Source organism: Anastrepha obliqua, chromosome 3, assembly GCF_027943255.1.
Source record: "Anastrepha obliqua isolate idAnaObli1 chromosome 3, idAnaObli1_1.0, whole genome shotgun sequence".
Classification (NCBI taxonomy): domain Eukaryota; kingdom Metazoa; phylum Arthropoda; class Insecta; order Diptera; family Tephritidae; genus Anastrepha; species Anastrepha obliqua.
In genome coordinates this window covers 20,918,339-20,990,427 of record NC_072894.1, presented here as the reverse complement: position 1 = coordinate 20,990,427, position 72,089 = coordinate 20,918,339, and the positions used below count along the sequence as shown (strand labels likewise).

The following is a 72,089-nucleotide window of genomic DNA, read 5'->3' as shown; positions in this document are numbered from 1 at the left end:
TGGCTGTCTAGAGATTGCACCGTATTCGACGGTACACAGCGAGACAAGAATATGACTGCAGAGTTCGAAGAGACAAGGGATCCTTCTCACAATCGTTTTTAAGTCTGAACTTCCAAAACAATCAAAAAATTATATTGTCTAACGCGATCGTTTTCATTTGTCGAGTTCGTTTAGCAAACTTCATTTGGGGCTTGGGAAACCTGTATGACATTCTCGAGAAGGGAATGCATTTGCAGAAATTATTGGTTTTTTATTGTGCGCGCATCATTTCAGTCATCGGTTGGCGCTTTAGAACTATGATTACTGACTTTATGTGTCCTGAGTTTGTTTTTGTGAATTCGCGCGATCTTGCGCTTCAGCAGAATGACCCACAATGCCAAGTATCTGAACCAAAATCCATCTTTTTCCGCACTAAGTTCGGTTATTATGCTATTCGGAGACTCGGAGAGTTGCAATTTGATCCGATTTAACATTTTTTGTGGGACGACGCTAAAGATTATTTCAACGGATAATTCAGATACACAGGCTTCTGTAGCAGAATGGGCTGGTGTGTGACTACCATTCGCAGTACGTAGGTTCGAATGGAAGTGGAAAACCAAAATGAAGAAAAAGTTTTTTCTAATAGCGGTCACCCCGCTCGGCAGGCAAAGGCAAACCACTCAGTGCTCAGAAAAAATGTGCCTCATAAAAAATATTTGCCAATCGAAGTCGGTTTAAAACTGTAGGTCCCTCCATTTGTGAAACAAAAACAAGACGCACACCACAAATAGGAGTACACCCAAAACGGGTGTAAGCGCCAATTATAGATATAAATTCCGAAACAATGCACATCCATCCAACACATTTTAAACAAAAATCTTGTATTTGGACCACCCGGTACAGATCTTTTGATATGTAGGTGAGTGATGCTAGCACAAATTTTGAAGACTTTTGAGCAAAAATTTGCTTCTTCTTATTAAATTTTCAAAAAAATTATATTAAATTAGTCGTAACTTATTCATTAAATAATCTAAGGTTGGCGTAAATTCAGCCTGGCACATTTTGAGTAAAGACTTTCTTAAGCCAACAACTGGGTACTTCTCTCCTCATATCTGCTTTCGCAGCCTGAAACTGCATTAACTTTTCATTTTTTGTACGCTTTGGAAACCTGCAAGTGACCTTAGCTCAATAGCGCAAACCAATAGTTTCGGCTTTAAGGCTGGGATGTGTTGATATGTGAATATCAATGCAACCTGACCATCTCAAATTTACTCCGATTCATTCTAAAAAAGTTTTAATGTGATGCAGATTAAGGTAAGCATAAAAATGTAAAAATATATACAGCTAGAAAGCACTTGGATTACTATTTTATTTCTTTTTTTTCGGTAGCTGATCCGTTTTTTCTTCACTAGAGGGAAATTACAGCATTAAACTGGCCGTAGTGGTAGAACAACTTTGCTCAGAATTGGTAATGCAACAATGTAAAGACTTATCCAATGTTTGAAACTAAAGAGAAAAAAAAAGAAACAATAATAATAATAAGCCACCACAAAAGACTGCTAGTTAAGCACACAAACAACTTCATTTTACTCTACATGCATACACTTGTTGTTGTGCGCTTTGATAATGTTACCGAATTATGTGTTATTGAGCAAACTGAAATCTCTGTGCAAGCACTCACTCACTCGAAGAGAGGTAATGTGCAAACACTTAAGTCGCACACTAAGAATACAAGAGCAAATAAGTTTGCTACAATACAACAATACAATATTTCATTGCACAAGCAAGTGCTCTTACTTCACCTTGCCCTCTTGCAGCAATATTCGCTTTGCCATTCAGCTCGTTAAATGGATGCTTGTTGAGTTTTATGCTTATTTGTCTAGTTAACTGTTTGGTTGTTTGCTTTATTTGCCCGCATAAATGAGCACCGCAAAGGTATTCACTACGGCTCACTCACCTTTACAGCCCTGAGCCGCCTAGTTCCGTCCCCCATATGAGACAAAAAGCTCTTCTTTGTAAGAGTCGTTGCCGGTGCATTTCATTTTACAATTACAACAACGCAAAGGCACAAAGTCCCAACTTTGCTTTAGAGAATTGCACAATTCCAAGTAAAAAGATATGCATGTAAAAATCTCGTAAAGATGTCATTCACCGACATTAGGTGCGAGACATTTACCACAAGAGGTCAGTGTCTTATAGAAAGAATACAAAGGTGTTGGTGAGGAGATAATATTAATTTAATTCACACAAAACCAAAAACAACATGCAAGTTGAGTATATTAAATTATGTCATCATAGGAAAAACCGCTCAGTGCATGCTGTTGAATTTTTGGCGATTAATGAACTTATTTGGAGAGTTTTATTATAGACACAAGCATACACATTTACATATTGCGGCGGGGTAACAAACCTTGCAATTGGCTTGCCGTACCAACACTTACTTGAAATTTGTTACCAAAACAAGAGCTATAATAGAAATTTTGAAAATATGTACTTGTTTTTGGAGACCAGGAGCCAACTTCGAAAGGTAATTGATTTTTACGAGAATACTTTTTATAGCAGAAATACACTCGGAGGTTTGCCAGTGCCTACCGAGGGGCGACCGCTATTAGAAAAATGTTTTTCTTAATTTTGGTGTTTCACCGAGATTCGAACCGACGTTCTCTCTGTGAATTCCGAATGGTAGTCACGCACCAACCCATTTGGCTACGGCAGCCGCCTACGGTAGATGTAAAAATGGTTGTCAACGGGATTCCAAATCCTCTTATTCCGCAGTGAAACTTTTATTTTATTTTTTCCGGGACAGACTAGCAAGTACAGCACTCGGGTTCCCTTTTTTATTTTCTGTCAATCTACCCGACCTCTGAAGAAAGCTGAGTAAATGGTGCGGTGCCAAAGAGCCAAGGTGGTCGCTTTTCTTAACACATCAGTGCCAAAGACCTCAAGCCTGATTCGAGCGAAGGCAGGGCAGACGCACAGAAAGTGGTCCGCCGTTTCATTTTCCTCTCCACATGCTGGGCAGAGTGTACACTGTCGGAGACGCCTACCTTTTCCGTGTGCTTCGCCCATAGAAAGTCGCCCGTCATCTGTGCAATAGGCTGCCTACAGTCCCTTCTGCTAAACGACAAGAAGATCTGCGACAGTCTGTCGGACATGACAGGCAACATCAGTTTTGTCCATCTGCAGCCTCAACCTGCCAGGCTCACTTGTGGGTTAGAGTAACCCGTTTGCTAACCGTGGCTTTGATGGCTGCAGAAGGGAATGGCAGAACGGGCTCCGGATCCAGGAAGTTGGTATCAGAGTCCAACCCAGCTAAAGAGTCAAATATCTCGTTATCCGCGATGCCTTCGAGTCCCGGTACCGATGCTCACGTTTCGCAGAGAAACTATTTCACAAGTCGCTCGTCTGACCAGCTCATCTGACTCGCAATTTCCCGCAATGCCGCTATGACCAGGTACCCAGATGAGCCCAATATCAATGAATCCAGATGCGATTCAAAAATAAAATCAGGCATTCCCCGACCAGTTTCAAGTGCGCCATCGTCGAGCCCAGGGTTCTTATTGCAGCTTGGCTGTCGGACTAAATATTTATTTCCATGACGGTTTAGATTAGATTAAATTAGATAAGATTTGTGGGGGGTTGGACAAGTCCAAGCACTCAGTCAAGAGACCATTGTACTACCCCCGGATAGGTTTCTTTAGAAGGAATAGAGATAGGAAAGATAAAATGTGGGTGGTAGGACGGATAAATTAGTTTGAGGTCACTCTTCCAGAAATCTCTTGGATTTATTGATGAATCTTAAAAGATCCGGAAGAGGAAGAGTATGAACTTAATCCATACTGAGTATATCGCAACCCAATATCCTAAGTCTGATTCTGAAAAACGCCGGATAGGTACAGAGAAAATGCTCCGCAGTGTCGTCATCCTCAAAATAGAATAGGCATATCGGGCTGTCTACGACCCCCATGGCAGCCATATGCTGACCGCGTTGACAGGTGTTGTGCCCTGTGATTACACCCACTCTCTCCAGTACTCTCAGGTCTTTTTTGTTCAGTTTTAGGAGAAAGGTCGCTATTTTCCTGTTTGGTTCTTTCACAAAACACTTGGCTACTCTGCACGACTTCAACCCATACCAACGTCCTCTATGGGTAAACCTCATGAAGTCGAATAAAGTTCATAGTTGAATCGATGCGGAATTGACACCTAGAAGGAGTTCAGGGTCTAGTTACATACTTGCAGAGCCTTCATTAGCCAGTTTATCAGCTAACTCGTTCCCTGTCCGTGACAGTTACTACACCAGTGAGTAACCAATCAGCTATTTCTGGCGGCTACCTCTGCTTGAAACACACTGCTTGGTAATCTGAACCTGGGTCTGATGGGGAGCTCGTCACAGAATTCTCCTCCGCCAATCATTCCTTCCAACTTCGAGCCATCCGTGACTGGTTCACACAGGCCCTGTCTCCAAGTGCTGCCTCCCCAACTGCGACATTGATGGAATGTGAATGGCGAATATTCCCCTTGGACTAAGCGAGAGCCTATAAGTATTATATATTGATCCGTCGTGAAGGGGAGGAGTTTCAAAGTTTTCTTAAATGTCCATAAGTGAAGTCAAGTCTATATCCTAAGCCTTTTAGCCTGATTGCGGCACGTGCAGCGGCAGTTTTTCCCGCAATTCCTACAGGTACCACATTTAACATTGCGTTCTTAAAGTAATCAGAAATCGATTAACAACGCTTACATACATAATCAAATATTTACAAAAATATTCCAAGTGCTTAAAAGCAAGTATACTAATAAATATATGGCAGAGCTACCATTATACGAGTATAAATTGAATTTCAAGTAGGAGAGAATACGCCGAACCTACCTTAAATGCATTTGAAGGTAATTTCGCAATGAAAGACTACAAAAACAGCGCACGATGCAATTGTAAATTAATTAGTAGCGCATTGAAGAAGCAACGCTGCGAAAACGTAGCACTTTGGAACTAAACAAAAACAAAACGAATACGCACAATTACAAATATGCTTGCCACACGCGCGCGAACAGTTGCCAATATCAGCGGTCTTGAAGGCATTAGTAGCAGCAATTGCTGTCAACAGCATCGTAATGTTGCGGCATAAATTAGCATTGAAGTATGGACGCAATGAATTTATGCATTGAAATGCACGCTCGCCTTTCTGTGTTTGTGTGCATGTGTGTGTGTATACATGTATGACTGTGTTTGGGCATGTATTGGGCCAACTACTCTGCTCAGGCATTACAACTAGCCAGCCGACACCGACACCGCCATCGACACCAAGCCAATCGTCGACACCTACTCACAAACTCTCAAACTGATGGCAAGTGCAGTTATTTTGTGTTATTGTTGTTGTTGTTGTTGTTGTTGTTCTTGTTGTTGTCTACCAATTGCGAGAGCAATTTAATGCTTTTAAATTGGCATTTTTGCCATTTAGTGTAGTTTGCAGTTGGCACTACTTTTTTGGGTTTGCGTGTCCGTCGCCTACATGGCGATTGTTTTTATCCAATAAAAATACTTAAAAACTGATATGGACCTAATGGGTACATTTAAATTTTAAAATATCCCAGTTTGGTACAATTAAAAATAAAATTATATCCATGCGTAGAACAACAAGTGGATCCATGAGTGTTTGTGTACCCCGTTATCACATAGCTCTAGTGGCTTTTTGTACCACCGTTTCGAGGTGAGAGTTCTAATTTAGACGTTTATCTAAGATGGCACTCTTCCTTTAAGGTTTGACATGTGACATTCCGATTTAACTCCTCCCGGAGCTTCTTTATATCAGGCTGATCTGGTGTGAGAGGCGGCTATTTTGCGGCTGTACAATTACACACAAGTTCGATTATTTTATTCTGAGCGCGCAGAGATATTGGCTGTTCTTCTGTTATACTCGTGTAATAGTTGCTATCCAGAGGAGATCCTTCAATCCTGCTTGCTGTTCAATAATTTCACTGGACAAAGAGTCTCAATGTAGTATGGCACTTTGAGCTTCACATCTGGTACTTCCGATACGCATTCCGCTGCTCTCCGCCCCATTAAAAATCGACGCCTGAAAATGTAAATCTCCAACTTTGGTTCATCTAACCTAGACCAATAATACTCGTACTGCAGGACGGTACTTACCGAATAAGATATAATCATGAGCTGGAAGTTTTAGCAAAAAACGAAACTGTGATAAGATTTATAAAATCTCAGAGGAATGTCCAGAATCTTTAGAATGCCCGAGAAGAGAACAACTAGAAAGGCAGTTGAATTGCGCCCTGTTGGAGGCCGAAGAAGAGGACGGCCCAGTAAGAGATGGCTCGAAGACGTTGAAGATGACTTTGCAAAGCTGAACGTGCGGCGGTGGAAGGAAGTAGCCTTAGATAGAAACGGATGGCGAAAGATTCTGAATGAAGCAATGGTTCACCAAAGACTGTGATGCTAAGAAGAAGAAGAATCTTTTTCAATCTCTAATTCTATTCAAGACAAGTGGCTTTATACTATCGAAAAAAAAACTGACTTTGTTGCTATCAGCGGCACCGATTTCACTTGCTTCTATTAAATATTTGTTACTCAGCGCGATTATGGACTATCTAATTCGATTTGTGTCCTCAATCGTACCATCTTCTGTGAACTTTTCCACTAAATAGTTTAAGGCTCAGTTCGCCAGGCTGAGCTACTGCGAATGCCTACTTTCGAAATTTTTAATAGAGCTATAATTTGAGAATTTGCTTCTATAGGAATTGCCTTGTTGTTATTGTAGCAGTTCATCAAGCCCTGCCGGTCATCGTATATTTCATCTAACGGTAAGCTCAAGAAACATGCTGTTTCGATGTGTTGGGTCCAAAGAGAGAGGGGTGTTAGTTGAGGTGGTTAGTGCCATTTGGAGTACTGGGAGTACCTACATATAGAGTAGGCGTTCAACCTTCTAAAATATCCTGAACGAATTGTGCCAGCTGGAGCTTTTTGGCTGCGATCGGTGGTGATTACAATCCGATGACGGTATTTGGAGGACGGGAGTTTAGGAAGATGATAAGAGATTACTCTCGGTTAAGGCCTTTCTATACACCATTTCGTCCCGTTCGTGTATTTGGTCATACATCTCGTCAGTGTAGTTAAAGAGATGCCTCCTAACGTACCTTAGAGATGGCTCAGCCTGCAGGGATGGCAACTCAGCAGGAATCACTCGCTGAGCGTCTTTATAAGCTTCTTAAATCGGAGCACGATAGCCTCGCTGTAGAGATGTTGTAAGGGAGACATCGATAGGTGCTAGGTGGTTGTCCTAATGCCAGTATTCTGGAGTTCGCAAATCCCCAGGCGCACTAAACTACGAATATTCGGCTTATGCGTGAAGTTCGTATTGTTGTACGGAAGCGAAACATGGTTGGTCACCAAATGCCTCCGCTTCATCTGCAGAATATTCTGGCCAAACACCATCAGTAACGACGCACTGTGGAGATTAACGAATCAGGAATCCATCCGTAGGCAAATCAAACGCAGAAAGTGGCGATGGATGGGTCACACATTGAGAAAACCACCAGATAGCATCACGAGAATGGCACTAGACTGAAACCCGCAAGGGAGCAAAGGTCGCGGTCGATATTGCGCAAACTAGCAGATGCCGACATTTCATGGGACGGTGCAAAAACTACAGCACAGAACCGTGTGCAATGGAAGAGTCTTGTCGAGACCCTATGCTCCCGAGAGGAGGGAATAAGGGGAAAAATAAATACAATCACGGATAATGTGTCGCTCCTTAGCCGGATCGTTGCAGTAACGTAGTACCGACTGTCGTGGCAACTAACATTTCTTCGTCTCTGTCTCAAGTTCCACCGCCTAGCGAGAACCTGTTTAAACGTTTGGAAGAAGAAGCCAACGAAGGTGAAATTCAACAAAAAGTTGTGGAACAGAACTTTGAAAAGCTTTCGAACAATATGAAACAATATGAAGTTGATACAAAATTATTGACGACTCATTGAAATCATAGCTGGTTTAGAAGATGTGGAAGATTGTACAAGTATTGAATAAAAAAAACTAAATTCATTTTGAAATTAACATTCCTTATATTTTTGCTTTGAATACTTTTCAACCAACCTGTTGTTATCATAGCATTTTTCATGGCAGAACTACACTCGAAGTTTTACCGTTGCCTGCCAAGAGGTGATTACTAAATAATAAATAAAAAGTTTCTATCTCCTATTTTGCGTTAGTCGACAACAAAAGCGGCACCAACTGCATGTTAGTCGCTTACGGAGAGGTGAACAGAAAGTATCGCAACTTTACAGGTGATATCACAAAGTTACAAATACCACTATTGCAAATCAACCCAGCCTAAGGAGCACTAACTGATTTGCTTAATTTGCGCCTTGAGGTATCAAATACAGTCATTAATAAAGTATGTAACACGGCAGCAATTTTCCTATTAACTACAAAAAAAACCTAATTAATTTCATCTTCATTGTAGTGTAATTATATTTTGTTTTGCTTTTCTCGGCGGCTACTAAACTTCGCTAATTGATTTTTGGTTTTTTCTTCTTCTTCTTCTGCTTCTTCATCTTCTTTGTTTACCGCCGGCAAACCAAAGTTGCCGACCAACGAACTCAAGTCACACACTTCTAAGTGTTTAATATTATAAATACATAGTTGCAAGTTATGATAAATGATATGAATACCGCAAGTTATTCGGCAGCATCGATTATTATATTCTATTACTTGAATATTCGAAAGAGAAGGAGGATAGCAATGCCGGAGGTCAGCAACTGTGCTACAAGGTCACGGCAAAATTAGTCTCTTCCAGGTCTGCAATTTGAAAACTGAACAATTCACGCACTCAAACTAATTAGTTAAAAAATTCATTGGCTTTTAGTAATTATTACATAAAATATTCATAGGTAGGCATTATTTAGAAAGCGGGTTGGTCGTAGGGATTTTTCTGATTTGGGATTGCTGTGCGGTAGACTGTTGGCGCCGAATGATGAAGTACCCAAATGTAATGTTCTCTTATCTGTTTTTTAGCAGTTGCAGGTTTTTGATTACAAATGGAATTAAGAAGCGAATCGGCGCTTATTTTTCGTTAGTGGGAACTTCTCGCACTCTTTGCCCTATTAAATGTGGTCTTTAGTGACCTTTGATAGACATAGGTTTCTAGCGACGCCTGCGCGCTTTGCTATAATCGGCCAAATCGCTTAAGGGGTTAGGCCACTCTAGGATTTTCAAAATATCGAAATTTTTTTTTTTTGCTTAAAAGATGCTTTAAACTCTTTAGAATATAAAACAAAAAGTCCTATGCGTGAAAAAAATGTTTATCTCTAATATTTCGCACTTTTGCGCGAGCGCCTCTGACGTCTCTGAACCGACTATTCAAATTTAAAGCGTGTTTATCTCAAAACGTGATTTTTCAAAACGGCAAGCAGCATAACACAAACAATTTTTAATATTTTCACTTGTAATTGTACAAGGATCTTTAGAACATTATTCCGCACTGAAATACGTACGGATTTTTTTATTAATTAATTAGAAAAATTTTTATAAACAATTAACGGTTCCATTTTAGACGAAAAATTCTACTTTTGACTTCAAACATCTGCAAAATACACAAATTTCAATATTTCTAAAATCCCGTACGTATTTCTACAGCTATACTCACGTCGATTGAGAAGAATGTTTTTAATTTGGTTTAGGTGGACATTTACGTCAGTTGTACTGCTTGCCGTGAAGTGCCTTTTTCGCAGGGCGCGTTCAGAGATTCACTCCAAAGGCGCCATTTTGTAATATTTTTCAATAAAAATATTTGTAATTACACTTAAATACATGCTTAATAATATACTTAAAAAGTTTTTTCCTGGCACCTTTCTTTCAATGTAAAAAAAATCCTTAAAAAACTGCTTTTTTACAGTAGCTAGAGTGGCGTAACCCCTTAAGCGTTTATCGCGCCACTCAAGTAGAGGAAGAACATATCTTAGGAACTTATTAGTATTACCAAAAATATTAAAAAAAAAAAAAATTGAAAAAAAAAATTTTTAATTTTTTTATTTTTTTTATTACTTTTGCAATCTAGTTAACAAAACTAATAAGGAATTCATTTTACATATATTTAATTAAATCAAAACATCTCAAGTAAAGACAAAATTTTATGAAAAGAGTTCATGCGGTTTGATCCTTTTTAATCTTCTCGTGAGGTCATCAGTTACAAGTAGTTTGGCTGCTTCATCATTGATGTGCTGCTGAAGTCTCGCTTTATGTTTATTTGCGAATTTTTTTATAGTATCCGTAATGGTGTCTATATTAAGATCCTTATGTAGATTGCAATTACGAATGTACCACGGCGCTCTAACGATTCGCGTAATACTTTATTTTGGAATCGTTGAATGATGTTTTTGTTGCTTTCACTGGTGCAGCCCCAGAGCTGTATGCCATAAGTATTTTGTTATAAATAGAGAGTTTAGAATGTCGGCCTAACAGCCAATACATTTTCTTGTATTTAAGAAATAACTCCTCGTGCTTTTTCTTGACATGTGCTTTCCATCTCAGCTGAGCATCTAAGGTCATTCCTAGATATTTTGCCGTATTTGCATGCGGTATTGCCGTATTATTGATAAATATTGGTTTATAATTTATATTTCTATTAGTGAAGTCAACATGCACAGACTTGGTTTCGTTTAACTTGACACGCCATTTTTTGGTCCAATTTTGAATTGCATTTACTGATGCTTGTAACTTCTGAATTGCTTCTAAGTGTTTTTCATCAGTTCCTAATACTGCAGTATCATCGGCAAAAGTTGCAGTTGTTGTATTGCTGCATGTGGGTATATCGTTAGTATACAAGAGATACAAAACTGGCACGAGTACACTGCCTTGTGGGACACCTGCATTAATATCTTTCAGTTCTGAATAGACATCTGCTTGCTTTATTCTAAAGTATCTGCTCGTTAAGTAGGATTTTCAAATGTTTGAGTACTGGATTGGTAGAACTGCTTGAAGTTTATGGATTAGTCCCTCATGCCATACTTTATCAAAAGCTTGCGATACATCCAGGAATACCGCAGAACAGATTTGTTTTTCTTCCAGTGATTTTTCAATTACATGAGTAATGCGGTGCACTTGATCAATCGTTGAGTGCTCATTTCGAAAACCAAATGGATGGTTTGGTACAAGGCATTTTGCATCAAACAATGGTTTTAATCTTTTTAGCAAGATTTTTTCAAAAAGCTTAGATAAAATTGGTAACAACGATATTGGTCGGTATGATGTCACATCTTGTGGTGGCTTTCCTGGTTTTGGAAGCATAATAACTTCCGCTATTTTCCATTCTTGCGGTACATATTCTAAACGAAATGCAGCATTAATCAAATGTGCCAATTTGACAATAGCATTATTGGGCAATTCTTTTAATATTTTCCCTGTTATAAGGTCATAACCGGGTGCTTTTTTCCTATCTATTTTATTTTTAATAGTGTCCTTTACCTCTTTAAAGGAAGTTAAGGGTATTTTATCGAAAAAAATGATTAAAAAAATACACAATTGAAAAAAAAATTAAAAAAAAATTAAAAAAAAACCAATTGAAACAAAAATTGAACAAAAAAAAATTGTTTAAAAATTTGGGTTAAAAAATTAAAAAAAAAACGCTTTTTACAAATTTATTCAAAAAAAATTTCATTGGTAATTTCCAAAACAGATCATAACTGAATTTGTTCATCTATTTTGAATCAAGAAGAAGAAGAACATATCTTAGGAACTTGATAATACTAGCAAGAAAATAAAAACTTGAAAAATACAAAATTTGGTTGAAAAATGAACAAAATATTGATAAAAAATTGGGTTAAAAAAATTAAAACAAAAAAATTGGGTTAAAAAATTAAAATAAAAAAAGTGGGTTAAAAAATTTAAACAAAAAAATTGGGTTACAAAATTAAAAAAAAAAAAATATTTGGTTAAAGAAAAACAAAAATTGGGAGATTGGGAGCGAGGATGTGGCAACAAAATAGTGCGGAAACGCTAGTTGGATTCTGGATGAATCACCACTTTAACCAACAAACCAACCCAATAATGTAAGGAACACTCAGCCATTTGACGTATGTAAGTACCCATCGTATTCCGGACATATGAGTTTAGTAATTTTGTAGTGTGAAACCATTTTCTAAATATAACCCGATTGCTGAAGAGAGAGAGAACAGCAGAATGCTGCCCGCTCATTTCACACGTATTCATACACTCGTCCAACCAATCAATCGTTGTTCAGACGGTTCATGACCCCGATTACGACAGCCAATCTCAGCCGATGAAGCCGGTTAACGGGCTGATATTAGTCACACCTCTGAAAATGCAGGCATTTTTACGAAAACTAACGTTCGTTAAAATAGCAATTTTGGTATTACAGTTGTTGCAGCTAATTAGTTTAGAGAGAATAGAGTGTCAGGGATAGAAAAGGAAGAGAAGAGAGCGAGAGTGGTCTTCGTGAAGAGTGAGCGAAGTAATTGGTGTGAAATGCGAGATGAGAGAAGAAGAGAGTTGTATTAGTCAATTACTTTCTATAGGGTTTTTTAATAAGAGATGTTATTGTGATATTCAAAGAAAAATTCTATTTTTTAATATAAATGATCGGATGTTTATTTCATTATGAAGAGCAAGGTATGCCGTTAATAGTGGAAAATAACATCAGGCAAATTACCACCACGACCACGCTTACAGCACAAAATCCTTTTCATAAAATTTTTCATAACTGAATTGCAAAGTGGCTGCCCTATGTCCTCGATAGCCTCACGAATTGCATCTTTGAGGTCTTGAATCGACCCTGGGCTGTGAGCGTAGATCTTCTCTTTCACGTGGTCCCAAAGAAAAAAGGCACAAGGTGTTAAATCACAAAATCTTGGTGGCCAATTGTGATCACCTCTTCGAGAGATAACGCAGTCCGAAAACTTTTCCCGTAGAAGATCAGTGGTTTCGTTGCTTGTGTGGCACGTAGTGCCGTCTTGTTGAAAATAATTAAAATTAAATTAAAATTAAATTCTGGGAATAAAAAATCGTTAACCATCTCTCGATAGCGCAATCCATTCACCTGTAACACCTGTTATTGGAAAACCCTTTAGTTGAGTGTTTCATTTAACGAGTTCTAACGTTCCTTAAGACCAATGAAAGCTGGCGTGCATTACCTTCGTAAGTGAATGAAACAATAAGCAAGTAACGAAAGCAAATGCTAAGAATTGCTTACCCAAAGGCGAGCAAAATAGTAAGCACAAGCAGGAACCGAAAATAATCATTATTTTAAATGAAAAAAAAAATTCTAAATATCGTAGAACAGTCTTGAATATATAAACGCGTATATTTCTTGATGTTCTTCAGGGACTTAAAAACTTTTGAGTGGCGTCTATAAAAATTAATATTAAAAATCACTTTTCGATTTTCAAAGATAAAATTTAGCGCAAGACTGTCTACGACGTACGACGGCATATGCAAAAAGTAGAAACCTTCCGATAGGGTGACTAATTTTGCGCCACCTTGTATAGATGCACATTCAAATATGTATGTAGGTGTAGATATGACTTTTGGCCAGCCGCACACGCACACTCACATACACATTCATGGCCCAAAATCGTGGCTGCAGAACTATTACAGCAATAGCAGCTGACTTGGCTATAAAGCCATAGCTGCCTTTGCGGTTGTCTACAACTTTTTAATTGAATTGAAGTTAAATTCTAGCTCGCCCGCCAAACTTTGCTGATTTAGTCAACGATTGTCGGCTGCAGAAAAATGCAGATAGACAAACAATATCATTGTTATGTCTTTTTCAGGCAGCTTTTACGGGGGCAAGAATTCGCAGAAAATTGTGCTTGTTTAATAAATACATATATATGTACGTGTGTATGTATAAGTATATACATATGTACACACACACATAGACACAATCTGCGTTTGCAGTCATTGCATTCACGTGCTGATATTTCCCAATGCCACTTGCCAATTCAATGCACACACAACCCGCTCGAACTGACACACAACATGAAAATTTTGAAAAAAAAAAAAATAAATAAAAAAATAAATAAATTAAGTATAAAAATAGGAAAACCATGCACAGCTTTAAATACCATAGGAGATTTCAATAAGCATTTTTTGGTTTTCTTTTTCTAAATCATGTAAAGCACTAACGAAAAAAATACTTAAAAAACGCGACTCGTGCATATCGGCTGTCAGTGGAAATGTTCCAGTTTGTGTTTGGTTTTTGCTTTATTTCAAATTTTTATATTTTTCCTATACATTTCATTTACATTTTTCTTTTCAAACTCAACATTTTTGTTTACTGTTTTCAATTCGATTGCTGCTTGTGTTTAATGTATTGCATTTGTGGTATTTGTGTTGCATGTTGCAATTGCAACTGTCAGCAGCGTTATGCGCAGAGGGCTATGGAGCACTGTCAACCACATAAACTCTATATGTACATATTTGTAAAGCGTTACCAATTACACACCATCTCTTTCTACCTCTCTCTCTCTTTCTTTCTATCGGCACATCAGCTGCATCGCTGAAACAGATTGTCAAAGTATTCTAAGTAGCACAAACATCTTGGATACTCTGCTGGTGAGCTATTTGCAGCTTAAATGCCAACTTCATTGTGCAATAAACAACAACAAAGTGGCACAAAATTAGGAACAAAATAGAGTTGAGACAGCACTAAGATGACTGGTGTCGTAACCAGTGTTGCCATATCGGTGATTTTTAAACCAAGTGGTTTATTTATTTTTCTTCACATTCTCTACGAGTTTTGCACTTAGACCTCATCGCCTTTTGTGCCCTCTACTCATCACACCGCCTCTTCCATTTCCAGTTCCCTTATTAAACTCAGGATAGAACTGGGTTGGATTGAGCGTATGTGCTTTTCTTCCAGCTGCAGTTGGCCAAGATGTCTCAACCTTCTCCGCACTATAGCGCTATATTCAAGGAAAAGGTGCATTGGAGTCTCCTAGGATTGATCGCAGAAATGGCAAGAGTCAGTAGACTACGCAGTCTGCAATGGCCTGTGACAAGGTGAGTGAGCATTCTCAGCTCATCCTTGGGGAAGGTTATGAGCCTTTCAGTTGTACCCTCCCAGTAAGGATTTCGCATGGCGTAGTCCCATAGTTTGGTGCCAGCAAACCTCTCTTAGCTCTAGCTCTTCAATCATAAGCTTCTCCTGGATGGTGTGTTGTCCCACAGCAAGGAAGGGCTCGGGTCATATTAAAGACGAAGCTGATGCCTTTCTCGCCAATGCATCCGCTATTTCCCTCCTACTTATACCCCTGTGTTTTCTGACCCAAATTAGCCGGATGCAATTGTGAGGACTTAATCTCACAGGACTTAAGATTAAGAATTAACCTCACAGGGCAATAGAAACTAACTGTCGCTCAGAATGGCAATTCGCTCATTCCGGAAGTTTCTGTCTGAGTTAGTCTCACCACATAGACAGATGGCATGCACCTCCGCTTGTAAGATGTTTGGAAAACTACCCAAAGGCATAGAACGCTTAGTTCTGGGGCGGTATATTCAAGCGCTTACGCCTTCTGAGGTCTTCGAGCTCAGCTTTGCCTATGCCTTCTGGCTTCTTTGTGCCAGTGCATGGTACACTCCTAGAGTTTCCTTTCAAATGCAGTTTAACTTATCGTCTGATTAAATTCTGCACTTCTTATCGAATTTGATTACCTTAGTGATATCAGCTCTGGGTAGCTGGGAAAGTGGGAACTGCAGCCTTAGCACCTCCATGTTTTCAGATGATATAACTTTTCCTCTCCCAAAGCCCTCCCTCGTAATTTCAGCACGGTACATCTGGCTGATTGCTGAATAACTATATGAAGCGGTGTCAGCTCAAGCATCATCTCCATCGCAGTTGTAGGTCAGCTCCCCATCGCCCCCGTGATGCACACGCATGGTAAGCACTGCCAGCATTGTCGAGAGAATGGCTCTCGATGCTCAACCGACCACTTCATATGTTATTCTTGGTCTTATTATCAATATGTACATCCATTTCAAGATACTTGGGCTACCGCTTCACGATTTTCCTGCTAGACGTTACCAAATCATGAAAGATTTGTTGCTGTAGACAAGGTTCCGTCAGCATGCCTCTTCCAGCTAAGCTTGGCATCCAGGACAAGGCCAAGTTACTTAACTTCGCTGACCAAACCCATAGCGATCCCATCCATACTAATCTCTCTCATTCCTGATAAAACTATTTTCCTGATGAAAGAAAGGGACCGCTATTTTAGACGGGTTTATATCCAGACCCACCCCAACACACCATCTTTTCGTCAGGTTTAAAACTCTTTGCATTATGTCGCAAAGAATGCTCTCGAGGCTACCTCTCGCTATAATTACAACGTCATCCGCTTATCCATGAAAGCGGATTCCGTTGTTTGTCAGCAACTGAAGCAGGTCGTCAACTACTGGGCTCCACAGGAGCTAGAGCTGGCTGTTTGTTTTCGGAATCAAACAAACGCATAGACAAGAGGGACGGACGACAATTGGGTCTAAATATATAAAAAGTGGGCAAGGTCTTAATGCGATTTCCGATATTGAGCGGGGGAGCACTATTTGTACTACGCCCGAAAGAGGTTTATTAAGTGCTTATAAAGATACATTTTTTCCCACCCACTTTTATAACTTGGCTTCATTATTGGTAACAAAGCGAAGTAACTTCGCTTTATTTATAACAGACATATGCCTTTTTCTAAAAATTACCGTTGCTTGGAAGGTGGGCGTGGCGTTCATGGCCTGACGTTATACTAATGGTTATCTTTTGCCGAAATGAAACTTTATACGAAGCTTTTAACTTTCACTCCCACAATTTGGGTCGCTTTTTCCTTTTTCTTTCAGGGACTTCAGCGATAGTTTGGCCTTCAGAAACCCAAGGAAATGCAAGATCAAATCAGATTACTGATGTTTTCGATATTATTATCCATTTCTGTCGAGAAAGAGTATATTGGAAACGCCAGAAACATTAAAAAACACACCCTCACGATAAGCATTCGTTGCTATAAACTACTTTTAATAAACTATAGATTTAAAGTTTCGTAATTCCTAAGTTGTATATGGATTTTTATAAAGATTCAAAGCTTAATTGTTACACGAAACATTTTTCAACTAAAGACTTTGGGAATAATGGGCGTGTGATACTACCCTTAATAGAGAAGGCTTTAACCCCAAACATCTGACTGTAGCTGGGGTTTGTCTACTTAGTTTGGTTGCTTCAGTGATAAGTGCGATACTGGAACGCTTTTTACATTTGTTTTATACTGACCTGAGCTATGAAAGAACATATTTTTCGTTGTCAAATAGCTTTGACATACGACTATCATCTCTCAGCAGTGATCCACATAAACGTACTTTGTGGTATTCTTAAGCTTTCGTAAACTTACCTGAAAAGAAAGGAGAACAGAAAGGGAAATTAATTTTACATTGATTTTCAGTAGTCTAATTTATAAGTATTTAAGTCTTACAAATTTATTATTTATTTTATTATTACTTTTTATTAAATATAACAAAACCAAAAACAAATAGAAACTGTGACTAAAATATAACAGACGTCGACTTTGAACAGAACTTCGACGTTCACTTCTCTCACACAGTGAATCTCATATCATTCTAAGCATCCACAAGCTGCACAATATTTACACAGATGGCTCAAAAAGGGACTTTTTTAACAGTATCCAGTGTCGATAGCAACTTTCTTTGAGAAAAGCATGCAAACTTCCACACTACTGCAAAATTTTGCAATTGACATGGCGGCAAACTTGGATATCGTTTCTTCAAAACTTACTGTCTTCGTAAACAATCAGACAGCGATCGAAACCCATCAGAGGAGGTAACGATTAATTCGAAATGTGTTCAGAAATGTCGAAGATCTTTACACTCTTTACGACAGCACAGCGTCAATTCGTACTGGTTCCGGAAACGAAATGCTGCTTCGCAAACTACTTAACGAAGTAGATGAAAGACTGTCAAGACTGTTTGAATCGAGTTCACTCATAGGGCCGGTGAGTTTTCTGTTTTCACAAGGCGATTGAACGATTTTCATAAGACAAATAGCTCCTAACATCAGGCGGGCTATTCGCGATACCAGTAAAGTATTGCGCTCTCTTTGACCAACGCTTGGCGAACTTCGAAAAAACGTTAAACGAATTTATGGCTTTTCATATAAATATCAACATTGCACTGAACTTTTGGCCTTATAGCCGCTAGGTGTGAAGATCTGCATAAGAATTTCTGTGAAGGTAGAAAGACGAAGAAGAGATAGAATAGAGTTAATTTAGCTCTTTTTGTGCGCTTTACGAAAAACGCGCTTCAGATACACTTCTAGGCGGTTTAGCAGAGATCGGAAAGACTTAATTGCGTTTAGGAATAAAACCGGAATATGAAAAATTAGCACTGGAATGAGCAATCGTGGCCAACCACTTACACTTCATTTATTCTATAATCCCTAGTTCGAAATTTCAATACTTCATATTTTAAAGGATTTGCGCATCCTCAACGGAGCACAGCGGATTCTGGAGGTTGTGTGAGGAGGTTGCAAGTGGAAACTTACTGCATCTTTCGGCATATTCCATGTATTCCCAATTGAAACAAAAAAGGTTTCATTTTGATATATACGAGTGTGTAAATGTGAGTTATCCGTTTGACCCCAAGAACACTCAAAATTGACTTGCTGACCAGGGCTTTAAAGTATTTTTGTACCACTAACGATAAAACCTAAATGGGGGCTCCTTTTATTTATTTTTGTGCCGGCTACCGTCATAGATCAATTGCAATAAAATTTATCAATAAAAGTGACACACGAGAACGCGACAAAGAGCAACAGCAACAAGTTTCTGAAAAACCAACGGGTTGGCAAAGCACATAATTCTTTGAAAAATGACAGTTACAACAACAACCGCAGTAGCAAAAATGTCTACTTTTATTGCAGTGGCGGCGCTATTTACTATACTAACAATAACAGCAACATCTACAACAGGATTGAAACGCGACTGCTGCAATCGAAGAGCAAGCGACTTGGAAACCTGGCCGGCTGAAGAAACATTTCTTAGTTTAGCTTTTGCTTTCTTGGCTGTAATATTTCCAAAGCAGTTTTTTCTGTTGCTAGAGAGGCAAAGTAAATTCGAGAGCAGTAAATTTAGGTAGTTTTTCTGAAATTTTCTAACTCTTTGAGTTATGATGTTCTTGCAACAAATCAAGCACATTTTAGGTGAGTGTCAAGCTGGCTGGCTTTTGGGATGTGGTAAGCCTAGTTGGAAGTTACATCTCTAGCTGACTTCCAGTGAAAGCTTGGTGACATTCGGTTCAGTAGAAGCGAAGTTATTGCGTTTTAAGTGTCAGGATGTTTGTGTCATCGGTACAAAAATGAGTTTCGAATGAGTTCGAGTAAAACGTTTACCGAAACATTTGAATTGATGAAAAAAGTTAATGGCGATGATTGTCTATCGCGTGCCAGAGTTCATGAGTGGTTTACACGTTTCGGGGATGGTTGTGAGGACACAAATGGCAATGAACATACGGACCGCCCAAAATCAGTAATCACCGAAAACTCCATCGAAATTGTTCGTAAATTTATTAACAATGAACCGAAATCATCGTTGAAATTCATGACATCCGAGTTGAATATCTCCAAAACATCGATTTATGGCATTTTAACTGACTATTTTGGATTACGAAAGGTCTGTGCACGTTTCATTCCGCACAAGTTAACTGAGGACCAAAAATTGCTCAGAATTCAAAATTCGAAAGACCTCATTAAAGAGGCGAGAAAGGACAAAAACTTCCTTTACAAGATTGTAACTGGTGATGAAAGGTGGTGCTTACAACATGAACTTGAAACTAAGCGTCAAAATGGCGAATGGAAGGCCCCAGGCGAGCCACCATCCAAAAAATCGTGTTTGGAGAAGTCAAAAAGTCGATGCTCATTTGTTTTTACGATTCCAAGAAAACGGGCCAAACCGTCAATGTAATTTACTATCTTGGCGTTTTGAAGTGTTTGCTGCATCGCATTCGTCGAACTCGCCCTGAATATCGCGACGCAGGAACCTGGCGCTTATTGCATGAGAATGCACCATCTCATCGATCCACTCTTTTAACGGATTTTTTGACCAGAAATCGCATTTTAACCATCATTCACTCACCGTATTCGCCTGACATGGCTCCCTGTGACTTCTTTCGGAAAATTGCATTTGGCCATTAAAGGAAAACGTTTTGCGTTCGTAGAGGCCATCCAAAAGGTTTGTACCGATATCCGGAAGGGCATAGAATAGATCAATTCTATGTTTGCAACCAGGGCGTGTTTTTTTTTTTCAAACCAAATTAACAAGAAAACAATAAACAAAAGCAAACAAAAAACAAAAACACAAAAATAAATTGTTTATAAAAACAAACAATATTTATATCAAATTTCAGGTGGATTCGCTCACATTGGTTTGAGTTACGAGTCGAGTCGATTTCAAAAATGTGTTTTCGAGAAAAGGCCGGTTTTTTCGGTATTCGGTACGGTATGCATCGGTCTGAGCTCAGGCTGCACTAAAATTCAAAATAAAAATTTTCATATGAGAACGTCATTTTTACGATATTAGGGTATGTATAAAGGCTCCTTTAAAAGTAACGCCTGACGTAGTGAATAATTCGTAGACGGTAACTTTTTTTATGCTATCTTTGATAGTTGTCAAGTAGACAAATGTACAGTTTTATACGATAGAACAACGCGTTAAAATGATTGAAAATTAACATGAAAATGGTCGATCTTTAAGAACAACATTTCGCAAAAATTCGTGATTTTTGGTGGAAATAATCGGCCGAATAATTGGACAATTCAGAGGTTGGTGAAAAAAATTCAAAGAAACTGTTTATTTTCAGAATAGAAAAAGGCAGTTAGACTGGCAGACCACAAACAGGACGTTGTGCTGAGAATATTGTTGCTGTAGCGCAAAATGTTGCTGAACAAACTTCAACATCGAAATTTCGACAACTCAACAATAAGGCAACATTCTTATAAATCGACGGCGACAATTTGGCGGATGTTACCTGTAGACGTAGTCATGGTGGACATTTAAATGATATCATTTTTTACATATAATTTGTTTGATTTTAGCACGACTCCTTCTGCTATTTATGGAGGGTCCTACAGTTTAGAACCGACTCCGAACGACAACTGGCTTGTATGAGGAGCTTCGTACGGAAGAGATACACTCGGACGTTTATCATTGCTTACGTGGGTCGGTTGCTATTACAAACAACTTTTTCTATCATCTCCAAATTCGAACCTGTGCACTTCCGAATGGTAGTCACGCGCAGTTTTATAACCCAGTAAACTGTAGTATAATAAAATGTAAATTTGAAGTGGCTCAAAATTCTCGTTGATTTTTGATCATTTTTTCCCCTGACGGGGTAAACGAATGCACCACATATTTTATATTTATTTGCATAAGTATGTGTGAATATGTACGTATGTGCATCGGTGGCGACTGCATTCAAGTGAGTGCAATCATTTCAGATTAAGAAATAGGCGAATAACCCAAAACATTTTCACATGAAGACAAACTGACACAAATGTTCTGCGCTCCGATTCAATACAAACAATTTTTGCATTCAAAAGAGAAAGCTTCACGTAGTACAAACGGTTCTTTTGGGGCGAAGGAACGATGATGGCATACCCAATAAATAATATATTCCTTCAAGGAGTAGCTTAATAGATGCGAAAACTGCCAGAGAAGATGAGCAAATGAGAGTATTAGAATTAACTGCGCTTGCATCACTCTCTCGCTTTCTCCATCTCCCTTTCTCCCTATCTATTATTCAGAATATTTTCGCATATTTATTGCCAAATCAATTATTTCAGCTCAATAAAAGCACAGTTTTATAAAATAAATTGATTTGAACGGTCGAGCGCAATCAATTATCGTTTAAAGCATTGGATTTAAAATTGATTGGGAAAGAGTAACGAAAAAGTGTAAATTTGAAAGTTCTAAATAAACTTCTCGAATGTTACAGCGAATTTTGAGGCATCAGTAGATTGCGTGGCAAGGTCGGTATGTGGAAGTAAACTGTTTTCCAGTGTGCAAGTGATTTATAATTTAAGTATGAAATCCACAGCTTAGTTGGCAAACAATTTACAGTTAAACTCTCTTGTAGGCTTGCCATAGCTATTTCAATTGTTCAAGCTCTAAGAAAAAATTAGTAAAAAAATTAAAACAAAAACGAACTAAAATCAAGAATTAAAAATAAATGATAAAAAAATTAAATTAATTAAAAAAATAAACTAAAAACAAAACTAAAACCAAAAATTAAAAAACAAAAATTAAGAAGGAAACATTTTAAATACAAAACTTTAATAAACTATTAAAACACGTGTTGATTTATTTATTGGCTTCAGTTGGACGGCTTACAGGCTTTAGAGTAAATGTTTGTTTATATTGGCCAGTATGCCAATAAATGATTTCAAAAGCTTGTCAAGAATTACAGACAATCGTGGCAAGCGAATGAAATAATAACGCTTAGTGTAGCCCAATGAAACTTGATATTTCTAATAGCAGATTAAACATAAAAAGAGGAATTTTATTCAGACAGTTTGCTTTGGAGTCTTCTGGCTTTCCGATATCATTTCCAAACCCAAAAACAACATAGAATACAGATATACTAGAGTTGGAAAATAAATTGGGTTTGCCAGTTCTCACCAATTAATACACCTTCAGTCAAACATATTTGGTATTGAAAAACACAAAACATTTTTGTCGAACGGAGGAGTCGCCTTTGTTACATTTTTCGTCATGTCTGCGGCATTTATAGTAGAGAATGAGGGATTGATGTTTTTGCTTCGATCACAAAATTTTTGTTTGTTACAAACGATCGTTGACCCCAAGTATCCCGTTCCAGTACTTGCCTAAGAGATCCTCGCAACTTTTAAAAATTAAAAAAAAAATAAAAGAAAAATCAAATATAAATTATTTTTTAATTAAAGTTCCAATCGATCAATTTTTAGTGCGAGTGGCTGTACTTCTTTCGGTGCTCGCGCTTAAATAACATGTGGTCCATGCATTGCCGGTTACCACCACGCAGACTCACGAACTGCATGAACAAAACACTCATCGTTTCGATAATGGCAACGTGATGATGTGAAAATAATTAAATTTAGCAAAGAAACTGAATCAACTGAAGGTTTTCCTTATGCCAACTCGGCAATTTGATAATTTATTTTGCAAAGGTAGGTCTTCCTGTTAGTCTTAACTGAAGAACTGATAGTAATGCGAACATTTGACGAATGGATCCCATTGCTCTCTGCGTGCTGCTACAATCTTTGTACAGCCATCTAAATGTATTAGCGGCCCTGAGTCCATGGTAAGCAAAATATCCGCGATATTTTTTAATGACAACCCAGTTGTTGCACGCCTTCCACCAACTAACAAATCCACGATATATATTTGAGAACGTACCGACTTCCAGACTAATTACAAGCATTGATTTTACAGGAAAAACGAATGCCATAGAGAGAAAAGAGAAGAGAGAATAGAAATCTAACATACTCTTAGACCCCATCACAAATGTCGAAGATATGCAACTTAGCAAAAATTAACTTATTTTTCGCGAGCTTTAATTAACTTAAGTACTAGAATGCAGATTTTCCATTGAAAGTAAATGAAGATTGATTACAGAAATGATCCTCTGAAGTATGCACCGAAGCTTGCACCTCTGCCTTCACTGATAGTTCCTAGATGGAATAGGGAGTCGGAGCAGGGGTTTTATTTAAATCAGCCAATTTATCTATCTCCTTTAAACTGCCGAATACTGCTAGTGTTTTTCAAGCAGAAGTCTTTGTGATCCTGCAGGCCTGCAAAATGCTTAGGGAACGCGGGAGCGAGGGAGATATTAACATTTTCTCCGATAGTCAAGCCGCGATCAAGGCGCTCTAACGACGCCAAAGTGCAGAACGAAATTAGTAAACTACTGTATGGAAGAGATCACATCTCTTGGGTGTGCTGGTAACATTTCTCTGATCTGGGTTCCAGGACATGGAAACATAGAGGGAAATGAAATTGCTGATAAGCCTTCGAGGAAGGGGACTAAATTGACCTCAGAGACCTCCTACCCGGTCATCGGTATCCCCCTGACAGTTGTTAAAGGGAAACTGCACAAATTTTTCTCAGGAAAGCGCAGAAACGATGGAGCTCCATTTCTTCATGTGCAATTTCGAAAACAATTTGGCCCCAATACGATACGACTCAGAAAGTCCTTTGGACTCCTCGCCATTCAATTTCCAAACTCGTAGCTGTGTTTACCGGTCACTGGACGATCGACACACAAGCGGAAAAGCTATGGTTACCATTTAACTCTCATTGCAGAAGCTGTGGCGACCTTTCAGAGAAAGAGACCGTTGAGTAATGTTTCCGTTTCAGGCAGTCGATTAAGGTCACTGGTTCCTCCTTTCTTCGACAGCCTGGGACAGTGCGCCAACCTAAATCCCATCAATCTTCTCTCAATCATCGTTGTATCAACAGCGCTGGCTGGCTGTAGATATCTGCCTATCGGAAATCTCATAATGGTATCAAAACGGCGCTTCAGTGCTACTTGGGGAGTGCCAGACTGGCACTTGAACTATTTCACCTACCCACCTATCTACTAGAATGCTAGAATACCCGAAGCCAATGAACTTTGGAAAAAATTGTCTTCTTTATATCATACTTTACGATCCGACTGTAAATTTCGAGGGTATAAAGAAAAATTTAAAACCGACCGCAACGCTCGGAAAGAAAAGAAACATGTTCAATTACCTTGCAGAAATACTGAGGCTCAGGGGTGTACGGCACAATTTTTTTCCGATACGGTCTAATGTACACATTTCAGATGCTTAATAAAGTACGAAGAATTGCAGCCGTGTATTATCAGCCAAATATATCAGCCAAATATATAATATAATATTTTTTTAGGGCAAGCATACTCTTCTGTAGGAGTAACACTGATTTCATAAATATTCCTATTGTAGCTTGATAGTGACAAAAATATACTTTTAAGACACTATATACATATTTTGTTAATCACCTTCTCTGTTATGTCTTGATACAAATCTTCATCCCTTTATATAGAAGTAGATTTTCAATAGATGTTTGTGGAGACAAATTTAACTTCGACTACAAAGCTTTTCAGTTAACATGACTTTGAGATCCGTTTATTTCGTGCATATATTAATTTCCGCACTTATATTGACTGATATTGGAATCTCAGCGATCGAAGAAGGCGATGTAAGATATAAGAGACAAATGTCGCCGTTATCATACATTTTTAGTAATTTATATTTTTATTTTCAGTCCTTCACATTACTCTTTGGAAGCGAGAGATTATTGGAAAATTTACTCCATGAAGTCACCAGTATTAAAAGTCTTATCGGGGAAAGCCAACGAAGGTGATAGAAGCAGCTACGGGAACGTTTCATAATTTTCCAAATTCTTTACAAAACGTTGCGTCACTCATACTTTCCTTAACAAATAGAACCATGTTTTCAGTAAAGTTATATTATGATTAGTAAAACAAAATTTGCCTTCAAATTACTTCATTTGTTCTTAGTCTCAACACCCTACTTGAGGATAATCGGAATATTCGAAACATTGTCATCACAATTGAACGCGATCTCAGCAGACAAAATCAGGAAACGAGGATGAGAATGGAAAAATTTATTAGCGAGGAACTGGAAACTCATAAAATAAGACAGCAATGGATTGACCTAGAAACAATCGAACACGCAATGAAGCCACAACGGGATTGGTTTACTAAAGAAATCCAACTGTTCGAGTGGAAGTTACTGAACAAAATACAAGACAACCAGCAACTTCGGAATGCTCAACAGAACATGAATGAAAAGACACAGTACGAAAAACTTGAGACACAAATAAAAGAATTTGCTGAGCAATTGAAACAAACGACTGCCAGTTTCGAACAAGCACACAACGAAATAAAACATTCCTTTAACCAATCGAATGAGATATTGACGGTTGGTTCACCAAAGACAGAAAATCCAGATGACTTTTCATATCAAGCCTTTTTGCCAAGCGCTACTGCCGAAGTAGTAAAAGTTAACTCAAAGCCGTTAGGTAAGCGTTCAGCTTCCTGCGATGAAGCAATCAATTCCAATACAGTGGAAAAAAACGGTGGTGTTTACGCTTTAGAAATAACTGAACGCAGCCTAACTATGCCGGCCTATTGTTTACCTGATCCAAATAAAGGTAAAGCTTGGCTTGTCATACAACGTCGTATCGATGAAACGTTATCATTCGATCTAGAATGGAATGAGTACAAGAATGGTTTCGGCAATTTAAATGGTAACTTCTTTATTGGTCTTGAAGCTATACACAAAATGATGCTACCAAATAAAAATACCGAATTATGGATACAATTGGGTATAAGCACTGGAGAAAGTCCATATGAATTCTATAAGGATTTTGTTATATCCAGTGAGAACGCGAAGTATCAGTTGATGTCTGTGCATGGAGCAGAAGGTACGGCAGGGGACGAACTTACATCTCTCACAGGTCAAGTATTCATTCATAAGTATATTCACACTATGCTTTGGAAAACTTGCGCTAAGCGACTGTTAACTGGTTGGTGGTACCCAGCAGATGGAATTTCATGCGGTACTGGGTAAGAAAAGTGTAAATTTTGTGAATATACAGGGTGCGTAGGGTATTTCAGGACAACTTTAGAATAAAACTAATTCGCTTTTATTTAATGAAACCACACGAATGAAGGCACATGCGAAAGAGCGAGGCTGATGTGGCCGGAAATAAACACAAAGAAAAAGACAAAAGATAGTCTCAAGAGAGGATTTCTCGAAGGTCGTGGCTTTTATAACCGATCATTGGCTATTTGGCAAGCATTCCGCGAGACTAGAAGTTTTCAATGGTATCACAGGGAACCTATAAGGTCTAAGTGAGTCGGTCGTACAAACCGACTACCACCATAACTTTTCCTAACTTCACGATTTTTTTACAAGATATTAACCTATTACATATCCATAAAATCAATCAATAACCTCCTCAATCCCGATCCGGAACCGAGTGCATGCCCGAATCAAATGCTCCTTATTCATATTGACCATAACGGTCTGCATCCTTCAGAGAAGAAATGGTGTTAAGAGGATGCTTGTTGGATTGACACCCCATAGAACCTTGTGTAACCAATGCTTTGTGTTAGGGAGCAGAGCCTTGTTGAAAGATTTATGGACTTTCACTGCGTACACTATCAATCGAGGCTTTCACTACTGTCTCTGGAACCTCTATATATGCAGCAGAGTTAATTCGAAATCCTTGAGTAAGGAAGAAGTGTGTTGGCAATGGCATATTCTTTGTTACTCACAGCCCCTAAAACCATAACAGTGGTTAGAAATTTCGTGTGCATGACAACTGGTACCTCTGCAGGTTGGCACCTTTATAAGATAGACACATAGCCATTGGTTGGTCTTTTGCGCTTGGTAAAAAAAATTTTCCATCAGAAAAAACCCATGACATCTCAACCGCTTCCGGGTGTTTCATTTTGTTTAGAAGGCGTTTTAATCAGATAACTCGCAGTTTTCGTCTTTGCTCTGACATAAACTGTCTTCTGCGCAAAACTTAGAATTTATACCGGAGATCTTCATGGACAACTCGACGGATAAGACCCTCACAAACATTGAGCTCACTCGCAGGGGCCCTAGCTGATTTTGAGAGGTCCTCGTCAATGATCGCTCGCACGTGTTGAATAAATTCTGCAGATCGGACGGTGTCAGAATTTTCCTCATGTTTTTTGCATTTGGCAACAGATTTTCAATTCACGGCGAACCTTATGGAGGAATGAAAGATTTATAATTCAGGGATTTCTAATATAGTAACGACAACTGCATGTCTCTTCATTTCTTGAGTTAAGTTGTAGTCCTTCATGTCTTATCTGAAAGAGAGCCAAAAGAAAGCTAATGGTCTCGGGAAGTTATAGCTATATATATGCATGCCATCAACTACCGTAAGCACCCTTTACGAGTACTTAGATTATATTACATACGTGCTATATTTTTTACACACTAATAGAAACTTGAATCGTAACTTCAAATACATCACTTGGGGTGATTGGAACCATATAATTTATACGCATATGGCAATAAGACACACTGATAAGCCCGTGAAAGTAATGATAAAGTAAAATGCTAAATAAGTATGTATTAACTGGATTCATAAATTTTCTAGAATACCTAAGCACAATGGGACTGATGAGCTACAAATAAACACATTCGGCATGTAATGGAAAGTATTTGGCACATATTTTTGGAGTTTAACAACACGGAAAGCAAAACAAGAAAATAGGATAAATAAGTAAATGCACACGTATACACATATATATCTACACACATATAAGGTGGCACAACATTAATCATCCAATTTTGTTTTCTAATAACTTGAATACTAAATAAATAACAAAAATTGATTTTGAGTGATGGAAGTCTTGATATGGACCTGTGCATTTCTAATTCTCAAGTGCCAAATATGATTGGCCGATGATATGATCGGGCCATTGCTAAATATTATAAATCATCCGATAGGGTATATTGTACACATATGGTCATTAAAATAGGTACACTGCCTTTGCTCATAGAATTTTTTGTTCCGCTCGGAAAAATGTAAAGCTATTATTGAAATTTCGCTCTTTTTTTACAAATGGCATCACTGATTGCACTAGTTTACACCAAAAATGGTCCTCGACCAAAAGGCGTTTTTTAAACTAATTTGAGGTCGCTGAAACCACAAATGAATTTTATTTTTTATTGAAGTGAAAACTTCTTTAGAATCGTTGGGAGTGATTTGAGAAAAAGTGAAACGAAAAAAGCGACACTCTTGGCTACGAATATTACATATAAACGTAGCGACGAACTAAATAACTTTTAGGCTAGCGCCGACAGCATGGCGCGATAGCCGAGCGGCTAGCAATGTGAGCTTCCGATCCAAAATTCTTGGTTCGAATCACAAGAAAAAAATTTTTTTTATACAGTTATTTTATTTTATTTTATGATATGTTTATGAGGAGCTTTTTTTCATGGCAGAAATACACTCGGTGTTTTGCCATTGCCTGCTGAGGGGTGAGCGCTATTAGAAAAATAGTTTTCCTTAATTTTGGTGTTTTCACCGAGATTCGAACTGACGTTCTCTCTGTGAATTCTGAATAGTAGTCACGCACCAACCCATTCGGCTACGGCGTTTGTTTAATTTTACTAATGCAAAAATGAGGAAAAATATATGAATAAAGTTTGCTTACTGTTTACACATTTTCCAAAGGTGACGGAGAACCAAAAAAAAAAGTCGATTTTCAAACAAATACGAGTGCATATGTGTAATTGTGTTAGAGTTTCGGTCACGCCCCAGCAAAACCTGCGTGCATATGTGTTTGTAACATTCAAAAAAATGTAATTGTGTTAGAGTTTCGGTCACGCAGGTTTTGCTGGGGACGCTCATAATAGCAACCGCGTGTGTATTTTTATATTCGTAAATATTTTCATTTTTAAATATTTACCGCAATTATGCCAAAAAATAATGCAGAAAAGTGTCGTGAATATCGACAAAAAAAAAATCAATAAATAGCATCACGGAATTCATTCACGAAAATTTAATAAAGTATACACCAGAAGTATCGCGGATACTTAGAAAAGATTACAATAAAGTTCCAATGATTTTAAGTGGCGATTTTAACGTAAATTTTGCATTGGACACAGCGGTTCCTTTAATTGACGTTCTCAATACAACATTCAATTTAAAAATGTGTAACAATCGCACTGAATCGACAGCACGATCAAAAACAACCATTGACGCGGTTTTTCAAAGATATGTTGACAACATCGAAACCAAAGCATTTGTATCATATTTTATCTATCATAAGCCACTCGTATCATTTGTTGAAATTGAAAACATTGAAGATGAATAATAATAAAATGAAGAAAATAAAATATGAACTTTATAGCAATATTATAATGAACCTATAATTATCCCGCCCCTAATGCTGCTTTCGTCTCATTCTCTCTCAGTTTGTTTTACGGAAGGTTTCACTTCTATCGCGTCTAATCGTTAGACTGGTATTTTTTTTTTTTCAAAGAACGGTTTTCGAGATATTCCCAAAAAGCCTGTTTTTGGACAATAGTGCAGTTATTACCTCTCAAAAACAGTGCGCGCCATTTCTTTGAAGTGCATAAATTTCGAAAGGCACACACATATAACTTACATGGCAATATATAATTCGTGTCAATGGAAGTCGTAGTTTTCGCAAAACAGCTGTTGAAAGTTAAAAACAAGGCATTTTTGACGTTTTTTACTAATTATCAAAGTTTATTAACTTTTTTCTGGAACAAAAAAATTTGTTATATCGACATAAGATAGGTTTTCTGAAAGACAATTTTGTCGCCTACATTTTAAGCCTAAGCTTGTCTGAATCGACGAAAAATTGTAGAAGTGTAAACTTAAAAGGAGTAAAAATTAAATTTACACTTTTAAAATATCAAATTTTATAAGAACCAACAAATTTTCATTAACATCAAAATCTTCTCAGAGTGACCTTTTTTAACATTCTTTTGTTTAATAATAAAGTTTTTTTGAATTTATATTTTCGGTAGTTTTAAATTAAAAATAAGAAACAAACACCAACTTAAAAATTTTCACATTTTGATATATAAAGAAGCACCAAATTTATTGCGAAGAGCAAATGGTTGGCAACACTGCACAACTTGGCAAAACTGACGTCACGCACTCTCTGTGGGGCGCAATCTTGTTTCTACCATTCGTGGTATCAAATAAATAATATTCGCAGCAGTTAGCTGTTAAACGAAGTACTAATATGATTAAAAGAAACTACTTGCATACAAGGTGGAGCAATATTAATCATCCAATTTATTTTTGCATAACTTTCTTACTAAATAAAAAAAGAGTTGAGTGTGAAAAATCATTATTTGTACCTATAGGCCCTCGCCTCCTTTGACGAAAAAAAAATTCGATATTTGCCGAATATTTACGTAGATTTAGACATTTTTGTGACGCAACCACTACAGCAAAACTTCAAAATTAGTTTTCAGGCAAAACAAAGCATGAATTGAAATTGTTACACAAACATTTAGTTTGGTTTGAGGAAGCAAAACTGCAAAGCTAGTTGCATATACAAAAACAAACATAAATATAATATAAGCAGATGTACACACGTATATACATGTGCTCAAATTTAGGGGTTGAAATCTTTACAAAACCAGGAACGTTTTTCTCGAAACCACGTTTTTCAAGCTGGTGACACAGATCTAGCCGGTTCTACTGAACCGATTTTGACTAAATAAAATTCAAATGATGTAGAATTGATGTCGTTATCGTAGAAACTACGATAATTTGGAAAAAAAAAAATTTAATCTTTTTTTCGGACCTTTAAAGTAAAAAAAATGGTAAAAAAATGGTTTTCCATATTTGAACGACCGCCATTTTGTCAATTGTCAATTGTCAATGAACAAGAACCTTTTTCCCATTTTGACTTGAGACACCTGTGAGTGCCGGAATCCGTATCGCCAGCGACATATGTACCTTGTTTTGGAAGACAATTTTTTGAGGGCTGACAGCTTTTTCAACGTACATCGTATGGCCAAACAACAATTTTTATTTTTTAACAATGAGACCAGAATTTTCAAATAAAAAAAATATTAAAAAAAAAATCAAATGGAAAATATTTCATTTTACCTAATTGGCAGCTGCTATATGCACATTTTTTCTATCCCACAGACAATTTATTAGGTCTCGAATCCTAATCCCATTTATCAAATTTCTGTCGACAGAGATAAGGTACAGCCAACTCTGTTTTTACACTTGCACAAAAAAAGTTTAAAAAATTCATGCGACATATGATAAATTTCGCGATATGTTCCAAAACTTTAAAAATCGTGCAAGATGAAAAACACTAAATTAGATTTTCACAAAAAGCGGTGCTAAAGAAGTAATAAAGAAATCCATATTGTAAAAACAATTAATTTTTATTACGAAACAAAAAACAAATTAATTTAGTGTGCAGTGGAAACTCAATCCGTAAGTAAAGCACATATGTATAAAAAATCATCGCTACTTGAAGCGTACGCACTTATGACGGACTGGACCAAAAATGCTATCTTCAGTACTTATACTAGGTGAAGTCCAAAATAAACAAGACTGGCGTCATAAAAATGTTTTTGATAGTGCCATTCTTTTAATGAGTTGGTGCGTTGGAAGTAGGGTTGCCACATGGTCTGCAATGAGCTTGATTGTTAAGATTTCTTAGGTCCTGTCACGTGTCAAGATGAAATATAATTTATCCAGTTAATTTTAAAATTAAAAAAATTCAATATTAAAAAATATGTATCATCATTTGTTAAACACCAAACCCAAAAACGAATTCTTATTTTTTGCCCAATATCAATAATTCATTGCAATCGATAACCAAAAAAGTATCAACACTTGTAATTTCCTCCCTAACTCATCATTGACTTATTGCTTGGTTTGCCCATCACTAAAAAATACAACATTAAACAGCTGATTTAAATTAAGCGTAAATTTTTCTGATGTGTATAGTTAACTTAAATTGTTTAATGTTATATTCGTTTAGAATTTAAATGAATATTGTTACAATATATGAGCCTTGTGTCGTTCATTTACCATGGAAAATAACGAAGATGCCGGAACTTCAAAAAAAAAGGAAGGTATACAACACTCTGCGATAGATGGATTTAAGAAACAGAATATTGCAAATGGATTAAAAAAAAGATTATACCGCATTTTGCAAATTTTGCCAAATTGATATTTCTATAAAATATGAAAGAAGTCGAGCATTACGCAAACATGCCCAAGCAAAACGGCATATGAAATTAGCATTGTCTCAAAAATTGTCACTCAGCATGATAAACTTCACTGTTCCGGCAGACTCAAAGGAGGATTCACACATATCCAGAGCTGAACTAATGCGCGTTTTTCACAATGTTGTTCACGGGCTTCGTTATAACAGCCTTGACTGTCAATTAAAACTAAGTTCTTCAATATTTTGCGACAGTAAAATAGCTCATAAAATAAGTTGTGGCCGTACCAGAGCAGCAGCCATAACACGCAACGTATTGGCACCATACGCACGAGAAAAAGTAGCTGAAGCATTACGAGTAAAAGAAAGTTTTTACTTTTCGGTAAGCAGCGACGCATCAAATATTGGAAACGTGAAAACGTATCCATACGCCGTTCAATATTTCGATGCTGAAACAGGAATACATCAGAAAATATATAAAAACAACTGAAAATAACATTAACATTCAGTAAATTGCAGCAAACAGTGCTGATAATGCGGCAGTTAATTACGGTGTTCATAATTCCGTATTTAAAAAACTTAAAGATGTAAACCAGAAAATTATTAAGGCAAATTGCAATTGCCATGTAATAAATAACTGCATCAAAAGTGCATTCAATGCTTTATCGATGCTTTATGTCGACGTAGAAAACATTGTGATTAAAACCTTCAGTGAATTTAGCTCATCAGCTTTTTCAAATGAAAAGTTAAAGGAATGTTTTGAGTTTGCATGTATCGAATACAAGCATCTACTTCGGCATGTTCCCACTCGATGGCTTTTCCTTTTGCCTGCAATTGACCGATTATTACATTCTTGGTCTGCGGTTAAAGGTACTTTTTGCAAAAGGGGAAAAACAACTGCAGAAAAGAAATCTGGAAATTTGTATCATATGGAATGTCAAATACTGAACTAAATAATACGGATGAAGAGTGCATTTGTGAAGGATTATCAGAGGCGCAGTTGTATTTTATTCATAATGTAATGCATGAATTTCAATCAGCTATACTAGCGCTTGAAAATGATTTTTGTACAATAATGGAACTTCACAGCTAAATGAGTAAACTTTTAAATAGTCTTCAAAGCCGAAGAAAGGATTGTTTTTATGGAAGTAGAGTTTTGGTTACTTTTTAAAATATTTCAAACAATGATGTTCAAGCATTCAAATTAGGAGCAAATCAATTTTTAACAAATACTATTTCATACTTGGAGCAACGATATGATTTCGGAGATGAACCTATTTACAAACACATATCAATTTTAAATCGGAAACAATCTCTTTTGTCATGGGATACATTAGCAGAGCTTCCAAAAATTTTACAGATATCAAATTCTATTGATAATGACATGTTATATACAGAATAATGCTGCCTTCGAGAAGTGCTTGATCAATTGCCAAAAGATATTCCGATTGACAAAATATGGTTTTACTTTTTCAAAAAATGTGATAAAAATAACTTGATAAATATATTTAAATTGATCTCATTTATTTTTTCTATTCCAATTAGTAATGCTTTTTGTGAAAGAACTTTTAGTACATTAAACAATTTATATTCTAAAGAAAGGAATAGAATGGCATTTGACCTTATAAAGGCTGAATTGTTGATAAGACAAAACTTTCATGAAAATTGTAAAAATATTCAAAAATTTTTGCTAACGCCTAAAGGAACAGAACTGGTTGCGTCTGTTACTAAAAGTACAAAGTATGTGTGGAAAAATTGATATAGTTAAATGTGAATTAATTATGGGATGTTTATGTTATTTGACGTATATTTAATTGTAATACGTTTTTGTTTTTTTAAGTTTTTGTATAATTTGTTATGTTTTTATTGTTTTTTTTAATAAAATTTAGCAGTGTTTTTGCTCATTTATACGAGTGCGTTATTTTAATTATCAAGATATTTTTTTTGAAATCAAGCTCATTTTAGGTGAGTGTCAAGCTGGCTGGCTTTTGGGATGTGGTAAGCCTAGTTGGAAGTTACATCTCTAGCTGACTTTCAGTGAAAGCTTGGTGACATTCGGTTCAGTAGAAGCGAAGTTATTGCGTTTTAAGTGTCAGGATGTTTGTGTCATCGGTACAAAAATGAGTTTCGAACAAAAGGCTGATATCAAATTTTGTTTTCAAATCGGTAAAACGTTTACCGAAACATTTGAACTGATGAAAAAAGTTTATGGCGATGATTGTCTATCTCGTGCCAGAGTTCATTAGGGGTTTACACGTTTCGGGGATGGTTGCGAGGACATAAATGGCAATGAATATGGTCCCAAACTCAGTAATCACCGAAAACTCCATCGAAATTGTTCGTAAATTTATTAAAAATTAACCGAAATCATCGCTGAAATTCATGAAATCGGAGTTGGATATCTCCAAAACATCGATTTATGGCATTTTAACTGACCATTTGGGATTACGAAAGGTCTGTGCACGTTTCATTCCGCACAAGTTAACTGAGGACCAAAAATTGCTCAGAATTCAACATTCGAAAGACCTCATTAAAGAGGCAAGAAAGGACAAAAACTTCCTTTACAAGATTGTAACTGGTGATGAAAGGTGGTGCTTACAACATGAACCTGAAACTAAGCGTCAAAATGGCGAATGGAAGGCCCCAGGCGAGCCACCATCCAAAAAATCGCGTTTGGAGAAGTCAAAAAGTCGATGCTCATTTGTTTTTACGATTCCAAGAAAACGGGCCAAACCGTCAATGTAATTTACTATCTTGGCGTTTTGAAGTGTTTGCTGCATCGCATTCGTCGAACTCGCCCTGAATATCGCGACGCAGGAACCTGGCGCTTATTGCATGAGAATGCACCATCTCATCGATCCACTCTTTTAACTGATGTTTTGACCAGAAATCGCATTTTAACCATCATTCACTCACCGTATTCGCCTGACATGGCTCCCTGTGACTTCTTTCGGAAAATTGCATTTGGCCATTAAAGGAAAACGTTTTGCGTTCTTAGAGGCCATCCAAAAGGTTTGCACCGATATCCGCAAGGGCATAGAATAGATCAATTCTATGTTTGCAACCAGGGCGTGTTTTTTTTTTCAAACCAAATTAACAACAAAACAATAAAGAAAAGCAAACAAAAAACAAAAACACAAAAATAAATTGTTTATAAAAACAAACAATATTTATATCAAATTTCAGGTGGATTCGCTCACATTGGTTTGAGTTACGAGTCGAGTCGATTTCAAAAATGTGTTTTCGAGAAAAGGCCGGTTTTTTCGGTATTCGGTACGGTATGCATCGGTCTGAGCTCAGGCTGCACTAAAATTCAAAATAAAAATTTTCATATGAGAACGTCATTTTTACGATATTAGGGTATGTATAAAGGCTCCTTTAAAAGTAACGCCTGACGTAGTGAATAATTCGTAGACGGTAACTTTTTTTATGCTATCTTTGATAGTTGTCAAGTAGACAAATGTACAGTTTTATACGATAGAACAACGCGTTAAAATGATTGAAAATTAACATGAAAATGGTCGATCTTTAAGAACAACATTTCGCAAAAATTCGTGATTTTTGGTGGAAATAATCGGCCGAATAATTGGACAATTCAGAGGTTGGTGAAAAAAATTCAAAGAAACTGTTTATTTTCAGAATAGAAAAAGGCAGTTAGACTGGCAGACCACAAACAGGACGTTGTGCTGAGAATATTGTTGCTGTAGCGCAAAATGTTGCTGAACAAACTTCAACATCGAAATTTCGACAACTCAACAATAAGGCAACATTCTTATAAATCGACGGCGACAATTTGGCGGATGTTACCTGTAGACGTAGTCATGGTGGACATTTAAATGATATCATTTTTTACATATAATTTGTTTGATTTTAGCACGACTCCTTCTGCTATTTATGGAGGGTCCTACAGTTTAGAACCGACTCCGAACGACAACTGGCTTGTATGAGGAGCTTCGTACGGAAGAGATACACTCGGACGTTTATCATTGCTTACGTGGGTCGGTTGCTATTACAATCAACTTTTTCTATCATCTCCAAATTCGAACCTGTGCACTTCCGAATGGTAGTCACGCGCAGTTTTATAACCCACTAAACTGTGGCCGTAGCCGAACCGTTTGGTGCGTGATTACCATTCGGAATTCACAGAGAGATCGTTGGTTCGAATCTCGGTGAAAGCAAAATTAATAAAAACATTTTTCTGATAGCGGTCGCCCCTCGGCAGGCAATGGCAAACCTCCGAGTGTATTTCTGCCATGAAAAAGTTCCTCATAAAAATATCTGCCGTTCGGAGTCGGCTTGAAACTGTAGGTCGCTCCATTTGTGGAACAACATCGAGACGCACACCACAAATAGGAGGAGGAGCTCGGCCAAGCAGCTACCAGAAGTGTACGCGCCAATTATTTATTTTTTGTTTTTTAACTGTAGCATAATAAAATGTAAATTTGAAGTGGCTCAAAATTCCCGTTGATTTTTGATCATTTTTTCCCCTGACGGGGTAAACGAATGCACCACATATTTTATATTTATTTGCATAAGTATGTGTGAATATGTATGTATGTGCATCGGTGGCGACTGCATTCAAGTGAGTGCAATCATTTCAGATTAAGAAATAGGCGATAACCTTATAACATTTTCACATGAAGACAAACTGACACAAATCTTCTGAGCTGCGAATCAATACAAACAATTTTTGCATTCAAAAGAGAAAGCTTCACGTAGTACAAACGGTTCTTTTGGGGCGAAGGAACGGGGACGGCATACCCAATAAATAATATATTCCTTCAAGGAGTAGCTTAATAGATGCGAAAACTGCCAGAGAAGATGAGCAAATGAGAGTATTAGAATTAACTGCGCTTGCATCACTCTCTCGCTTTCTCCATCTCCCTTTATCCCTATCTATTAATCAGAATATTTTCGCATATTTATTGCCAAATCAATTATTTCAGCTCAATAAAAGCACAGTTTCATAAAATAAATTGATTTGAACGGTCGAGCGCAATCAATTATCGTTTAAAGCATTGGCTTTAAAATTGATTGGAAAAGAGTAACGAAAAAGTGTAAATTTGAAAGTTCTAAATAAACTTCTCGAATGTTACAGCGAATTTTGAGGCATCAGTAGATTGCGTAGCAAGGTCGGTTTGTGGAAGTAAACTGTTTTTCAGTGTGCAAGTGATTTATAATTTAAGTATGAAATCCACAGCTTAGCTGGCAAACAATTTACAGTTAAACTCTCTTGTAGGCTTGCCATAGCTATTTCAATTGTTCAAGCTCTAAGAAAAAGTTAGTAAAAAAATTAAAACAAAAACGAACTAAAATCAATAATTAAAAATAAATGATAAAAAAATTAAATTCAAAAAATAAACTAAAAACAGAACTAAAACCAAAAATTAAAAAAAAAAATTAAGAAGGAAACATATTAAAACTATTAATAAACTATTAAAACACGTGTTGATTTATTTATTGGCTTCAGTTGGACGGCTTAGAGGCTTTAGAGTAAATGTTTGTTTATATTGGCCAGTATGCCAATAAATGATTTCATAAACTTGTCAAGAATTACAGACAATCGTGGCAAGCGAATGAAATAATAACGCTTAGTGTAGCCCAATGAAACTTGGTATTTCTATGTAGTAGCAGATTAAGCATAAAAAGAGGAATTTTATTCAGACAGTTCGCTTTGGAGTCTTCTGGCTTTCCGATATCATTTCCAAGCCCAAAAACAACATAGAATACAGATATACTAGAGTTGGAAAATAAATTGGGTTTGCCAATTCTCACCAATTAATTAATACACCCTCAGTCAAACATATTTGGTATTGAAAAACACAAAACATTTTTGTCGAACGTGGGAGTCGCCTTTGTTACATTTTTCGTCATGTCTGCGGCATTTATAGTAGAGAATGAGGGATTGATGTTTTTGCCTCGATCACAAAATTTTTGTTTGTTACAAAAGATCGTTGACCCCAAGTATCCCGTTCCAGTACTTGCCTAAGAGATCCTCGACACTTTTAAAAATTAAAAAAAAAAAAAATAAAAGAAAAATCAAATATAAATTTTTTTTAATTAAAGTTCTAATGGATCAATTGAATCAATGGAACGATGAGCTGTATGAGCTTTACGACGACATAGACATAGCGCAGCGAATAAAGATCCAGCGGCTACGTTGGCGGGGTCATGTCGTCCGAATGGATACAAACGCTCCGGCTTTGAAAGTATTCGATGCGACACCAGCTGGTGGTAGTAGAGGAAGAGGAAGGCCTCCTCTGCGTTGGAAAGATCAGGTGGAGAAGGACTTGGCTTCACTTGGTGTGTCCAATTGGCGCCGGTTAGCACGAGAAAGAAACGACTGGCGCGCTTTGTTAAACTCGGCCAAAATCGCGTAAGCGGTTATCGCGCCAATTAAGAAGAAGAAGAAGAATGGATCAATTTTTAGTGCGATTGGCTGTACTTCTGCCGGTGCTCGCGCTTAAATAACATGTGGTCCATGCATTGCCGGTTACCACCACGCAGACTCACGAACTGCATGAACAAAACACTCATCGTTTCGATATTGGCAACGTGATGATGTGAAAATAATTAAATTTAGCAAAGAAACTGAATCAACTGAAGGTTTTCCTTATGCCAACTTGGCAATTTGATAATTTATTTTGCAAAGGTAGGTCTTCCTGTTAGTCTTAACAGAAGAACTGATAGTAATGCGAACATTTGACGAATGGATCCCATTGCTCTCTGCGTGCTGCTACAATATTTGTACAGCCATCTAAATGTATTAGCGGATCTGAGTCCATCGTAAGCAAAATATCCTCGGGGTAGCAAAAGCGTTGAAACAAAAGTTGAACGACTTCAGGCAACTGACAAATCCACGATATATATTTGAGAACGTACCGACTTCCAGACTAATTCCAAGCATTGATTTTACAGGAAAAACGAATGCCATAGAGAGAAAAGAGAAGAGAGAATAGAAATCTAACATACTCTTAGACCCCATCACAAATGTCGAAGATATGCAACTTAACAAAAATTAACTTATTTTTCGTGAGCTTTAATTAACTTAAGTACTAGAATGCAGATTTTCCATTGAAAGTAAATGAAGATTGACTACATAAATGATCCTGTGAAGTTTGCACCGAAGCTTGCACCTCTGCCTTCACTGATAGTTCCTAGATGGAATCGGGAGTCGGAGCAGGGGTTTTATTTAAATCAGCCAATTTATCTATCTCCTTTAAACTGCCGAATACTGCTAGTGTTTTTCAAGCAGAAGTCTTTGCGATCCTACAGGCATGCAAAATGCTTAGAGAACGCGGGAGCGAGGGAGATATTAACATTTTCTCCGATAGTCAAGCCGCGATTAAGGCTCTAACGACGCCAAAGTGCAGAACGAAATTAGTAAACTACTGTAAGGAGGAGATCACATCTCTTGGGTGTGCTGGTAACATTTCTCTGATCTGGGTTCCAGGACATGGGAACATAGAGGGAAATGAAATTGCTGATAAGCTTTCGAGGAAGGGGACTGAATTGACCTCAGAGACCTCCTACCCGGTCATCGGTATCCCCCTGACAGTTGTTAAAGGGAAACTGCACAAATTTTTCTCAGGAAAGCGCAGAAACGATGGAGTTCCAGTTCTTCATGTGCAATTTCGAGAACAATTTGGCCCCAATACGATACGACTCAGAAAGTCCTTTGGACTCCTCGCCATTCAATTTCCAAACTCGTAACTGTATTTACCGATCACTGGACGATCGGCACACAAGCGGAAAAGCTATGGTTAGCATTTAACCCCCATTGCCGAAGCTGTGGCGCCCTTTCAGAGAAAGAGACCGTTGAGTAATGTTTCCGTTTCTCTGGAAATGTCCGGGTTTGGCAGGCAGTCGATTAAGTTCACTGGTTCCTCCTTTCTTCGACAGCCTGGGACAGTGCGCCAACCTAAATCCCATCAATCTTCTCTCAATCATCGTTGTATCAACAGCGCTGGCTGGCTGTAGATATCTGCCTATCGGAAATCTCATAATGGTATCAAAACGGCGCTTCAGTGCTACTTGGGGAGTGCCAGACTGGCACTTGAACCATTTCACCTACTTGCCGATCTACTAGAATGCTAGAATACCCGAAGCCAATGAACTTTGGAAAAAATTGTCTTCTTTATATCATACTTTAAGATCCGACTGTAAATGTCGAGGGTATAAAGAAAAACTTAAAATCCGAAAAAAAGAAACATGTTCGACATGATTGTTCAGGGGTGTACTTTTTTCCGCTTTTTGTAAAGCACGAAGAATTGCAGCCGTATATTGAAAGTGCACGAAATTATCAGCCAAATATATAATACAATATTTTTTAGGGCAAGCATACTCTTCTGTCGAAGTAACACTGATTTCATAATTCTTTCTATTGTAGCTTGGTAGTGACAAAAATATACTTTTAAGAGACTATATACATACATTGTGTAAAATAAGTACCCGGAATTTATAATTTAAACTCTCCCGGGAATACCTGACACTTCAAATTTGGTTTTTTCATGTTGGTACACATGTCCTTGAATGCACAAGCCTTATTAGAACGGGATCTATTACTTAGTGTGTTTTATTCTGCAGTCAATGCGAGTTGATCTTTTGTTTACTTGGCGAATTTTACTCAATTTTTTGCAAAAAGAGCATCGGAAGGAGGTCTCTGAAAACATGGTTTCCCGAGCTAATACGGACCCTACGTTCATGAAACGCATAATAACTGGTGATGAGACATGGGTCTACTAGTACGATATGCAAACCAGTCAGCAATCGTCTGAATGTTGCTTCGAGAACGAGCCGTATCCAAAAAAAACCACGCCAAAGCCGGTCAAAAGTGAAGGTTATCCTCACGGTTTTCTTTGATTACCAAGGCGTGGTGCACTCTGAGTTCCTTCCAGAGGGCCAAACGGTTAATAAGGAATATTATTTATCCATTTTAAGGCGTATACGTGAGGCCATTCGCCGTAAACGGCCCGAATTGTGGAAGGACAATTCGTGGATTCTGCACGACGACAACGCGCCATCGCACCGAGCCTTGATTGTACGCGAATACAAGACCAAAAACTTAATAAATACTATCGAACAGCCACCGTATTCGCCAGATCTCGCACCCTGTGACTTTTTTCTCTTCCCAAAACTAAAATTGCCACTTCGGGGAAGGCGTTTTGAGTCGATTGAAGACATTAAAAAAAATTCGCTAAAGGAGCTGAAGGCCATCCCGGCGCCGGCCTACCAGCGGGCCATGGATGACTGGGTTGTTCGTTGGAATATTTGTATCGGCTCAAAAGGAGCCTATTTTGAAGGCGATCCAACAAATAATGATGAATAAAATAAAAAAATGTGTTTTTTTTTTTAATTCCGGGTACTTATTTTACACAATGTATTTTATTAATCACCTTCTCTGTTATATCTTGATAAAATTCTTCATCCCTTTATACAGAAGTAGATTTTCAATAGATGTTTGTGGAGACAAATTTAACTTCGACTACAAAGCTTTTCAGTTAACATGACTTTGAGATCCGTTTATTTCGTGCATATATTAATATCCGCACTTATATTGACTGATATTGGAATCTCAGCGATCGAAGAAGGCGATGTAAGATATAAGAGACAAATGTCGCCGTTATCATACATTTTTAGTAATTTATATTTTTATTTTCAGTCCTTCACATTACTCTTTGGAAGCGAGAGATTATTGGAAAATTTACTCCATGAAGTCACCAGTATTAAAAACAGTCTTATCGCGGAAAGCCAACGAAGGTGATAGAAGCAGCTACGGGAACGTTTCATAATTTTCCAAATTCTTTACAAAACGTTGCGTCACTCATACTTTCCTTAACAAATAGAACCATGATTTCAGTAAAGTTATATTATGATTAGTAAAACAAAATTTGCCTTCAAATTATTTCATTTGTTCTTAGTCTCAACACCCTACTTGAGGAAAATCGGAATATTCGAAACATTGTCATCACAATTGAACGTGATCTCAGGAGACAAAATCAGGAAACGAGGATGAGAATGGAAAAATTTATTAGCGAGGAACTGGAAACTCATAAAATAAGACAGCAAGGGATTGACCTAGAAACAATCGAACACGCAATGAAGTCACAACAGGATTGGTTTACTAAAGAAATACAACTGTTTGAGGCGAAGTTACTGGACAAAATACAAGACAACCAGCAACTTCGGAATGCTCAACAGAACATGAATGAAAAGACACAGTACGAAAAACTTGAGACACAAATAAAAGAATTTGCTGAGCAATTGAAACAAACGACTACCAGTTTCGAACAAGCACACAACGAAATAAAACATTCCTTTAACCAATCGAATGAGATATTGACGGAACTTAAAAATTATCCAACACAGTTTCCAAAATGTTCATCAAAGACAGAAAATCCAGATGACTTTTCATATCAAGCCTTTTTGCCAAACGCTACTGCCGAAGTAGTAATAGTCAACTCAAAGCCGTTAGGTAAGCGTTCAGCTTCCTGCGATGAAGCAATCAATTCCAATACAGTGGAAAAAAACGGTGGTGTTTACGCTTTAGAAATAACTGAACGCAACCTAACTATGCCGGCCTATTGTTTACCTGATCCAAATAAAGGTAAAGCTTGGCTTGTCATACAACGTCGTATCGATGAAACGTTATCATTCGATCTAGGACGGGATGAGTACAAGAATGGTTTCGGTAATTTAAATGGTAACTTCTTTATTGGTCTTGAAGCTATACACAAAATGATGCTACCAAATAAAAATACCGAATTATGGATACAATTGGGTATAAGCACTGGAGAAAGTCCATATGAATTCTATAAGGATTTTGTTATATCCAGTGAAAACAAGATGTATAAGTTGATGTCTGTGCACGGAGCAGAAGGTACGGCAGGGGACGAACTTACATCTCTCACAGGTGAAGCATTCATAACAAGGGATATTGACACTTTGCCTAGGCAAAATTGCGCTAAGCGACTAAAAAGTGGTTGGTGGTATCCACACGATAGCATTTTATGCGGTACTGGGTAAGAAAAGTGTAAATTTTGTGTATATACAGGGTGCGTACGGTATTTGAGGGCAACTTGAGAATAAAACTAATTCGCGATTATTTTGAGCAAAAATTTAATGAAACCACACGAATGAAGGCACATGCATAAGAGCTAGGCTAATCTGGCCGCAAAGAAAAAAGACAAACGACAATCTCAAGAGAGGATTTCTCGAAGGTCGTGGCTTGTATAACCGGCCATTGGCTATTTGGCAAGCATTCCGCGAGACTAGAAGTTTTCAATGGTATCAAAGGGAACCTATAAGGTCTAAGTGAGTCGGTCGTACAAACCGACTACCACCATAACTTTTCCTAACTTCACGATTTTTTTACAAGATATTAAACTATTACATATCCATAAAATCAATCAATAACCTCCTCAATCCCGGTTCGGAACCGACTACATGCCCGAATCAAATGCTCCTTATTCATATTGACCATAACGGTCTGCATCCTTCAGAGAAGAAATGGTGTTAAGAGGATGCTTGTTGGACTGACACCCCACAGAACCTTGTGTCACCAATGCGTTGTGTTAGGGAGCAAAGCCTTGTTGAAAGATTTATCGACTTTCACTGCGTACACTATCAATCGAGGCTTTCACTACTGTCTCTGGAACCTCTATATACTCTGCAGCAGAGTTAATTCGAAATCCTTGAGTAAGGAAGAAGTGTGTTGACAATGGCATATTCTTTGTTACTCACAGCACCTAAAACCATAACAGTGGTTGGAAATTTCGTGTGCATGACAACTGGTACCTCTGCGGGTTGGTACCTTTATCAGATAGACACATAGCCATTGGTTGGTCTTTTGCGCTTGGTAAAAAAAATGTTCCATCAGAAAAAATCCATGACATCTCAAACGCTTCCGGGTGTTTCATTTTGTTTAGAAACCGTTTTAATCAGATAACTCGCTGTTTTCGTCTTTGCTCAGACATAAACTGTCTTCTGCGCAAAACTTAGAATTTATACCGGAGATCTTCATGGACAACTCGACGGATAAGACCCTCACAAACATTGAGCTCGCTCGCAGGGGCCCTAGCTGATTTTGAGAGGTCCTCGTCAATAATCGCTCGCACGTGTTGAATAAATTCTGCAGATCGGACGGTGTCAGAATTTTCCTCATGTTTTTTGCATTTGGCAACAGATTTTCAATTCACGCGAACCTTATGGACGAATGAAAGATTTATAATTCAGGGATTTCTAATATAGTAACGACAACTGCATGTCTCTTCATTTCTTGAGTTAAGTTGTAGTCCTTCATGTCTTATATGAAAGAGAGCCAAAAGAAAACTAATGGCCTCGGGAAGTTATAGCCACATATATGCATGCCATCAACTACCGTAAGCACCCATTACGAGTACTTAGATTATATTACATACGTGCTATATTTTTTACACACTAATAGAAACTTGAATCGTAACTTCGAAGACATCACTTGGGGTGATTGGAACCATATAATTTATACGCATATGGCAATAAGACACACTGATAAGCCCATGAAAGTAGTGATACAGTAAAATGCTAAGTAAGTATGTATTTTCTGGTCTCTATGTATTGTAAAATGATCATAACTGGATTTAGAATACCTAAAAACAATGGGACTGATGAGCTACAAATACATCTACAGGCAAAAATTTACCTGACACATCCGGCATGCAATGGAAAGTGCTTGGCACATATTTTTGGAGTTTAACAACACGGAGAGCAAAACAAGAATATAGCATAAATAAGTAAATGCATACATATACACATATATATCTACATACATACAAGGTGGCACAAAATTAATCATCCAAATGTGTTTTTGAATAACTTTAATACTAAATAAATAACAAAAATTGATTTTGAGTGATGGAAATCTTGATATGGACCTGTGCCTTTCTAATTCACAAGTGCCAAATATGATTGGCTGATGATATAATCGGGCCATTGGTAAAAATTATAAATCATCCGATAGGGTATATTGTACACATATGGTCATTAAAATAGGTACACTGCCTTTGCTCATAGAATTTTTTGTGCCGCTCGGAAAAATGTAAAGCTATTATTGAAATTTCGCTCTTTTTTACAAATGGCATCACTGATTGCACTAGTTTACACCAAAAATGGTCCTCGACCAAAATGCGTTTTTTAAACTAATTTGAGGTCGCTGAAACCACAAATGAATTTTATTTTTGTTTTTTTTTTTCAAAGAACGGTTTCCGAGATATTCCCAAAAAGCCTGTTTTTGGACAATAGTGCAGTTATTACCTCTCAAAAACAGTGCGCGCCATTTCTTTGAAGTGCATAAATTTCGAAAGGCACACACATATAACTTACATGGCAATATATAATTCGTGTCAATGGAAGTCGTAGTTTTCGCAAAACAGCTGTTGAAAGTTAAAAACAAGGCATTTTTGATGTTTTTTACTACATTATCAAAGTTTATTAACTTTTTTCTGGAACAAAAAAATTTTTTATATCGACATAAGATAGGTTTTCTGAAAGACAATTTTGTCGCCTACATTTTAAGCCTAAGTTTGTCTGAATCGACGAAAAATTGTAGAAGTGTAACCTTAAAAGGAGTAAAAAATTAAATTTACACTTTTAAAATATCAAATTTTATAAGAACCAACAAATTTTCATTAACATTAAAATATTCTCAGAGTGACCCTTTTTAACATTCTTTTGTTCAATAATAAAGTTTTTTTGAATTTATAGTTTCGGTAGTTTTAAATTAAAAATAAGAAACAAACACCAACTTAAAAATTTTCACATTTTGATATATAAGGAAGCACCAAATTTATTGCGAAGAGCAAATGGTTGGCAACACTGCACAACTTGGCAAAACTGACGTCACGCACTCTCTGTGGGGCGCAATCTTGTTTCTACCACTCTTGGTATCAAATAAATAATATTCGCAGCAGTTAGCTGTTAAACGAAGTACTAATATGATTAAAAGAAACTACTTGCATACAAGGTGGAGCAATATTAATCATCCAATTTATTTTTGCATAACTTTCTTACTAAATAAAAAAAGAGTTGAGTGTGAAAAATCATTATTTGTGCGTTTAGGCCCTCGCCTCATTTGACAAAAAAAAAATCGTTTTTTTTTATACTGCAAAACTAGTTGCCATGTACAAAAACAAACATAAATATAAGCTCATGTGCACATATTTAGGGGTGGAAATCTTGACAAAACCAGTTATTCGAATTCAAGAAGGAACGCTTTTCTCGAAACCACGTTTTTCTAGCTGGGGACACAGATCTAGCCGGTTGTACTGAACCGATTTTGACTAAATAAAATTCAAATGATGTAGAATTGATGTCGTTATAGTAGAAACTACGATCATTTGGAAAAAAAAAATTTATTCTTTTTTTCGGACCTTTAAAGTAAAAAAAATGGTCAAAAAATGGTTTTCCATCTTTGAACGTCCGCCATTTTGTCAATTTTTGTTTTATTTTTATTTGTAAAAATCATAGTTCACACGATAACAACATTCATATGAACAAGAACATTTTTGACTTGAGACACCTGCGAGTGCCGGAATCCGTATCACCAGCGATATACCTTGTTTTGGAAGACCATTTTTTGAGGGCTGATAACTTTTTGAACATACATCGTATGGCCAAACAACAATTTTTATTTTTTAACAATGGATCAAGAAATACTATACTCAAAACAAAAATAAAAAATCCTTTTTCGTTTCCGCTTTACACGATTTTAAAGAAACACCAAAAAAACACCATTTCAAATGAGGCGGGGGCCTTCAGTGTAAGATTTAGAACAATAAACATTTTTTTATACTCTATGTACAAGGAGGCGCAATATTTATCATCCAATTTATTTTTGAATAAATTTCTTACTAAACAAAAAAAAAATTTGTGTGTGAGAGATCATTATTTGTGCCTTTACGCGCGCTACATTGCCTCAGCTCGCTGAATAAATCTCACTTCACTTCAAAGGTTTCATAATAAAACAGTCCTAAAGTTTTATTATGAAACCTTTGAAGTGAAGTGAGATTTATTCAGCGAGCTGAGGCAATGTAATTTTTTTATTAAAAACCCTCTACATAAAAATTAAAAATAAAAGAAACAAACGAACGAGTTATTGAGATTTAAATTGCTTACCAATAAAACGAAGTATGGGGAATGTTTAAATAAAACAAAACAGAGTTAAATTTTAGGCAAATTTATTTTATCTCCTTCAAAATGTGACTCGTCTGAAGCAGTACACATGTGCCAACGTTTAGCCCAGTCCTCCATGCACCCCTGGTAGGCCGTCGCAGGGATGGCCTTCAGCTCCTTCGTCGCATTCTCTTTGATCTCTTCTATCGACTGAAATCTCCTACCACGAAGTGGTAACTTTAACTTGGGAAACAAAAAGAAGTCGCACGGGACCATACAAGGTGAATAGTCCAGCACAATTTGGGCTCGGTGCGATGGCGCGTTATCATCATGCAAAATCCAAGAATTATTTGCCCACATTTCCGATCGGCCACGCAGACACTAATGATCCGATGGCGCTAAAAAGTGACAGATGTGTGTCTTGCAGTCCTACCAACATACAAAAAAAATAGGGCCCTGTTGCCATGTGGGCGGTGCGTTTAAACTAAACATTCCCAGTACTTTCTGATAATAGGGTATAGCAAATAAATATGAATTTTTTACGTGTTTCAATTCACTTTTCTGCTTCGTCCTTCTTTCTTATTTCTTTTCTGCATTCTTGCCTGCATTTTCTATTTTAAGTTCATTTTTATTCGTATTGATTTTTGTTATTTTAATTCAATTGACAAGACAAACAACAACATTGTCTCTCTGCTGGTGATTTAGTTGACGCTCGCAAATCTTATTTCTTACCACTACTTTTTCTACTGATAGCTGTTCCAGTTCTTTGCAAATGATTTTTTCTTCCAATTTTATGCATTCTTACATTGTGTTTCTTTGTGTTACTACACACACACACACACACACTCATACATACCACACATACGTAAACGCCACATTCACGCGCCAAAAGTGGGTCAGCGCCAATGCAAAATTACACAAGTGACGACACAGTTGCAAATACATACATACGCTTAGCTGTATTTACGCACTTACGTGTGCACGTACAGACGTCAAAAGGGCGACTACACGTGAGTAATGACTTTGAATGCAATTAAGTAGACAATATGAAAAAAAAAATTAAAATAGTTATGGAGATATGATATTAATACTTGCTTACATATATGCAATATGTATATTTATATGTGCATATAGAGTATATAAGAGATAAGAAGATAAGATACTAATTGGAAAGTGTAATTGAATAAAAAAATTACCATAGGCTTATATTATATGTTTGTATGAGTTCCAAGTGTGTAAATAAATGTCGATGAAATGTGAAAATGCGGAAGTACATAAATGCATATGTAGATATGTATGTACTATATGTTAGTGCACTTAGATCGAGTATGTCATTCAAGTAGAAGTAGTATTTACAGTATCGATGCATGCGAAAATGTTGGCAACGGTTTTGAAGCACTTGAGAGACAAGTGGATGGCAAATAAACACCTTTTACCGGTATATACCTATGAAACCGGAATTTTCAAATACAAAAAATATTAAAAAAAAAAAAAATCAAATGGAAAATATTTCATTTTACCTAATTGCCAGCTGCTATATGCACATTTTTTCTATCCCACAGACAATTTATTAGGTCTCGAATCCTAATCCCATTTATCAAATTTCTGTCGACAGAGATAAGGTACAGCCAACTCTGTTTTTACACTTGCATAAAAACAGTGTAAAAAATTCATGCGACATATGATAAATTTCGCGATATGTGCCACAACTTTAAAAATCGTGCACAACTAAAGAAATCCATATTATAAAAACAATTAATTTTTATTACGAAACAAAAAAACAAATTAATTTAGTGTGCAGTGGAAACTCAATCCGTAAGTAAAACACATACAGTGTGGGAAAAAATAATAGAAACGATGTGAATTTTTCTTTCTTTTGGCTATATTTCTTTCAAAATAATTTTTTCTGTTGAAGTTCATATCTTTTTATAAAGAAACAGTTTTATATATAAAAATAGAGGTACTCAACTCCTGCTACATTTTTGTAAAAAAGAAATCAAATTATTGTCCTTGGAAAAAATAATAGAAAAGACGTGCTTAAAGCTAATAAACATAAGTATTTTTCTTTAAGATAATTACACAAAACTTTTAAAATTGTAAACAAATTAATATTTGGTTGTTGCACCCTGGGCTTTAATGACTGCGGTGCAACGTCGGCTCATTCAGTCCACTAACTTGGCACAAACTGATGGGTTTATACTAAACCATTCTGCTTGGACTTTTTCCCACAAATCTGCTTTATTTTATGCCTTATAGGCGGCAATTCTCTTCTTCAGAACAGTCACCGACTAACATTCGTTGCGTACGGTCACTATCTCTTCCGCTGTGTAGTAGTGTACTCTCTTTGCATTCATATTCGTTTACCTACGTAAACACATTAATAAATTCACTTAAATTGCCCGTGTACAGTTGCTTACGCGAGTGATAACCGAGGGTTTAGTGTTATTATATAGGTGTGAAACAATGCCCCTTGGGGCATCCCCACCTAGGGAAAATAGGTTCACCCTACTTTCCCCTGGTGTTCATAGCAAGCGTAAAAAACCCAACAAAACGCGAGAATCATACCCCGAACTACCTCCAATTGTTTTTGCGAAAACAGACGACCCTAAATTTATTGTGATAAAATCAAGTGAAGAAACAAAACCAATATCCAATTATTCCTGCTTTGCAGTGCACAAAGCTATATTAGCTATCAGCAAGGACATAATTTCCATTTCTGAGTTGCGTAATGGAAGCCTCTTAGTGCTTACTAAAAATAAAAAAATCGCTGAGAAATTCATATCTTCAAAACTTCTTCCCGGTATATGTTTAATTAATGAAACTTATCAAACAAATCTAAACTGTGTAAAAGGCACCATATTTGCCCCTTTCCTAAACAACCTAACCGATTCAGAAATCGTTGATGGCTTAAAAATGCATGGCGTGATCGCTGCATACAAGTTCCAAAAGAAATCACAAGACACTCTAATTCCAACTGGCGCAATACTTCTATCATTCGACAGCTACTCTCTGCCAGAAAAAATCGACGTCGCCTGGAGGAAAGTTTCTGTTCGTCCATATTATCCAAACCCAATGCGATGTAAGTCATGCCAATTACTTGGTCATACTTTAAAATACTGCAAAAATCCTTCCACCTGCGCCATATGCAGCCTACCACCCCATGTAGGGTCCGAATGTTCTAGAACAATGTGCGCAAACTGCGCTGGCGACCACCCATCATTTGCAAGCAACTGCCCAAAGTTCGTACAAGCTAAAGAAATACTAAAAATTAAAACAATAAATAAATGCAGTATGCGCGAAGCAGCAAAAAAATATAATGCCTCCACCACCTCTAAACCCTCCGCCACAACATTCTCTCAAATCATCGCAAGCACTTCTTCTTCTGCAAAAAGCACAATCATGCAAAGCAAAGAATTGACAACTACCAATAATTCGACAACAACCCAGTCTTCTCTTGCCACCGCCTCCACTAATTCCTCCTATCCCACATATTCTCAAATAACCGCAAACACAACTCCCTCAACCAAAAATTCAATTATACAAACACCTAAAGAATCGATAGCAACACAAAATTCAATATCATCCCATTCCTCTACTTCTATAGCTTCTACTACCTCTTTCATTCCCTTAACACACCCTCCTCTAAAAATCAGCTTCTCAGCTGACTCTATCGCAAAAACAAGTACAAAGAACGATAATCCCCCTTTGCATTCATTTCCTAATTCGAACAATATAAATTCAACAGTTTTCAACATTCTTAATACGAGTACTAAACCAATTTATACTAACAACTATGATTCCGTTTCTCAGACACAGCTCACCTCAGATTGTGATGACGAAATGTCTACTGTCTCAGTTCTCAACTAAAACAAATGACATTTCACCACGTGTCAGCTCAGATTAACCTTCTCAGATGACTCGCTCAGCTCTGCCTCGCAGAACTTTGATACGTAGTCAAACAAATATCAATCGTATCAAATGTATCTTCCATAGCGCTAGAAGTTGACTTGCCTAAAAAAATTGGTATTGTCGGCCTATATATCCACCCTACACAACGTATTGTTTCGAGTGATATCTTAGGAATCATAAAACAACTTCCTTCTGATTTAATTATGGGCGGGGATTTCAATGCTTGGAGTACAATTTGGGGTTCCGCGTATACCAACTCAAGAGGCGAATGTATCGAAGATGTTTTAATGTCCTCAAACCTTATATGTCTAAATGACGGGTCTGCAACACACTTCTCCACCCGGAATTCCTTCACTACTGTCGATCTAACTTTCTGTTCTGCTTCGATTGCACCACTATGCTCATGGCAAGTCTCTAACTCTCTTCACGGTAGCGATCATTATCCGATCACCATTCAACTAAATGCCCAAACCCAATCCACATTTAAGTCAAACGCTAAGTTTATTCTAGAATCAGCCGATTGGGCGAAATTTAGCACTAAATGTATTAATTTGTGTGAAACTTTACTTGCTTCCAGCAACGTCAACCAAGAAGCAGCCAATATTTCAAAAATTATTCGAACAGCAGCACATCACGCTATACCACAAACTTCACCAAAAAGTAGTAAGAAAAGGATTCCTTTGTGGAACTCTCATTTATCCCAACTTCGTGAAAACAAACAGAATAAATGGCACGAATACAAACGCTTTCGCACTATTTCAAACTTGGTAAGCTACAAAAAGGCAAATGCTCTTTTTAAGCGCGCCGCCAAAAATGCCAAGCGTAAGAAGTTCGAAGAGTTAACGGCTAGCATAAATCCTAACACTAAGCCCCGAAAAATATGGCATGATATTAAAATGCTCACTGGTTCAGGTAAGCAAACTACTTTCGCCCACATTAACTCCACAAATGGCGTTATCAGTTCTCCACTCGAAATAGCCAATTATTTTGCCTCCTTCTACGCTTCTAACTCAAACGACGCCAGCTTTTCAAGCAACTTTTGCTCGGCAAAATACAACTGACTAAACGACCAAGCAAACATTATAAACAATTTATCACCTGCTGCCAGGACAATTGAATCGAAAATCACTATTAATGAATTGGAGTTCGCGCTCTCTACCGTGAAAGGTAAAACTCCTGGGCTTGATCGAATCTCTTATCCTATGATTCAAAATTTACCCAGTTGCATGAAATGCAGACTAACTAATCTGTATAACCAAATCCTAAATCACGGCTTTTACCCTCAAGCGTGGAAAACTTCCTATATCGTACCAATTTTGAAACCCAATAAACCTCCCACTTCTGTTGAAAGCTATAGGCCCATCTCTCTGTTATCATGCCTGGGTAAACTAATGGAAAAACTGGTTGCAAATAGATTGATGTGGTATATTAAGAACAACAAAGTTATTAGTTCTAACCAGGTAGCATATAAAAAAGGCAGTGGCACAATTGATGCTCTTTTGCACCTTGACTATGTTGTCACAAACGCACTCTCGTCAAGAAACCATGTTTCACTTCTAGCAATCGATTTGGAGAAGGCTTTCGACCGAATTGGAGTGCATATCATTTTGAAAAAATTAACTAAGTTGAAGGTTGGTTCCAAAATTATAAACTTTGTTAAAAGCTTTCTCACTAACAGAAAATGCAGAGTGAGAATAAATGGTTTTGCCTCAATTATTGTAAATCTAGAGAATGGAACGCCACAAGGGTCTCCACTCTCCGCGCTTCTTTTTATAATAGCGTTCGATGAAATTGCCAAGCTATCAGCAAACTATCCCAGCATAGAATGTCAGCTCTACGCCGACGATGTTTTCTTTTTCACGAAAAATGCTAATCTTCTTTCAGTCTCGCGTATTTTCGAAAGCATTCTCCGAGACATAATGACATGGTCCTCAACCTCAGGCACATCAATTTCTCTCGAACAATCTAAAACTTTGCACATTTGCAAAAAATCTAGTTGCTCTGGGTTGCCAACACAATTTTTTGGCCATTCCATAATGCCAGTAAATGAAATAAAAATTCTAGGTGTAATTATAGACTCTAAGTATAAGTTTAAAAAACATTGTAAATACATAAAAGATTGTATTATGACACGGTTAAATATAATTTAATACCTATCTTCTAAGAAATCTTTTGTACATCCGTCTTCACTTGTTCATGCATGCAGAGCACTCATCCTATCAAAAATCGATTACGGCCTTCCTATATACGGAAACGCAGATAAACGTTCAATTAGCCAAATATCATCGCCTTATCACTCTGCGATATGCAGGAGCATTAGAGCGTTCCCAACTACACCACTTCGAAACTTGTTTGCGGAAACAGGTTTGCCAAAGATTCCAGATCGGATCGAAGACAGTACTCATAAACTTTTACCAAAACTACTTTTCACCTACAATGTCAATCTTATTAAAGATTTCAGAAACGCATCTTTAAGAAAGAGGCATCCTAAAATTATGTCGGTTGTAGCCAAATGTTTGACACGATCAAACATGGTTTTTTGCACCCAATATGCTCTGCTTTTACAGCAGAAACAGCGGCATTGTTAGAAGCCTCCATTTATGTCAAACAAATTAAAGGCAAAATAATTATATGCACAGACAGCCAATCATGCATCAATGCCATCGGTTGTCCAACACACGATCAAACTCATATAAATACAATTAGAAATATTCTCATAAGCTATCCAAACAGAATTAAGCTAATGTGGGTTCCAGGACATTCGGGGATTACCGGCAATGAAAACGCTGATGCCGCAGCTAGAAGCGTTTCTAATCTACCGTCAATGCTTCATAAATACTACTCTAAAAGTGACATCCTCCTAGAGATTACAAAACAACGGCGCATTTATCTGTTAGATAACTGGAAAAACAACCAACACCACTACGCTTTCTTAAATCCATATAGATCAAAGATATCACTTCCTTCCGACCTGCCATTAAAAGTTCTCAAACCGTACTCGCGCCTACGCCTGGGCCACACTATTCTCACACATGCACACCTCCTACAACGTACGCTGCCAGCCGATTGCGTGATCTGTGACGAAACCGTAACCTTAGATCATATTCTACAATCTTGTCGAAATCTACACACCTCCAGACAACAATTCTTTGGATCCTCTCCTGCACTGGATTTTCTTAAAGAGCCAATATACTGACTGTCTACAAATTTCTAAAAGCCAACGACTTGTTAAGACGGATCTAACATGTACCTTTGTTTATTTTATTTAGTTATAAGCATTTAAATATTATATGATAATTACTTAACGTTAGACCTAATTTAAAGTACATTTACATTTTTTGTTATCTGACAGCCGATGGCCTATGCTGCTAGTGCTGCTGCCTTCTTATATTTGTATAACTTGTTATTATACAAATTTAATAATAATAATAATAATAATAATCTTCTTCAGAATGCCCCAAAGGTGCTCTATTGGATTAAAGTCCGGGGATGGTGAAGGCCATTCTACTAACTTCACATTGTTATCCTGGAACCATTTCTTCGCCAGTTTAGAGGAGTGTTTTGTGTCGTTATCTTGTTGAAACTCCCAAATCAATGGCATTTCTTCTTTGGCATATGGAAGCATAACATTATTTAAAATATTTACGTAGTCCGCAGCGCACATCTTATCTTTAATCCAGAATAAAGGACCAACTCCTGCCGACGAAAAACATCCCCAAAGTAATATATTACCACCTCCATGCTTCACGGTCTTCAACGTGTGCTTTAGATCGTATGCAGAGTTTTTAGGTCGTCTTACATGTACCTTGCCATCAGACCCAAACAAATTAATCTTTGTTTCATCTGACCCTAATACGTTTTTCCAATTTGCACGCAGTAGATGTTTCTTTCCAAACGATAATCTGCAGGTTATGTTTTTTCTGCTAAGGTATGGTACTTTTATTGCACTATAGGTATTTAATCCCCCAGATATTAATCTATTTCGGATTGGTCGACTGCTTACTGGCGCTTGTAAAACATTTTTCAATTTTTCTGAGGATAAAAATGGTTTTTCTTTCGATTCTCGTATAAGCAGTTTGTCAAACTTCTTTGATGTTGCGCGCTTTCGTCCTCGTTTTTCCTCTGTACTTTTAAAATTAATCGCAGAAAACACCTTTTTTTGAGCATTTCATTAAATCGGCAATCCGTGACATAGAAAGGGCATCACTTTTTAGTTTTTTTATAATTTCTCTTTCATTAACATTATAACATTAACAGTGTTTTCCACGTCCCATTCTGAATGCAATATTCATAAGATAAGAAATATTTTATGAACAACACAATAATAAATATAATTTTTTACATAATTTCTAACAAAATATCAAACAGTTTAAAAATAACAGCATATACTTAATTTTAACTGTAGCTATTCAAATTTTTCCGAAACGTTTCTATTTTTTTTCCAACTAAAACACGCGGTTCTGCACCAAAAAGAATACTGAGCCTAAATATTTGCGATTATGCACATAAAAACAAGACAAAATAAAGTACCCTTATCAAACAGTATTACACAGTGTGTATCTGCATAAATAGGTACATACTTACAAACTAAAAATTTTATATGAAATATGGAGTGATTGACGTTTCTATTATTTTTTCCAACACTGTATGTACGAGTATAAAAAATCATATAAAAAATCATCGCTACTTGAAGCGTACGCACTTATGACGGACTGGACCAAAAATGCTATCCTCAGTACTTATACAAGGTGAAGTCCAAAATAAACAAGACTGGCGTCATAAAAATGTTTGATAGTGCCATTCTTTTAATGAGTTGGTGCGTTGGAAGTAGGGTTGCCACATGGTCTGCAATGAGCTTGATTGTTAAGATTTTTTAGGTCCTGTCAAGATGAAATATAATTTGTCCAGTTAATTTTTAAAATTAAAAAAATTCAATATTAAAAAATATGTATCATCATTTGTTAAACACCAAACCCAAAAACTAATTCTTATTTTTTGCCCAATATCAATAATTCATTGCAATCGATAACCAAAAAAGTATCAACACTTGTAATTTCCTCCCTAACTCATCCTTGACTTTTTGCTTGGTTTACCCATCACTAAATTACTAATTACACTAAATTAAGCGTAAATTTTTCTGATGTGTATAGTTAACTTAAATTGTTTAATGTTATATTCTTTTAGAATTTAAATGAATATTGTTACAATATATGAGCATTTACCGTGGCAAATAACGAAGATGCCGGAACTTCAAAAAAAAGGAAGGTATACAACATTCTGCGATAGATGGATTGAAGAAACAGAATATTGCAAATGGATTAAAAAAAATGATTATACCACATTTTGCCAATTTTGCCAAATTGATATTTCTATAAAATATAAAAGAAGTCGAGCATTACGCAAACATGCCCAAGCAAAACGGCATATGAAATTAGCATTGTCTCAAAAATTGTCACACAGCATGATAAACTTCACTGTTCCGGCAGACTCAAAGGAGGATTCACGCATATCCGGGGCTGAACTAATGTGCGTTTTTCACAATGTTGTTCACAGCTTAGTTATAACAGCCTAGACTGTCAATTAAAACTAAGTTCTTCAATATTTTGCGACAGTAAAATAGCTCATAAAATAAGTTGTGGCCGTACCAGAGCAGCAGCCATAACACGCAACGTATTGGCACCATACGCACGAGAAAAAGTAGCTGAAGCATTACGAGTAAAAGAAAGTTTTTACTTTTCGGTATGCAGCGACGCATCAAATATTGGAAACGTGAAAACGTGAAAACGTATCCATATACCATTCAATATTTCGATGCTGAAACAGGAATACATCAGAAAATTTTAGATTTTTATGAAGACCCAAAAGAGGCTGCTAGAGACATTTTTGGCAATATCGTAAGAATAACAACTGAAAATAACATTAACATTCAGTAAATTGCAGCAAACAGTGCTGATAATGCGGCAGATAATTACGGTGTTCATAATTCCGTATTTAAAAAACTTAAAGATGTAAACCAGAAAATTATTAAGGCAAATGTCAATTGCCATGTAATAAATAACTGCATCAAAAGTGCATTCAATGCTTTATCTGTCGACGTAGAAAACATTGTGATTAAAACCTTCAGTGAATTTAGCTCATCAGCTTTGTCAAATGAAAAGTTAAAGGAATGTTTTGAGTTTGCATGTATCGAATACAAGCATCTACTTCGGCATGTTCCCACCCGATGGCTTTTCCTTTTGCCTGCAATTGACCGATTATTACATTCTTGGCCTTCGGTTTAAAGGTACTTTTTGCAAAAGGGGAAAAACAACTGCAGAAAAGAAATCTGGAAATTTGTGTCATATGGAATGTCAAATACTGAACTAAATAATACGGATGAAGGGTGCATTTCTTGTATTTTATTCATAATGTAATGCATGAATTCCAATCAGCTATACTAGCGCTTGAAAATGATTCTTGTACAATAATGGAACTTCACAGCATAATGAGTAAACTTATAAATAGTCTTCAAAGCCGGATTTTCAAAGGATTGTTTCTATGGAAGTAGAGTTTTGGTTATATTTAAAAAATATTTCAAACAATGATGTTCAAGAATTTAAAAGCAAATCAATTTTTAACAAATGCTATTTCATACTTGGAGCAACGATATGATTTCGGAGATGAACCCATTTACAAACACGTATCAATTTTAAATCTGAAACAATCTCTTTTGTCATGGGATACATTAGCAGAGCTTCCAAAAATTTTTGAAGTGGCTTAAAATTCTCGTTGATTTTTTATCACTTTTTCCCCTGTGGTACAAATGTACCACATATTTTATATTTATTTGCATAAGTATGTGTGAATATGTATGTTGGTGCATCAATGGCGACTGCATTCAAGTGAGTGCAATCATTTCAGATTAAGAAATAGGCGATAACCTTATAACCTTTTCACATGAAGACAAACTATTTTTGCATTCGAAAGAGAAAGCTTCACGTAGTACAAACGGTTCTTTTGGGGCGAAGGAACGGGGATGGCATGCCCAATAAATAATATATTCCTTCAAGGAGTAGCTTAATAGCTGCGAAAACTGCCAGAGAAAATGAGCAATTGAGAGTATTAGAATTAACTACGCTTGCATCACTCTCTCGCTTTCTCTATCTCCCTTTCTCCCTATCTATTATAAATCTATAAAAACTATAAATCAATTGTTTCAGCTCAATAATAGCACAGTTTCATAAAATAAATTGATTTGAACGGTCGAGCGCAATCAATTATCGTTTAAAACATTGGATTTAAAATTGATTAGGAAAGAGTAACGAAAAAGTGTAAATTTGAAAGTTCTAAATAAACTTCTCGAATGTTACAGCGAATTTTGAGGCATCAGTAGATTGCGTGGCAAGGTCGGTATGTGGAAGTAAACTGTTTTCGAGTGTGCAAGTGATTTATAATTCAAGTATGAAATCCACAGCTTAGCCATAGCTATTTCAAATGTTCAAACTCTAAGAAAAAATTAGTAAAAAAATTAAAACAAAAACGAACTAAAATCAATAATTAAAAATAAATAAATAAATTCAAAATTAAATTAAAAAAATAAACTAAAATCACAAGTTTAAAAACAAAAATTAAGAAAGAAAAATTTTAAATACAAAACTTTAAAAAACTATTAGAACACTTATAAATAAATATTTACGAAAAGAAAAGAAAATAGAGTTAAAGATAAATTAAAAAAAACGGAGAAGCAACATTAACAAAGAATAATATTAAAAAAAAAAAAATTTTATAATTAAAATTTTTTATAAAAAACTCACAAAACGAGATTAAACAACAAATATTTTTTATAAAATACATTTTTTTTTATTTATTAAGAACTCACAAAACGAAATTAAAAAAAAAAAAAAATTTTATAAAAAACTCACAAATCGAACTAGAAAAAAAAAAGAAAGATAAATTAAAAGAAAAATAAGCAAAACACGGATAAGTGAAAAGTAAGAAGAAATAAAGTTTTTTTCCAAAAGGTTACTTTGCGTATATCTTCAGAGAATGCGCAGCTATATTCGATACTAGATTCGTTTTAAGTGTCAAATAAGAATAGTATAGAGTAAGGCTTCGATAGAAACTTGGGCGCATGATGAAGTTCGTGTATGATTTATTTATTGGCTTCAGTTGGACGGCTTACAGGCTTTAGAGTAAATGTCTGTTTATATTGGCCAGTATGCCAATAAATGATTTCATAAGCTTGTCAAAAATTACAGACAATCGTGGCAAGCGAATGAAATAATAACGCTTAGTGCATCTCAATGAAACTTGGTATTTTTAGTAGCAGATTAAGCATAAAAAGAGGAATTTTATTCAGACATGAAAAAAACTCCCGGCGCTTCGAGAATGACAACGTGATGATGTGAAAATAATTAAGTTTAGCAAAGAAAACTGAATCAACTGAGGGTTTTCCTTATGCCAACTTGGCAATTTGTTAATTTATTTTACAAAGGTAGGTCTTCCTGTTAGTCTTAACTGAAGAACTGATAGTAATGCGAACATTTGACGAATCGATCCCATTGCTCTCTGCGTGCTGCTACAATCTTTGTACAGCCATCTAAATGTATTAGTGGCCCTGAGTCCATCGTAAGCAAAATATCCGCGATATTTTTTAATGACTACCCAGTTGTTGAACGTCTTCCAGCAACTGACAAATCAACAATATATAGTGAGAGGTTGAATTAGTTTTAAAGGTGGCACACAGATGGCGCTATTTATCACTTTATCGCGTTGGCAATACTGAATATATATTCATGACAAAGCCTCATCCCTAGGCTTTGTTTATCAGTATCTGTCATTTCGCTGAAGTATAAACAACGCAGTGTTTTCGTGCTCCGAGTATGTCAACTTTCGTGCCGTCGAAACGCAATTTGCGGGAAGCTTTGCTTTTCTTTCAATTTGAAAAAAAATACAGCCCAAGCCCGTGAATTGCTGCAGGAGGCCTACCCAGACCATACTCCGTCGATTTCGACATGTGAGTACTGGTTTCGACGATTCAAAAGTGGTGATTTTCACACCGAAGACAAGGAGCGTCTTGGCCAGCCCAAAAAGTTCGAGGACGCGGAATTGGGGGAATTGGTAAACGAGGACTCGTGCCAAACCCAAGAAGAGCTTGCTGAATCATTGGGCGTTGATAAATCAACCGTTTGCAAGCGTCTAAAAGCGATGGGAATGATCCAAAAGCAAGGACATTGGGTCCCGTACGAGTTGAAGCTGCGCGACGTCGAACGGCGATTTTTTACGTGCGAATTGCTGATCGAGCGACAAAATCGGAAGGGTTTTTTGCATCGGGTGGTGACTGGCGACGAAAAATGGATCCACTACTATAACCCAAAACGCAAAAAATCATGCGGTTTGCCCGGCCACGCATCAACGTCGACGGCCAAGCAGAATATTCACGGCAAGAAAATCATGCTCTGCATTTGGTGGGATCAGGTCGGCGTCGTATATTTTGAGCTGCTCCAACCGGGCGAAACAATCACGGGGGATCGTTACCGACTGCAATTGGTGCGTTTAAGCCGGGCATTGAAAGAAAAACGGCCGGAAACGGTAAAAAGGCACGACAAAGTTATTTTGCAACATGACAACGCTCGGCCGCATGTCGCTCAACCTGTCAAAAAATACCTTGGAACGCTTGCCTGGGAAGTGTTACCCCACCCGCCGTATAGTCCAGACATAGCTCCCTCCGATTATCATTTGTTCCGGCATATGAGTCTCGATTTGGCGGACCAGCGGTTCTCCTCGTACGAGGCTACCAAAATATGGGTTGAGTCATGGATAGCCAAGCAGCGGCCAGAATTTTGGAGAAACGGCATCCGGAAATTGCCCGAAAGATGGGCGAAAGTTGTAGCTAGCGATGGCCAATACTTCGAATAAAATATTTTGTACCGTTTTTTCACAATAAAGCCCCAAATCTTCGAAAAAACCTTTAAAACTAATTCAACCTCCCAATATTTGAGAACGTACCGACTTCCAGACTAATTCCAAGAATTGATTTTACAGGAAAAACGAATGCCATAGAGAGAAAAGAGAAGAGAGAATAGAAATCTGACATACTCTTAGACCCCATCACAAATGCCGAAGATATGCAACTTAGCAAAAATTAACTTATTTTTCGCGAGCTTTAATTAACTTAAGTACTAGAATGCACATTTTCTATTGAAAGTAAATGAAGATTGACTACAGAAATGATCCTGTGAAGTATGCACCGAAGCTTGCACCTCTGCCTTCACTGATAGTTCCAAGATGGAATCGGGAGTCGGAGCAGGGGTTTTATTTAAATCAGCCAATTTATCTATCTCCTTTAAACAGCCGAATACTGCTAGTGTTTTTCAAGCAGAAGTCTTTGCGATCCTGCAGGCATGCAAAATGCTTAGGGAACGCGGGAGCGAGGGAGATATTAACACTTTTTCTCCGAGAGTCAAGCCACGATTAAGGCTCTAACGACGCCAAAGTGCAGAACGAAATTAGTAAACTACTGTAAGGAGGAGATCACATCTCTTGGGTGTGCTGGTAATATTTCTCTGATCTGGGTTCCAGGACATGGGAACATAGAGGGAAATGAAATTGCTGATGAGCTTTCGAGGAAGGGGACTGAATTGGCCTCAGAGACCTCCCACCCGGTCTTCGGTATCCCCCTGACAGTTGTTAAAGGGAAACTACACAACTTATTTCTCAGAAAAGCGCATAAAAGATGGAGCTTCATTTCTTCATGTTCCATTTCGAAAACAATTTGGCCCCAATATGATATACGAAGGACTCAGAAAGTCCTTTGGACTCCTCGCCATTCAATTTCCAGACTCGTAGCTGTATTTACCGGCCACTGGACTATCGGCAGACAAGCGGAAAAGCTATGGTTACCATTTAACCCCCATTGTAGAAGCTGTGGCGACCTTTTAGAGAAAGAGACCGTTGAGTACTTTCTCTGGAAATGTCCGGGTTTGGCAGAAAGTCGACTACTGGTTGCTCCTTTCTTCGACAGCCTGGGACAGTGCGCCAACATCGACCCCATTAATTTTCTCCATTATATGTACGAAATTATCAGCCAAATATATAATATAATATTTTTTTAGGGCAAGCATACTCTTCTGTCGAAGTAACATTGATTTCATAAATACTTTTAAGACACTATATACATATTTAATCACCTTCTCTGTTATATCTTGATAAAATTCTTCATCCCTTTATACAGAAGTAGATTTTCAATAGATGTTTGTGGAGACAAATTTAACTTCGACTACAAAGCTTTTCAGTTAACATGACTTTGAGATCCGTTTATTTCGTGCCTATATTAATTTCCGCACTTATATTGACTGATATTGGAATCTCAGCAATCGAAGAAGGCGATGTAAGATATAAGAGACAAATGTCGCCGTTATCATACATTTTTAGTAATTTATATTTTTATTTTCAGTCCTTCACATTACTCTTTGGAAGCGAGAGATTATTGGAAAATTTACTCCATGAAGTCACCAGTATTAAAGACAGTCTTATCGCGGAAAGCCAACGAAGGTGATAGAAGCAGCTACGGGAACGTTTCATAATTTTCCAAATTCTTTACAAAACGTTGCATACTTTCCTTAACAAATAGAACCATGATTTCAGTAAAGTTATATTATAATTAGTAAAACAAAATTTGTCTTCAAATTACTTCATTTGTTCTTAGTCTCAACACCCTACTTGAGGACAATCGGAATATTCGAAACATTGTCATGACAACTAAACGTGATCTCATGAGACAAAATCAGGAAACGAGGATGAGAATGGAAAAATTTATTAGCGACGAACTGGAAACTCATAAAATAAGACAGCAAGGGATTGACCTAGAAACAATCGAACACGCAATGAAGTCACAACGGGATTGGTTTACTAAAGAAATACAACTGTTTGAGGGGAAGTTACTGAACAAAATACAAGACAACCAGCAACTTCGGAATGCTCAACAGAACATGAATGAAAAGACACAGTACGAAAAACTTGAGACACAAATAAAAGAATTTGCTGAGCAATTGAAACAAACGACTGCCAGTTTCGAACAAGCACACAACGAAATAAAACATTCCTTTAACCAATCGAATGAGATATTGACGGAATGTTTATCAAAGACAGAAAATCCAAATGACTTTTCATATCAAGACTTTTTGCCAAACGCTACTGCCGAAGTAGTAAAAGTTAACTCAAAGCCGTTAGGTAAGCGTTCAGCTTCCTGCGATGAAGCAATCAATTCCAATACAGTGGAAAAAAACGGTGGTGTTTACGCTTTAGAAATAACTGAACGCAGCCTAACTATGCCGGCCTATTGTTTACCTGATCCAAATAAAGGTAAAGCTTGGCTTGTCATACAACGTCGTATCGATGAAACGTTATCATTCGATCTAGAATGGAATGAGTACAAGAATGGTTTCGGCAATTTAAATGGTAACTTCTTTATTGGTCTTGAAGCTATACACAAAATGATGCTACCAAATAAAAATACCGAATTATGGATACAATTGGGTATAAGCACTGGAGAAAGTCCATATGAATTCTATAAGGATTTTGTTATATCCGCTGGGAACAAGACGTATAAGTTGATGTCTGTGCACGGAGCAGAAGGTACGGCAGGGGACGAACTTACATCTCTCACAGGTCAAGTATTCATTCATAAGTATATTCACACTATCCTTTGGAAAACTTGCGCTAAGCGACTGTTAGCTGGTTGGTGGTACCCAGGAGATGGAATTTCATGCGGTACTGGGTAAGAAAAGTGTAAATTTTGTGTATATACAGGGTGCATACGGTATTTGAGGGCAACTTGGGAATAAAGCTAATTCGCCATTATTTTGAGCAAAAATTTAATGAAAATACACGAATGAAGGCACATGCATAAGAGCTAGGCTAATCTGGCCGCAAAGAAAAAAAAAAAAAGATAATCTCAAGAGAGGATTTCTCGAAGGTCGTGGCTTGTATAACCGGTCATTGGCTATTTGGCAAGCATTCCACGAAACTAGAAGTTTTCTCCCATAAGTATTGTAGTTAACCGTAAAGATGAGGAAGAAGAAGAAACAGTTGAGCACTTCCTTTGCAGCTTCCTTTGTCCAGCCTTAGCTAAAATCAGAGCAGATTGTCTAGATAAATGCTTTTCAGAACTCTCTTACCGCCTCTCTTAACAGCCTGGCCAATTCTGCGCTTCATAAAAGCGGAAAACGGTTCCAGGAAGGAAAATAAATGAGGTTTCTGTGTCGCACAATGGTAACACAGCGAACCTGTAATGTCTAAGTGCGTTGGTCGTACAAACCGACTACCACTATAACTTAGCTTAACTTCACGAATTTTTTACAAAATATTAACCTTTATATATCCATAAAATCAATCAATAACCTCCTCAATCCCGGTCCGGAACCGAGTGCGTGCCCGAATCAAATGCTCCTTATTCATATTGACCATAACGGTATTAATTGCATCCTTCAGAGAAGAAATGGTGTTAAGAGGATGCTTGTTGGACTGACACCCCATAGAACCTTGTGTAACCAATGCTTTGTGTTAGGGAGCAGAGCCTTGTTAAAAGATTTATGGACTTTCACTGCGTACACTATCAATCGAGGCTTTCACTACTGTCCCTGGAACCTCTATATACTATGCAGCAGAATTAATTCGAAATCCTTGAGTAAGGAAGAATTGTGTTGACAATGGCATATTCTTTGTTACTCACAGCACCTAAAACCATAACAGTGGTTAGAAATTTCGTGTGCATGACAACTGGTACCTCTGCAGGTTGGCACCTTTATAAGATAGACACAAAGCCATTGGTTGGTCTTTTGCGCTTGGTAAAAAAAATGTTCCATCAGAAAAAACCCATGACATCTCAAGCTCTTCCGGGTGTTTAATTTTGTTTAGAAGACGTTTTAATCAGATAACTCGCAGTTTTCGTCTTTGCTCTGACATAAACTGTCTTCTGCGCAAAACTTAGAATTTATACCGGAGATCTTCATGGACAACTCGACGGATAAGACCCTCACAAACATTGAGCTCACTCGCAGGGGCCCTAGCTGATTTTGAGAGGTCCTCGTCAATGATCGCTCGCACGTGTTGAATAAATTCTGCAGATCGGACGGTGTCAGAATTTTCCTCATGTTTTTTGCATTTGGCAACAGATTTTCAATTCACGGCGAACCTTATGGAGGAATGAAAGATTTATAATTCAGGGATTTCTAATATAGTAACGACAACTGCATGTCTCTTCATTTCTTGAGTTAAGTTGTAGTCCTTCGTGTCTTATCTCAAAGAGAGCCAAAAGAAAACTACGGGCCTCGGGAAGTTAATGCCACATATATGCATGCCATCAACTACCGTAAGCACCCTTTAAGAGTACTTGTATTATATTACATGCGTGCTATATTTTTTACACTAATAGAAACTTGAATCGTAACTTCGAAGACATCACTTGGGGTGATTGGAACCATATAATTTATACGCATATGGCAATAAGACACACTGATAAGCCCGTGAAAGTAGTGATACAGTAAAATGCTAAGTAAGTATGTATTTTCTGGTCTCTATGTATTGTAAAATGATCATAACTGGATTTAGAATACCTAAGAACAATGGGACTGATGAGCTACAAATAAATCTACAGGCAAAAATTTACCTGACACATCCGGCATGCAATGGAAAGTGCTTGGCACATATTTTTGGAGTTTAACAACACGGAGAGCAAAACAAGAAAATAGGATAAATAAGTAAATGCATACATATCTTTATATATATATTTCTTATGTTCGTGTGTTTGTCACTGAACTCCTCCTAAACGACTGAACCGATTTTGATGAAATTTTTTGTGTGTGTTCAATGGGATTCGAGAATGGTTTAGATTCACAATTTGCCGGGAAAATGGTCAAAACGTGGACCCGGGTAACCTTCGGATGTGTATATACAATATGGGTATCAAATGAAAGCTGTTGGTGAATGCTTTAGTTCAGAGTATTTTTCATGCCGCTCCGTGACTAGGGTCTCGAGATAGAGACCAAAACGTGGACCCTAGAATGTGTTTGTACAATATGAATATCAAATTGAAGCTGTTGGTGAATGCTTTAGTATAGAGTATTTTTCATGCCGCTCCGAGACTGGGGTCTCGAGATATAGGTCAAAACGTGGGCCCGGTTAACCTTCGGATGTGTATATACAATATGGGTATCAAATGGAAGCTGTTGGTGAATGCTTTAGTTCAGAGTATTTTTCATGCCGCTCCGTGACTAGGGTCCCGAGATAGAGACCAACACGTGGACCCTAGAATGTGTTTGTACAATATGGATATCAATTGGAAGCTGTTGGTGAATGCTTTAGTAGAGAGTATTTCTCATGCCGCTCCGTGACTGGGGTCTCGAGATATAGGTCAAAATGTGGGCCCGGGTAACCTTCGGATGTGTATATACAATATGGGTATCAAATGGAAGCTGTTGGTGAATGCTTTAGTTCAGAGTATTTTTCATGCGGCTCCGTGACTAGGGTCCCGAGATTGAGACCAACACGTGGACCCTAGAATGTGTTTGTACAATATGGATATCAATTGGAAGCTGTTGGTGAATGCTTTAGTACAGAGTATTTCTCATGCCGCTCCGTGACTGGGGTCTCGAGATATAGGTCAAAACGTGGACCCTAGAATGTGTTTGTACAATATGGATATCAATTGAAAGCTGTTGGTGAATGCTTTAGTTCAGAGTATTTTTCATGCCGCTCCGTGACTAGGGTCTCGAGATAGAGACCAAAACGTGGACCCTAGAATGTGTTTGTACAATATGGATATCAATTGGAAGCTGTTGGTGAATGCTTTAGTACAGAGTATTTCTCATGCCGCTCCGTGACTGGGGTCTCGAGATATAGGTCAAAATGTGGGCCCGGGTAACCTTCGGATGTGTATATACAATATGGGTATCAAATGGAAGCTGTTGGTGAATGCTTTAGTTCAGAGTATTTTTCATGCGGCTCCGTGACTAGGGTCCCGAGATAGAGACCAACACGTGGACCCTAGAATGTGTTTGTACAATATGGATATCAATTGGAAGCTGTTGGTGAATGCTTTACTACAGAGTATTTCTCATGCCGCTCCGTGACTGGGGTCTCGAGATATAGGTCAAAACGTGGACCCGGGTAACCTTCGGATGTGTATATACAATATGGGTATCAAATGAAAGCTGTTGGTGAATGCTTTAGTTCAGAGTATTTTTCATGCCGCTCCGTGACTAGGGTCTCGAGATAGAGAGCAAAACGTGGACCCTAGAATGTGTTTGTACAATATGGATATCAATTGGAAGCTGTTGGTGAATGCTTTAGTACAGAGTATTTCTCATGCCGCTCCGTGACTGGGGTCTCGAGATATAGGTCAAAATGTGGGCCCGGGTAACCTTCGGATGTGTATATACAATATGGGTATCAAATGGAAGCTGTTGGTGAATGCTTTAGTTCAGAGTATTTTTCATGCCGCTCCGTGACTAGGGTCCCGAGATAGAGACCAACACGTGGACCCTAGAATGTGTTTGTACAATATGGATATCAATTGGAAGCTGTTGGTGAATGCTTTACTACAGAGTATTTCTCATGCCGCTCCGTGACTGGGGTCTCGAGATATAGGTCAAAACGTGGACCCGGGTAACCTTCGGATGTGTATATACAATATGGGTATCAAATGAAAGCTGTTGGTGAATGCTTTAGTTCAGAGTATTTTTCATGCCGCTCCGTGACTAGGGTCTCGAGATAGAGAGCAAAACGTGGACCCTAGAATGTGTTTGTACAATATGGATATCAATTGGAAGCTGTTGGTGAATGCTTTAGTACAGAGTATTTCTCATGCCGCTCCGTGACTGGGGTCTCGAGATATAGGTCAAAATGTGGGCCCGGGTAACCTTCGGATGTGTATATACAATATGGGTATCAAATGGAAGCTGTTGGTGAATGCTTTAGTTCAGAGTATTTTTCATGCGGCTCCGTGACTAGGGTCCCGAGATAGAGACCAACACGTGGACCCTAGAATGTGTTTGTACAATATGGGTATCAAATGGAAGCTGTTGGTGAATGCTTTAGTTCAGAGTATTTTTCATGCCGCTCCGTGACTAGGGTCCCGAGATAGAGACCAACACGTGGACCCTAGAATGTGTTTGTACAATATGGATATCAATTGAAAGCTGTTGGTGAATGCTTTAGTACAGAGTATTTCTCATGCCGCTCCGTGACTGGGGTCTCGAGATATAGGTCAAAACGTGGGCCCGGGTAACCTTTGGTTGTGGATGTGCAATATGGGCATCAAATGAAAGCTGTCGATAAGTGCTTTAATGTGGGGTAATTTTCATACCTATTGATGACTAGGGTCTCGAAATATATGCCAAAACGTGGACCCACCATGTCTTTGCCCAGCGAAGCGGGCCGGGTTTGCTAGTACACATATATATCTACATACATACAAGGTGGCACAAAATTAATCATCCAAATTTGTTTTTGAATAACTTTAATACTAAATAAATAACAAAAATTGATTTTGAGTGATGGAAATCTTGATATGGACCTGTGCCTTTCTAATTCTCAAGTGCCAAATATGATTGGCCGATGATATGATCGGGCCATTGCTAAATATTATAAGTCATCCGATAGGGTATATTGTACACAAATGGTCATTAAAATAGGTACACTGCCTTCGCTCATAGAATTTTTTGTGCCGCTCGGAAAAATGTAAAGCTATTATTGAAATTTCGCTCTTTTTTACAAATGGCATCACAGATTGCACTAGTTTACACCAATGGTCCTCGACCAAAAGGCGTCTTTTAAACTAATTTGAGGTCGCTGAAACCTGTTTTTGGACAATAGTGCAGTTATTACCTCTCAAAAACAGTGTGCGTCATTTCTTTGAAGTGCATAAGTTTCGAAAGGCACACACATATAACCCACATGGCAATATATAATATACTTCGTGTCAATGGAAGTCGTAGTTTTCGCAAAACAGCTGTTGAAAGTTAAAAACAAGGCATTTTTAACGTTTTTTACTAATTATCAAAGTTTATTAACTTTTTTCTGGAACAAAAAAATTTGTTATATCGACATAAGATAGGTTTTCTGAAAGACAATTTTGTCGCCTACATTTTAAGCCTAAGTTTGTCTGAATCGACGAAAAATTGTAGAAGTTATAACGTATTATGTGAATGAAGACAATTTCATCGTCTGTCGTACATCCTTTTGATGTATACAATACGGTTTCGAACAAAAGTAAATCATGCTAGCCTGCGTATTGAGTCACGAAAAATAACTGTTCTTAGGCTCAATATAATTAAAAACAATATTTATTTCATACAAATATTGCGAAGAGCAAATGGTTGGCAACACTGCACAACTTGGCAAAACTGACGTCACGCACTCTCTGTGGGGCGCAATCTTGTTTCTACCATTCTTGGTATCAAATAAATAATATTCGCAGCAGTTAGCTGTTAAACGAAGTACTAATATGATTAAAAGAAACTACTTGCATACAAGGTGGAGCAATATTAATCATCCAATTTATTTTTGCATAACTTTCTTACTAAATAAAAAAAGAGTTGAGTGTGAAAAATCATTATTTGTGCCTATAGGCCCTCGCCTCATTTGACAAAAAAAAAATTTCCAACCACTACAGCAAAACTTCAAAATTAGTTTTCAGGCAAAACAAAGCATGAATTGAAATTGTTACACAAACATTTAGTTTGGTTTGAGGAAGCAAAACTGCAAAGCTAGTTGCTATATACAAAAACAAACATAAATATAAGCAGATGTACACACGTATATACATGTGCTCAAATTTAGGGGTTGAAATCTTTACAAAACCAGGAACGTTTTTCTCGAAACCACGTTTTTCAAGCTGGTGACACAGATCTAGCCGGTTCTACTGAACCGATTTTGACTAAATAAAATTCAAATGATGTAGAATTGATGTTGTTATCGTAGAAACTACGATAATTTGGAAAAAAAAAATTTTAATCTTTTTTTCGGACCTTTAAAGTAAAAAAAATGGTAAAAAAATGGTTTTGAACGTCCGCCATTTTGTCAATTTTTGTTTTATTTTTATTTGTAAAAATCATAGTTCACACGATAACAACATTCATATGAACAAGAACCTTTTTTCCCGTTTTGACTTGAGACACCTGTGAGTGCCGGAATCCGTATCGCCAGCGACATATGTACCTTGTTTTGGAAGACAATTTTTTGAGGGCTGACAGCTTTTTCAACGTACATCGTATGGCCAAACAACAATTTTTATTTTTTAACAATGAGACCAGAATTTTCAAATAAAAAAAATATTAAAAAAAAAATCAAATGGAAAATATTTCATTTTACCTAATTGGCAGCTGCTATATGCACATTTGTTCTATCCCACAGACAATTTATTAGGTCTCGAATCATAATCCCATTTATCAAATTTCTGTCGACAGAGATAAGGTACAGCCAACTCTGTTTTTACACCTGCACAAAAAAAGTTTAAAAAATTCATGCGACATATGATAAATTTCGCGATATGTTCCAAAACTTTAAAAATCGTGCAAGATGAAAAACACTAAATTAGATTTTCACAAAAAGCGGTGCTAAAGAAGTAATAAAGAAATCCATATTGTAAAAACAATTAATTTCTATTACGAAACAAAAAACAAATTAATTTAGTGTGCAGTGGAAACTCAATCCGTAAGTAAAACACATATGTATAAAAAACCATCGCTACTTGAAGCGTACGCACTTACGGACTGGACCAAAAATGCTATCTTCAGTACTTATACTAGGTGAAGTCCAAAATAAACAAGACTGGCGTCATAAAAATGTTTTTGATAGTGCCATTCTTTTAATGAGTTGGTGCGTTGGAAGTAGGGTTGCCACATGGTCTGCAATGAGCTTGATTGTTAAGATTTCTTAGGTCCTGTCACGTGTCAAGATGAAATATAATTTATCCAGTTATTTTTAAAATTAAAAAAATTCAATATTAAAAAATATGTATCATCATTTGTTAAACACCAAACCCAAAAACTAATTCTTATTTTTTGCCCAATATCAATAATTCATTGCAATCGATAACCAAAAAAGTATCAACACTTGTAATTTCCTCCCTAACTCATCATTACTTATTGCTTGGTTTGCCCATCACTAAAAAAATACAACATTAAACAGCTGATTTAAATTAAGCGTAAATTTTTCTGATGTGCATAGTTAACTTAAATTGTTTAATGTTATATTCGTTTAGAATTTAAATGAATATTGTTAC

General features: G+C 37.1%; 3 protein-coding genes across 13 annotated transcripts; all 3 read left to right on the top strand.

The window, feature by feature from the left end:
* The first annotated feature begins 21,758 nt into the window (after nt 1–21,758).
* Nucleotides 21,759–28,442, top strand: LOC129240089 (microfibril-associated glycoprotein 4-like). 3 transcript variants are annotated; one of them, XM_054875591.1, is made up of 6 exons: nt 21,759–22,007; nt 25,060–25,215; nt 25,282–25,475; nt 25,538–26,608; nt 28,027–28,117; nt 28,183–28,442. In XM_054875591.1, the coding sequence occupies exons 4-6, from the start codon at nt 25,629–25,631 to the stop codon at nt 28,189–28,191; spliced, it is 1,080 nt and encodes a 359-aa protein (XP_054731566.1). In that variant the 5' UTR covers nt 21,759–22,007; nt 25,060–25,215; nt 25,282–25,475; nt 25,538–25,628; the 3' UTR covers nt 28,192–28,442. The 3 variants fall into 3 exon arrangements, with proteins under 3 accessions (XP_054731566.1, XP_054731564.1, XP_054731565.1); XM_054875589.1 differs by having other exon boundaries at nt 21,765–22,007; nt 28,027–28,123; XM_054875590.1 differs by having other exon boundaries at nt 21,765–22,011; nt 28,027–28,123.
* A 9,290-nt stretch (nt 28,443–37,732) lies between these two features.
* LOC129240087 (angiopoietin-2-like) lies at nt 37,733–45,652 on the top strand. The gene is made up of 6 exons (XM_054875578.1): nt 37,733–37,902; nt 42,210–42,365; nt 42,432–42,529; nt 42,691–43,791; nt 45,216–45,335; nt 45,438–45,652. Exons 2-5 carry the CDS (start codon nt 42,276–42,278, stop codon nt 45,325–45,327), a joined length of 1,401 nt encoding a protein of 466 aa, XP_054731553.1. The 5' UTR covers nt 37,733–37,902; nt 42,210–42,275; the 3' UTR covers nt 45,328–45,335; nt 45,438–45,652.
* Nucleotides 42,528–66,567, top strand: LOC129240088 (angiopoietin-related protein 3-like). 9 transcript variants are annotated; one of them, XM_054875585.1, is made up of 6 exons: nt 59,045–59,211; nt 63,039–63,194; nt 63,261–63,358; nt 63,513–64,583; nt 66,240–66,336; nt 66,416–66,567. In XM_054875585.1, exons 2-6 carry the CDS (start codon nt 63,105–63,107, stop codon nt 66,422–66,424), a joined length of 1,365 nt encoding a protein of 454 aa, XP_054731560.1. In that variant the 5' UTR covers nt 59,045–59,211; nt 63,039–63,104; the 3' UTR covers nt 66,425–66,567. The 9 variants fall into 9 exon arrangements, with proteins under 9 accessions (XP_054731561.1, XP_054731560.1, XP_054731558.1 ...); XM_054875583.1 differs by having other exon boundaries at nt 66,240–66,359; nt 66,426–66,567; XM_054875579.1 differs by having other exon boundaries at nt 66,240–66,359.
* The last annotated feature ends 5,522 nt before the right edge of the window (nt 66,568–72,089 follow it).

Coding starts and splice junctions, on each gene's coding strand:
- LOC129240087 (XM_054875578.1), top strand. CDS start 42,276: ATGACTTTGAGATCCGTTTATTTCGTGCATATATTAATATCCGCACTT. Junction 42,366..42,431: donor CAGCGATCGAAGAAGGCGAT/GTAAGATATAAG, acceptor TTTTATTTTCAG/TCCTTCACATTACTCTTTGG. Junction 42,530..42,690: donor ATCGCGGAAAGCCAACGAAG/GTGATAGAAGCA, acceptor ATTTGTTCTTAG/TCTCAACACCCTACTTGAGG.
- LOC129240088 (XM_054875583.1), top strand. CDS start 63,105: ATGACTTTGAGATCCGTTTATTTCGTGCCTATATTAATTTCCGCACTT. Junction 63,195..63,260: donor CAGCAATCGAAGAAGGCGAT/GTAAGATATAAG, acceptor TTTTATTTTCAG/TCCTTCACATTACTCTTTGG. Junction 63,359..63,512: donor ATCGCGGAAAGCCAACGAAG/GTGATAGAAGCA, acceptor ATTTGTTCTTAG/TCTCAACACCCTACTTGAGG.
- LOC129240089 (XM_054875589.1), top strand. CDS start 25,629: ATGAGAATGGAAAAATTTATTAGCGAGGAACTGGAAACTCATAAAATA. Junction 26,609..28,026: donor GGAATTTCATGCGGTACTGG/GTAAGAAAAGTG, acceptor ACACACTAATAG/AAACTTGAATCGTAACTTCA.